At 44.7% G+C, this 72,089-nt stretch overlaps 1 long non-coding RNA gene and 1 pseudogene across 1 annotated transcript, besides 1 other annotated feature; both read left to right on the forward strand.

The window, feature by feature from the left end:
• Positions 20,264 to 21,120: an enhancer, noted in NCBI's record as "VISTA enhancer mm935". NCBI's record gives its function as "enhancer in: branchial arch[4/11]" and the evidence as "EXISTENCE:transgenic organism evidence [ECO:0001131][PMID:17130149]".
• Positions 46,225 to 46,628, forward strand: Gm38022 (annotated as a pseudogene).
• Positions 46,629 to 49,737: 3,109 nt separating this feature from the next.
• Positions 49,738 to 55,959, forward strand: Gm31753. The gene is made up of 3 exons (XR_373910.3): positions 49,738 to 50,111; positions 51,673 to 51,768; positions 55,835 to 55,959. It is a non-coding gene; the product is annotated as a predicted gene, 31753 (long non-coding RNA).
• The last annotated feature ends 16,130 nt before the right edge of the window (positions 55,960 to 72,089 follow it).

Genomic DNA, 72,089 nt, shown 5'->3' on the forward strand with positions numbered 1-72,089 from the left:
CCAGTGAATTCCTACTTAGCATCTGAAATACAGCTCAGTATTAGGAGATAAACATCCCACAAAGGCCCACAAATTCCACTGTCCTTGGGAAAGATATGCCTGCTGGCTTGACATCTCTGAGGTCACACCTGCAGGCCTTCTGTGAGTGGTAGTTTTCTTTTTCTCTTCCCCCTTCTGCCATTTTCTAGGACTTAAGTCTGGGGCTTTCAAACCTAAGGATAGACGAACTCAAACATTTTCCTTCAATGGGGTTCTGCAGGGGCAACAAGACAGCATCCCTGCATGCGGGGGCCTCCTCAGCCATTGCACTGCTATTTGCCCTGTTTTATTGGAAATCAATCTCACGCTCAACACAACAAACGTATAAGGAGGACACTGTTTAGGTTCATCATCTCTGGGATCAATGCCTGTAATGGTTGAACCTAAACAAGAAATAGATTGAAAGGGGGAGGGAAAAGGAGAAATGGAATGAGAGAGGGAAAGAGGAGGTGGCATAGAAAGAGAAAGGAGAAACAAAACAAAACAAAACAAAACAAAACAAAACAAATCATCATCAACAGTAACAACAACAAATAGAAGAAGGGAACTTGGGAGATGACTCAGTGGTGAAGACTGGTGTCCAGATCCCCAGAGCCCATGTAAATGCCTGTTGGGTATGGCTTCACCCCTGTAATTCCAGCCTCAGAAAGGCAAAAGGCAGAGACAGGGGATCTCTAGAACAAGTTAAGTAGTGAGCTAGCCATATTGGCAAGCTCTGTGTTTGACTGAGAGGCCTTGCCTTCATGAGTATGGTGGAGGACAGAAGAAAGGTGATTCTTGACACCAACCTTTGGCTTCTACATGTGCGTTCACACATGTGCACACACACATGTACACTCACATGCACATATGTGCACACACACATACGAAAATGAAAAAAGAAGAGAAGGGAGGATTTGTTAAATGTGAACTATCCATATTCTGCAGATCACTCCACCACACTCACCCCTAGCAATGTGGCCTGGATCTTATGATTGCAGAGGTGAGTATCTGCTAAGCCAAACTTCACAGTGCTCACTCGTTCTCTAGACATGGGCAGGGCAGACTACCACCTAGGGAGCCACTGTGGAGTTGTAAGGGCTGCTTGGAAGCCTAGGGCAGGGAATGGTGCGCTCTGGCTGGGAGGGGCTTTTTAGTGGAGATGTATAAGACTATCTCAGAAGGCACAGAAGCACTCGCCTGTGTGTTTAGGGATTATTGTGTCTGTTGGCACAGAGTGACTCCTATTTTCCAGACCCAATAGACTGGCTCCCCGAGTATTTACTTTCTTTATTTGCTTTTAATAATTAAGCACTAAGAAAGTGGATGTGACTGTCAACTTCACTCCCGGGGTTAATTAGATATTCCCAAATAACTTGCCAAATGCTTGCTTTTGTCCCGAGCTCGGCGCCCTCCTTTCTTTCTGTTTCCCCAAACACTGATTTCTCGGGAGAGCTCTTGTGGGGGAATTGACTGGAGCTAATTATTCCAGATAATTAAGATCGCTAAGCAAAGCAATTTAATTCTTTCTATTTCTTTAATTTTTTTGAGAAATGCTAATGTCCCCATAACATGCCATCAATAAAACTCCTTTTAAAAGGTTAAGCTGGCCAAACACAATATTGAATTGAGACTGAGTAGAATCAAATGAAATCCAGTCAAGATATTTAGCAGAGTAATGAAGTTTATTCGGGAACAAATGGCTTTTCCTTATCAGAGTTTGCTTTTGACTTGACTCTTGCTGAGATGGGAAGAAGGAAGGCAGCCCAAGCAAAGGCATGGAAAGGAATGTGCGTTCTGTGGTGCCGCCTCACCCCCAGCTGGCCTGTCCTCTCCTTGTCCTTTCCCTCATAGGCACACTGTTCTCGTGGTATATGGTGGCATCCTGTCCTTTGTCTTCCAAGCAGTCAGTCTTCTTCAGTGTTTGTGAGAAATTATTGAGCATTCCAGGGCAAGTCAACATGCCTTGACTTTGTTGACAACACTGAAATCTTTGAGGGCCTTTCCTTGGTCCAGATGTCCTTCTTCTAGCAGCCTGGCATCCTTGTAGAGTGGCAATACCCTGGAGCAGCCAGCTGTTTTCTGTGGCCTCAGATACCAACACCTACCCATCCTGCTTCTCTCATTAGCTCCCTGCTTTGTCTTATAGGTTTGTAGGTTTGAAGACCTCTGTGCTGGCCAGTTTTAACTATCAACTCAGACACAACATACAATCACCCATGGGCATGTGTTTGAGGGACTGTCTTAATTATTGAGGAAAGAAGACACAGCCCACCATGGGTGGCACCACTCCCTAGTTTTGAGCAGGCAAACAAGCAAGGATCTATACATTTATTCTCCCTCTTCCCTTGACTATGATGTGATGCTTCAAGTTCCTGCCATGTCTTCTCTGAAACAATGGACTCAAACCTGGAACTGTGAGCCAAATAACTTCATCTTTAAGTTGCTTTGTGTTAGGATATTTTATCACAGTAACAGAAATGCAACTAAAGACCCTAGGTAGAAACTATTCTTTCTTCTTCCCCCTTTCCCATTAACCAAAGTGGCATCTCCTTTCTGTACATATTTTAATATCTTGTGATAAAAAATAATCTGATTAAACAAATCCATTTACTAAGATCAAATGATTGACAGTTTGCTTAATGTCCATATGGATATTGCATTTTGGGTTGACTCCACTTAAGTCTCTAGTTGCTGATGTATTGGGTCATGAATAAAGTTTGTCAGTCAGAATGGGAGGATGGTTGGATGGCCAGGATCGCCTGGGATGTCCCCAAACACTTTCCTTATGACAGTGTTCTTTCGGGGCCACAGTGTGACCTTTGCACTTAGGCAGATGGAATTCACATCTGACCACCACTGTTGTCTCTGGTGACCTTCACATGATGTTTAAGCATCAGTTTCCATGTCTGGAAAACACACTTTGCTCCTTGGATTGTGGATATTTGAAGCCGTGGAAACAGCATCTAACAGAGAAGTGGCTTCGTCCTTCTTGTAACTCCTTGTTGCCTTTTGCCTTTCTGGGCATGGAACCTAGGGTAGTAAGGACACAGAAAGGAGCTCTCTCCCACTGAATTATGTTCTTTACCCTGACACTTCCTCAAGTCTGACATCTTGGGAAGGGCTATTCTGATGTGTCTGGTCATAGGATTGCTGCCTCACTTTTATTTATAAGATGCTTATTTCAAAATAAATGTCTGAAGGCAGCATATGATTACATTAGTTGATTTGTCTGTATATTCAGAACCTTGATCTGGGCTGGAAACTGGATAAAGCTGCTGTATACATTTATTAATTCCTGGATCCGCTGTCAATTTCTGTTTAACCAGATCTCACCAAGTTATGTTGTGGGAAGGAATAATCCAAAGTGCCTAGTCCTTGTAATCAAATGCTTAATTTTGTTGATAGTGTTTGCCAGTTTCTGGCTAGTGGTGTCTGACCCTGTTCTAAGCTATATTCTGGCTCCTGGGGGTGCAGGAACACCCCATATCTGAGAGATGTTCTGCTCATGGTAGGTGGGGAAAGGAGCTGATGAAGTCCTGTAATATGTTCAAGGCCTTCTTTCTGGGGCTGGTAGCCTGTTCCTTCTCAAATGTCACTGACGAAAACAAACCCTATGGTGATGCCCTTTCCCAGTGAGCATGGTAGCAGACACTGCAAGTCTCAACTACAAGGAGAGTGAGTAACCCTCTTACCTGGGTGTTTGAGAACACAGGGCTAAGAGATAGGCATTCAGGGCTGGGGAGATGGGCTGCTTCTCCAAGTACGCCAAGAAAGACGGGCACCACCTCTGCCAACATTGTGAGGTGTGATAGATGGCCCACCCTAGTTCTCCTTGAGCATTGTTCTCAGTAGCTGACATATATTAGGCAGTTAGTCCTCACATAGATCTATGTAGCAGGAAAGTTCAATCCTCATTCATTCCATTAGAAGAGAAGGCGACTTGTAAACAGCCCAGGTGGATCACAGCTGAGACCACACCAGTCTTAAGTAGCAGAGTTCTACATTGAACCTGTTACCTGGCTCAGAAATCTGACTCCCCTTTCCTCTACTGTCAGCCTAGTGCACTGTCCCTCTGGGTGGGCACAGGGTCCCTGAGGGCTTGGGGGTGGGGAAATGGTTCTAGGAATTCATCCTTGAGGAGGATTTAGTCAGGTAAAATCTTTGGTGGGGACGAAATAAGAAGCCAGGAGTAAGTTGAAAGTGTTGGGAGGAGCCTGGTTCTAGGAGCAACTTGGTGCATGGGGGAACTAGAGAGCAAGGCTGTAGAGAGTAGAGCTCCACTAGAAGCCAGAGGCTGCAACTTTGTCTCAGTCCACAGCAGCTGCTTAGGGTAGATTTGGAGCTAAGTATATGGAAGCAAGGAGAGAATTGAGGGCCCCCCTACTCCAGCCCAGGAGACCTTCCTGTTAAGAAGTGGTTTTCTAAGCTGTATGCAGAGTGAGAGGCAGAGATCTACAGGCTCTGAGTTGATCCAAGAGCCAGCCGGTCTGAACAGGTTGGTATTTTCTACTGACTCGTGCTACATACATCCTCAGGCCTGCAGAACTCTGAACATCTTTGTTTTCCCAAGAAGCAAACGTGGGCAGCTTTATTTTCCTCAGGGGCACAGCTCTGAGTGTTATTTATTGTTCCGGCTCTGAATTCAGCAGCGTCTTTTTCTCCGCTTCCCGCTGACAGATGATTTGCTCTTGAACAATTAACAGACTGAAGGCTGTGCTCCATCTCCTCCTGGGCTCCTGCCAGCCACCCTTGGGAGCTCAGGAGAGGCTTTCTTCTTGATCCTATTACTGCTGCCCAGTGCTGAGGAGGATTAATTAACCCACCAGGAAGGAAGAACAGCAGTGATGGTGGTGTTCAAGCTGGTGCAGTGTAGGATGCAGGGCTTAGCCACAGGGCCTAGTCATAAAGCCACAGTGCAAGTGGTGATGTGGTGCAAACTGCACACTCTCCTGGCCCTGGTCTCTTCACCAGAGTCCTCATTGTGGTTCTATAGACTGACAGCCCACTCTGAATGAGGGACCATCTCCCTGCCCCTCAGGATCTCCTAAGGGGGTTGAGCTGCAAAGCCATACCAACTCCTTTGGCTGTTGAGAGAATTAAGTAACTGTGGTACCCTGTAGTGAGGCATTATGTAAATGCTAGTTATTATCATATTAATGTTTTCTATTCAGACATTCAAGCAATTATTTGGCACTTATTAGGGCAAAGGCCCCTACCTGTGGCTATCAGCTTCTAGGAAAAAAAATTAAAGATATTGGTGTTGTTGATATTACTTCAAATGCTATAAATTTGCTTGCTCAGTAGGGCTAGGCAGGTAAGGAACTGCCTGGGGATATAGTCAAACTCTCAGAGACATGGCAGCTCACACTCTAACCAGGGCTGCCTGCTGCGGCCATCTGGAGTGCTGTGTTGAGGAGCTTGAAGCTCCCTCGGGCTCTGAAAGGATCCTGTGGTGGATTAACAATGATTGTCACAGTCGCAAGCCTGACTGATGGTGACACATGTATGGCATATTTACAGTGCCTGCTTATGAGTTACAAAGCGAATGACAAAGATGGCTATTACAGTAATGTAGTAAAAATTGGTCTCAGTGTGGGCATGTGTGGCTTGGTTAATACAGGTTAGCTGAATGTTGAGCTTAGCCTTGAACCATGGAGTGGACTTCAGTGGGAAAGGAAGATTACTCCAGAATGCTTAGCAGTGGTGTGTGTAAGGAGCTTTGATCCTGACCCAGAGTCAGGGCCTCCCAGAGGGATGTGGTCAGGCCACTCCCTTATGGTCTTAAGAAATTTCATGTCGAAAATCATGAGCTTGCCTTGATATTTTATAGCACTCTTCTCAGTTCTGCAAAACAGCACACCTGTGGGTTAGGCAAGCCTTTACCAGCTTGTATAATGGTCCTATATATGGTCTCTGAAGAGTAAGTTTCATTATCAAATACTTTTGCAGGAATCTGAGTCCCGTGTAGTTTTGTTGGTTCCTATGGCTCTACACCCTTTCTTGAATACACACAAGCTGGTCCTTAGCATTGGTTTCTACTGTAATTCTTATTGTGATGGAAAGGGCAGGGTCTATAGACTTTCCAAAACAAAAGTCAATAGGACTCAGTGGCTAATTTCACCAGGGTAATAAGTTGTCATAGCAAAGTAACAGATAGTTCAAATGGGTATCGTAACGTATAGTCATATTGATGGGAAAGGAGAAGTTGAGCCAGGCTGGGGTACAGTCCTGGGGAAAGTCCATCTGGGGGAGCAGAAGTCTTGTATGTAATAGATTTACCTGGGTGACCCCCAGCTGTGGAAGTGTAAAAAAAGGGAAAGGTGAGCGGCAGCAGTGACCAGCCTTTGTGTCTGGACACTGTCTTGACTTGCTCAAGACTGGAAGTTTCTGAGTATACAAGGCTTTCTGTTTAAAAGAGTTGGGCTAGCCCTGGGAAGACCCAGTTGGTTCTCCTACTTAGAGTCTCAGTTTCCCTTCCCCAGGTAGACAGCTAGATTTATAATCAAGGGACAGTGACATATTGCCACTGACTCTGAGAGAGCTGTCCCTAGATGGAATTCCAGTCAGCTACCTAGCAGGTGGCTGCTCTCTCCTCTGCCTAGCTTACATGGCTGTCTTCATCTTGAGTCTCCTGTGTCTCAGTGAAGCATCCAGTGGAGAAGAAACAAAACTAGCCTCGATCTGTTGTCCAGGGTACCTAGAGCTCATCTTTGGCTAGAGGAAGAAAAGACTTGTTTTTTAAGATCCAGGCTATGGATTATTCTGTTCTAGGCCTCACCTACTTAGAGACTAGCCAGCTATCTCTACATGCACACCCGTTATGACAGTGACATCCATATGCCAAAACTTCTGTGACACAGGCACAGGTCAGGACCAGCTTCCAGTGTGGCAATAGAGCTGGGAATAGGACTCAGATCCTCTGCAAGAGCAGCAAGCACTATTAACTGCTGAGCCATCTCTCCATCCCCTTTGCCCACTTTAAAATCAGGTCATCTCTTTATTGCTGAGTGGTTGAGGGAACAGTGAAGGGAAAGTGATCACCCAGAAAACTTGGCCACAGAGAAGTGAGGACTTCTGTACAGGAGATAGAAGTCTGTGGTCAACTGAGCCTGCGGAGCATCTCATATGGCCCCTTATGCAGGGACTAAGGTGGGATACATTGAGAATGAAGAGCCAGGGTCTGCACAGTGGATGAGCATGAATAGAGACCGATGCCTCAGTGTTCCTTAAATGTGGTGGTCCTGTCCTGGGGTACTGGGTAAGCACTGACCACTTTATTAGTTCCCCATGGACTAGACAGAGGAAATTGTGGTTAGAGAGGTTGAGTAGTATATTCAAGACCACTCCACTAGCAAATAGCAAAGGCAATCATTTGAAGTACCACAGAAGCTTAGGATAGAGCTAGAAAGGGGAATGTGGGGGTTCTTACAGACCATACAGGGCTTGAGTCATATGGTTTATGCATTGCCTGGCGGCACTGAAAAGTTGCTAATGTTCTGAAGCAGGGGGTCACTCTGTTATAGTTTGGAAAAATAACCCAAATGATTTGGAGCAGAGGAATCAGAAGGTGAGAGATGGACTGGGAGGCCATTAAATAGTTCATCCAATAGGTCACAGGGAACCAGAAAGTGGACTGATACACAGTGGTACACGGAGACCATTTGTGCAGCTCATCAGAGCTAGGAATCACAAGTGTGGTTCTTATTTACACATGACACTTATAAATCATATTATATAAATCCAAAATTTAAGGATTGTGATAACAAAAAGGGAAGTACATATTTAAAAGTATCGCTTCCTTACATCTGACCATGCTTGTCTATTATCTAGGTTCTTGGTCTGTTTTCACATCCACCTGTAAGGTAGAAATGGTATGATTGATATGCACTCAAAAATCTTTCCCTCGGGTTTGATGATATCATGCTGGCACCGTAAAACTTGCCAGGTTACGGTATTGCAGTATGGAAATCAGCAAATGGTGAAGAGTAGACCTTGTATTCAGATGACAATGGTTGAATGTCCACCAGCATGCTGCTGGGAAGAGATGGTGGGTGGGAACTTACCATGGAGCCTGACAGTTGCACAGGCACAGTGCAGAGGGAGGCCCAAGGATGTGATGTGAAGGCTTCTGACCCGTGACATGAGCCTAGCAGTGCTGGGTAGTTCTGGTTAGTTCCACGTGGGTGAAGAGTTTGACTGGGAGCACTGGTCAGTCATGTGGTCGAGGCTGTTGGGATTGCTTCAGCCTCTGCACCCACAGGTTCTGTGGGTTCCAATCCTCCGACTGGACTCAGCCAACTGTGCGTTGAAACTCTATGTATAAAAATCACATCTGTACCGAATGTGTACAGAATTCTTCATCATTGTTCCCTAAACAACACAGCAACAATTATTTGCATAGCACTCAATACTCTAAGTCATCCGTAGCGGATTTAATATACCTGGGAGAATAAGCATAGGTTACATAGCATGCTATAAAGAAGAGGGACTTGATTATCTGTGGGTGAATTTGGATGTCTTCATAACGTTCTGGGGTGGATTCCATGTGGATACCATGGGATTACCGTGTGTTTTAGGGTGAAAGTTGTATGTGCAGAGAGGGTAATGAATGCCAAACTTGTCTGTTTAGCTGCAGGGTTTCTTATTTTTCTTTTCTTCAGGGTTTTTTTTCCCCCACAGGATGAAGCTGGCTTTGAAGGGCAAGGGCAGGAACTATTACTCATGTCTCAATGTCCACTTCAGAGTCAGCTGACTGCCTAGGACCCTGAACTCAGGGTCCTAAATGCTTGGCTAGGTCCTTGCCATTGTCTTACCCTCTGGGCTGGCTGCACTGAGTCTTGGGGTTCTGCTCTCATGGTGGGAGTTTATGAAGCAATTCCAAGCTCAGAGAAATAAAATGGGATAGATGGTCAGCAGGCTTTCCAGAATCGGGAAACATCTGATCTATCACGTGACTACTTTAAGCTGTTGAGGATAGGTACCCTGCTGTTGGGCATTTCCCCGAGGATGAAGGATGGCTTTCTAGTGCAGAGTCACTGCATTGAGAGGTGTGATGCATGCCCAGTGCTGGGCTCATACATCGTGGAAATTCAGATGCTCTTTCATCACCACAGGTGAGTAGAGAAATGTACAATCACAGCCCTTAAAGTCAGAAGAAAGGAGACAGCTGCGCTTTCCCCAGGGATCCAGAGACATCCAGAGCCAGGCAGTGTGCGAGGCTGCTAATTAGACTGCAGAGTCTTCTGCTGGAGGAGTCTCAGGGTAATTCCTTACATGGTTTGACTGAGTCTCAGGACATACCTGGCCATGCAGATCATAAGGATTGATGGAACTGTCATTACTACCCTGTCACATCTTCACTCTTTCCTGCTCTGTGATTGGCTTGAGCCTGGTGACTGAGGCAGAAACTACACTCAGGCTGATTAGGTGATGAGGCTATTCTATTGTCTGGCTTTAAAAAGAAGAAGAAAACAAACAAAAACCAGATCTTAAGATTTCCAAGTTGTCTATTCCACCCAACATCAGCTTCAGCAATCTTTGTAAGAAATCTCAACTCAGAAAAGTCCTGATCTGCTAGGAAAGGCTAGATGCCATTGTCTGAGCTGAAGCAAGAGGCAGTTGTCCCCAGCCTTCCTGCTTTGGTCACAGAGAGTGCTATACCCTGACCCCCATCTCAGCTCTGCTGCTTGCCTCTCCATATGCCCCATGAACTTAGTATTTGGCTTCAGCTACCGCACCAGTGTTGAGGAGGCCAATTCGTTCAACAAGTGAGTAGAGCATCTATCGCAGTCGGGTGCTCTGATGGATGTGGATAATGATGATGCCTACTTATTGGGTACTTGGGCAAAAATTAAATACAACAAGGGCAAGTGGGATGCTGAGGGACATGCCCGGTGAGTGAGACACATTTAGCTGAAAGTTACACTCACCCTCAAGTCCTCGGATTGTGGACATCTTTATAAGAACATAATGGAATCCAAGGGTCAAAAAAACTCAATCAACCACACCCTGGCTGTGGAGGATCACTGGATTGTGCACCCAGATCTAGAGCTGGAAATCCATCTCTAATGTCAGCTGTGGATGCTTGAGCCCTTCTCGGTGTTTCTGAACTTCTTAAAATGAGGATGAAGATGTCTGCCCTAAAGAGCTCTGCAAAGTATCAAGGTTATATATGTAAAAGTCTACCCCAGTCCCCAGAACACAGCAACCTGTTAATAAAGAGGTTGTTAGTAGAAGTAGGCTGTTTTTTAAAGAACTTTTCAGTGCAATGTGCATGCGTTATAACATAAGTAATTAAGGAGCCCAGAGGAACACGTGCATAGAGTTGATCCTTGACAGATCTCTTGCTGCTGTTTTGCATAAAAGGAACAGAGAGGCTGCAGATATGGGTCAGCTGTACGGTGCCTGCCAAGCACATGTGTGAGGTCCTGAGTTTGATGGCCAGTGCCACAGACTTTAAAAATGACAGAGGAGTGGGAGGGGCCAACGCTGTTGGTGAGTTTTAATGTCAACTTGGCACAAAGTAGTATCAGCTGAGTAGAGAGCATCTCCTGAATCTCTGTCCTGATGGCCTTAACTGATGCAGGAAGACCCAACCTCTCATTGTGGGAAGCGCTTTGTGGTAGCAGCCCAGATAAAAAAGTGAGTGAGACACATTTAGCTGAAAGTTACAGTCACCCTCAAGTCCTCGGATTGTGGACATCTTTATAATATGACCTTTTGGACATTTGGCTTTCCCTCCTGCCACCAGGTTGATCTAACTGCTGCTGCTGCTTTTTCTTTGCATGACATCAGAACTACTGTTTCCAGGCTTCAGTTATGGACTAAGGACCAGCAGCTCTCCAGGTTTTTGGCTCCATATTGGGGGACTACTGAGACCCCCAACTTCACAGACTGAACAGCGACAGGGTTGTTGGCTTCCTCAGTAAAACAACTGTAGGACTTCCCTGACTGCTGAGGCTCTGAGCCTCAAGGACCAAGCAACCACGGGGTTCTCAGCTCATCAGGTGTGTTTCAGATGTTACTCTCTTGGCATAAGCTAACTTCATAGTCTATGCATCCCTCTGGTCCTGTTTGCTTAGGGAACACTAACTAGTACGTAGATAAAACACACAGGGAGCTGAGAAGGGCTCTGTGTGGCTGCAAGAACAGAGCAACTCGAGGCTGGAGAATTTGGAAATGTGACCAAAGATTCTTAGACACATAGACATAAAGACTCAAAGACACTTAGAGATTTTCTTTGAAAAAAAAAAAAAAAAGCAGCATTGGTGAATCCCATGGTTTCCACTTCCTGGTTCAGGCTGCCTTCTCTGAGCCCTTCACCTCACCACAGTTGCTCAGCTCAATGGTACCCTGTAGCTCTAAAACTATTAGATGAAACCCTTGATTTTGGAGTGTTGAGTCTAGAGAGAGTCAGTGCAGCATGCTCTGCCTGGCTGCCAGCTCTGCCCAAAGGAAGATAGCTATGACCTCCTTGACAGAGGTAAGGTTCTCAAGTGTTTGGCTTCCAGGACTTCTAGGAGGGACAGCATCCCTACAGGTGGTATAGTAAGGTTGACAAGGGTGATCCTACCTGGTAGTTTCCCTGGGAAGAAGGTAAAGGCCTGAGCAAGCAAGCGCCCCCTGCAGGCCAGAGCTGAGAAGTGTCAGGTGGGTTCTGCTCCTTAGGCATTTCCTGACTGCCTTGCTGGTCTGCCTTGCTGGATAGCCTGGCATCCTTCCCTTTGAGATTTTAGCACTGCTATTAACTTGTCATTGGTTTTTCCTTTCACTTTAATTACTCCTGCTCAGCAGATGTGGGGATCAAGGCACAGCTAACTTCAAAATTGTGTCTCTTATTCCTAAGTGGCTGTTTCATCTTATTCTGCAAGCAAAAGTCACATTGTTGGTGTAGCATTTTCAAGGAGCCCAGCTTTCTTCCTCAGCATAGTGTAGGGAGCTGTTTTCTTTGCTCCTTCTGGGAGGGTATGAGGGATGTCACAGTTACATTCCCCAGAGTGCAGGGATGCTCACAGGAAGCAGCCCTATCATTGGCAGAATCTCTCTCTCTCTTAGGAATTCATCATCTTCCTTGTGGTAGTATAGAAACAAGATGAAGTCAGCTAGCATCAAGTCTTGGATGTTGGCTTCAAGCTGCCAGAGCCCATGGAGTCTCCTACCTCACAGCTTAGCCCTGTCCTCCATGGGAGCCCAGTTGGTGAAAGCCTACATTCTGCCCACAGGAGACTCAGGAAGTCTGCTTTGTAGAATAACCCTGTGGTGTGTTTTCTCATGCCAGCTGTTCTTTATCTCAGTTAAAGTGAAGTGTACAGGGCACAGGGCTTTCATGGAGTGTCTTGGTGGTGGAGGAGACCATTTCAGACTCACAGGAAGGTGGCTGCAGGGTCTGCAGCTTCTAGCAGCTTGACATTTATCTGGTTTTCCTGTGCATGATCCCTGAGTGGAAAGAGGATGAGGTTCTCCGAGTTTTATGATGGACACAGGGTCTTTCTCTTCTAAGGTCTATGGTCCAGTGCTTCTGTTATTACCGGCCCTTCTTCCCTGGCTGACTCTTCACAGCTCCTTGAGGACCCGGTCTGTACATAATCTTTGCTCATACACTGTTTTTAGAGTGTAGGACCTCTCGTGTAGGCTTTCAGTGGCAATAATATTAATAGGTAATTACAAAGTCAGAGTTGGTAGTTTGACCTTCACTGTTTCATTTTGTGCTTTCTGAGAGTGGATATAATTGATGTCCATAGATAAAGAAATGAGAAAGGTCAAAGTGCATTAGCAGAGGTCCCACAGGTAAACAAACAAACAAACAAACAAACAAAAACCAAGTGTAAGTCTGAGTCCAACTTGGCAAGGCCAATGATCCAATCACAAAACCCTGTGCATCTAGGCCAAACCCGGCTTCTGCTCCAGGCCTCCAGGCTGCCTGCTGACTGAGTCCTGGCCATGTTTTCACTCTTGAGCATGGTGGCTTCACTGACTTCCTCATCTTGATCATGGAGAGAGGGCAGAAGAGAGCATTCAAGGAGCTTACAAATGCAGCTGAAAGCTTCCACACTAGAGCTGGCAGCCTGATAATCTGTTTGGCCTGTGATATTAATTCTTATTTTCATTTCATTATAAAGTATTCATGCACTTAGGAGCAACCCTTTCAAAAGGGAATTCCTCATTTGAGCAGCAGAGTAATAGAACTTCCCCATTTCTCCTGAGGATGCTGTGGACCTGTTCGACTTCTTGCTGCACAGAATGGAAACAGACTAGTTTTATTTGGTGGTTGTCCTAGGACAGTGGCGTCGAGTCTCTGGGTATCTCTAGTACTCTTTCAGGATATATGTGAGATCAAAGCACGTTCTAAAACGAAGACATGTTTTTATTTATAGTGGCATTCTCATGGTAGATGGTTGGTGCATATATTGTGAAAAAGCAAAAAAAATTGTTGGTAGTTTAGTATAAACCAAACAATACACAAATGAAGGACTCATGTTCTTAACCACCTGACCGTTGCTGTTTTATTTTCGTTGTTGTTTTAAGATTGACTGAGCTGGGGAGTCGCTTACCCTACATGCACTAAGCCCTGGGTTCAACTCCTACCATTGCATAAAACATAGCCATGTGGTGGCACATGCCTGTGACACCATTACTTGGGAGATAGAGGCAGGGAAACAAAAATTCAAGGCCATCCTCCATCACAAGCTAGGCTCCATGGGATCCTAGCCCCAAAATAAACAAACAAGCAACAATAAAAACTCAAACAACAACAACAAGAAAACAAAGTTAGTTTCCCTTAAGACTTCCTTTATGATTAAAAACTATTTTGTCTAACAATATAAGAATGATTTCACGGATTCCTCTGCTGCTCATCAAAGCACCATGAACAGCTGCCTGTATGGGTGTATGATGGCTTCTGTGGTGGGTCAGGCTACATGCCTTTCCCAGAAAGGATTGCTAGTAAACTGTCACCCATTAGGGGTGGGTATTCAGCTAGTATGTTTAATAGTTATACTGCATAGTCTAGTCAGTTTGAAGTCAACAACTAGCAACACTCTTGCTTCGTGAAACTGTATTTTCAATTGAAAATTGCATTCTGGGAAGTTTTTTTAGATTTATTATTATTTATGTTATGTGTATGCATTTGCATGTGTGCATGTGAGCCATATAAGTGCAGTGAACACAGAGGTCAGAAAAGGGCATTGATACCCTTTTAACTGGAGTTACAGATGGCTGTGAGCCACCATGTGGGTGCTGAGAAGAGAGCCAAGGTCCTCTGCAAGAGCAGCATTGTTCTAACCACTGAACAACCTCTCCAGTCCCAGAATTTTGCAAAACTTTTATCTTCTACTGTGGAGCCTGACAGTTCCTAGTTCTTCAAGGAATCTTTGAGGAAAATTATTGGTCCATTGGTGAATCTTAGATTCCACAATAACCTTTATGAACAAGTACGTGCTTGTTGCCGTTTGGTACAGAGGCAAAGAATGTTCACAGTTCTAAAGGGCTCTTGGAATTCTTCTCCTTTTGCTTGTTTGAGGTGGGATCCTGCTCTGTAGCCCATGCTGCCCTGGATTAAAGGACCTTCCTGTCTCAGTGTCCTGAGTGCTAGAATTTTAGGTGTGTGCTGCCATGTTTGGCTTCTCAATAGCTTTTGAAAAACAATTTTAAGTTATTTATTTACTTTTATTCATGTGTATGTATGTATGCCTCCATAAATTTGTGTGCACCATGTGGGGGGGCAGACCTTCAGGTGTTGGATTCTCCAGAACTGTAGTATAAGTAGTTGTGAGCTGCCAAATTTGAATGCTGGGGCTGAAACTTGGATCCAATAAGTGCTCTTAGCCACTGAATCATTTCTCTAGCCCTGAAAAAAAATATTTTTATAAAAGTATTGTGGTGGTTTGAATATATTTGGCCTACTGGAAGTGCTTCTATTAGGAGGTGTGGCCTTGTTGGTAGACATGTGTCACTGTGTAGGTGGGCTTTGAGGGCTCCTTGTGTTCAAGCCCTGTCTGGTGCAGAAGAGTCAGTCTTCTTCTAGTGGCCTTAGGTTCAAGATGTAGAACTCTTTGCTCCTCCAGCACCAAGTCTGCCTACACACTGTCACACTTCCCGCCCACATGCTTCCCACTGTGATGATAATGAACCAAACCTCTGAAAGTGTAAGCCAGCCCCAATTATGTGCTGTTGGTTTTTTTTTTTTTTTTTTTATAGGAATTTCCTTGGTCATGGTGTCTCTTCACAGCAATAAAACCCAAACCAAGACAAGTATGTTGTTAAAAACAAAACTACAAACACAAAGCAGAGAACCCACTGGAGAGTGTTTAGGCTGTAAACTCTCACAGCTTGTCACCAGCAATGGACTTCCTCCAGCATGACTCACTTCCTAAATGTACCCTTAACCTCTGCAAACAGTGGTACCAACTGGGGACCAGGTGTTCAAACACATGAGCTTATGGGGCCATTCTCAATCCAGCCACCCACCATATATATATCTTCACATTCCTCTGACCACACCACTCCAAAAAGATTCTAGAGCACCCTAATTTCCTTTCTTGTTTTGACATTATAAGAACTATAATGCCACTGGCCTTTTGATGGCTATTTAACAGGCCATTTCAACCAGGAAATGCCTGTGTTTTAACTATAGAAAGTCCATTGATTAGATTCACAAATGCTTTTATGCTCTCTGTTGGCTCTCTCTCCACTGTCTTATTTGAATGTTGGAGCTTTGTGGCTCTGTTAATTTTCTCTTCCTTTCTGGATATGGACTCAATGTTTGTGTCCTCCTCAAAGTGGCACGTTGAAATTGAATCTCTGATGTGATGGTATCGGGGTGAGGTTGAAACATGTTCAGGTCAAGAAGGTGGAGCCCTCAGGAGTGGGGTTAGTGTCCTAATAAAAGTGACCTTGGTACTAGGGAGACAGATCAGTAGACAAAGTGCTTGCTTTGTGACTATAAAGACCTGAGTTCTGATCCTGGAACTCATGTAAAGTCAGATGTGATAATGAAAATCTGTGATTTTGGTCCTCCAACTGGGAGATGGAAGGCAGAGACAAGAGAATCCCCAGAAGTTTGCAGCCCAGGTAGCCTGGAGGAGTAGGTAGAGGCGAACAAGAGAGACCATCTCAAGCTGGAAGATGGAAGACAATGTTCTACAAGGTTGTAACCTTATAGTAACCTCCTCCCACATACTGGGGTACTGTAGCATGAGTGCACATGCACACACACAGCTACAGATATACACACAAACACAGACAAGTAGACAGACACACAGACAGACAGACAGACAGACAGACACACACACACACACACACACACGGATGTTTCTAAGTGCCATTGAGAGCCCTTCTCCACTTCTGCCCTGAAAAGGTTACACTGGAAGGATGGCCTTCAGTAAACCAGGGAATTCTCCAGCATTTGGTCTTCTCAGCCTCCAGAACAGTTATAAACTGCCTGGCCCATGGTGTTCTGTTGTGGAAGCCCAAGGGAGGAAAATGGCTCTCTCTCTCGCCCTCTCGCCCTCTCGCCCTCTCCTTCCCCTCTATTTAGGAAATTTCCTTAAGTTACTTTTTCTTTCCCAGATAAGGTCCCATTTGCCCAGCCCAGGCTGGCTATGAGCGTGCATTGCAGCCATGAATGACCTTGAACTTCAGATCTTCCTGCCTCTGCTTCCTGAGTGTTGAAATCACAAGTGGGTACCACCACGTCCAGTTTGTGTGGTATAGACATAACCAAGGGCACGGCACAAGCTTTCTACCAACTGAGCCACATCCACAGTCCTCAAACTAACCTTGAACATTTCTGTTGAATATTCTATTTCTGCACTCATCCAAGGATATTTTCGGTTGTCTTAATTTCCCTTTAATTATGCTGTTTCTGTCTCACACATACACCTCTCCTGTGAATTTGATAATGCAAACTTTAAACTTCTAGTCTTCCTTGCTTGTCTGTTCCTTTATTGATACTCTAATTTTGGTGTTTATGTTTTTATTGGAGGAAGCCTTTCATGTTTAGGAGTTGCTGGTGATTTGCTCATAGTTACAAATGAATGAACACTGGAGTTTGAGCTAGCTTGAGACTCTGGGATGTGGTAGGGTGGGTCAATGGAAGATCCTTAACTGTCCTTTTGAGCTGTCTAGATTTTCCAAAGAAATCATATCTCAGGCATTTGCATTTTCAGCTTATTTGGCGGCATTCTGTAAACCAATTGGAGGACACAGCTGAAGGTCACAATATGCTAGAAATAAATGTTCATTTCATGCTGCTTCTAGTATGACCATCTTCAACTCTAGCTGGTGTCTATCACTCCAGAGATCTTGTTTGAATCCCTTCAGAGAGGAGCACTCCAGACTTCTGTCTGGGTAGGAGAGATGCCACACCTGGGTACTTGGGAGGAAAGATTTGTGTGAGCCTCAGGAGGTGCTTCCCACCATTGTGACAAATACCTGAGGTAACCAACATAAAAAGAGGGGAGACTTGCTCTGGTTCCTTTTCAGAGGTTTCATTCCTTGGTCTAGACAAGTTGGCACATTACAGGAGAGAGTGCGCTGTTGGTCACCGCGGCTCACCTCATGAGCAGGCCATGAAAAAAGAGGAAAGAGGTTTCAGAGTCTCTCTGTCCCTTTCCAGGGAGCACCTCAATGACCCGTAGACCTCTCAGAACCTGCCACCTTTTGGGTTTCATTACATCCGGTGCTGGTTAATTCTGATCAACTTGAAGCAAACTAGAGTCACCTGGGAGGAGGGAAACCTCCACCGAGGAATTCCTTTCATCAGCTTGGCCTGTAGGTAAGTGTGTAGGGGCATCTTTTTGATTGCTAATTGATGGAAGAAGGCCCAGCCCATTTTGGGCAGTGTGGGCCTAGGTGGTATAAGGAAGCAAGGTGAGCAAGTCTTGGAGAGCAAGCTGCACCTCTGTGTTCTCGGCTTCAGCTTCTGCCTTGACTTCCCTCTAAGACAAACTGCAACTTATAAGCCAAAGAAACTCTTTGCTCCCCAAATTGCTTTTGGTGAGAAGTTTATCACAACAATAGAGAAACAAACTAGGGCATCTCTGACCACTTCTAGCTGGGGACTAAGGCTTCGTTCGATGCACATTTAGTCTGCAGCTGGTAGCACTGTTTTAAGAGTTTCTTTTAAGAAGTGGGTTTTAGCAAGAGGAAGTGGGTTGCTGTATGGTGGGCCTGAGTTCTCTCTCTTTCTCTTTCCCTCTTTCCCTCCCTTTTTGCTTCCCCCCAAACTGCTAAGATGTAAAGTGTTCCAGTGGCATTCCTTTGCCACTGCTGTGAGCCATATACTATCCATCAGGCCTCTTGTCAGGGTGAGAAGAGTAACCAGTATATGTGACCTCAGTGAGACATGACCTCCTGTCTTCAGTTCCAGCCTCCTTCACACTCCAGAGTGGTGTCTGCTCTGTGAGTCCCCAAGCCTTTGTAGTACTGTCGGTATAGACTGCCTCACTTATGAGGTATCTCTACTGCTGGCTTCGGGTTAACATTTTGTTTGCTTAGTCATTAAGGTACGACTCTGTTTTGCAGCTTCTAACATTTTGTTGCTTGTATCATTTTGTTTCTATGCTTTTGAGAACCTGTGCTTTGAAAATCCCTTTGCAGTAATATTAACAAGGCTGCGAGAACAAGCAAAAGTAACTGCATGTTTGATCACTCCTTATTTAGAATTCTTTATTCTCTTCCTTTGGATTAAAACCACCCAGGATAGTCTAATCATAGCAGGCTTTAGTCATCTCTCTACCATCTGCACTTTCAGAGCCTTCTCTGAAGATAGATTGTGTGTGTGTGTGTGTGCACATGCATATATTTGAGACCGTGCAGACATATGCATGTACGAGCATGCCTGCAGACCCTAAAGCTACGGTTTTGCTGGATTCCCTGAGAATGTATTGCAGCATAGCAAATGGGTATCACATGTGACATATTGTAATATATGCACGGAGGTATAAAGCATACCCATGGCTTTGGCCTTAGTTCATTCCACAGAGCAAGAGGAAATTTTAACCTATAGAATCACATAGTGTAGAATTCGACAGCTTTTCAGTTGCATCAGGGTTGAGTGTTATAGGATTGGATTGGTGCAGTGGGGGACATTCAGGTTTAAAGTACACTAACTTGAAGCCTTTTGTTGCCTATCATTTCATCTTTCTCAGCCTCCATTTTCACACCTATAAGGTGGGGTGGGTGGCCTCCTGGTAGACCCCAGTGTAACCTCTTACACCATAGAATAAAGAGGTTACAGAATAAAGACTATCAAAGGTGGCTCTGAGGTTAAGAGCAGTAGCTGCTCTCCCAGAGGCCCAAAGTTTAGTTCCCAGCATCCACAATGAGTGACTTAAAGCTGTTTATAACTCCAACTTTACCCGTTGCCTTTGGCCTCCTCAGATACCTGTGATTACATGTACACACACACACACACACACACACACACACACACATGGACGGATGACAGAGGTCATCCTGGGTGTGATTCTTCAAGAGCCCTACATTGGTTTTTTTTGAGACAAGGTCTCTCACTGAACCTGGTACTCACAAATAAGGCTAAGCTAGCTGTCCAGTGAGCCCTAGGGATCCTCTTGTTGCCCCACCCCAGTGCTGGGACCATAGGCCCACCATAATTGTTGGTCTACCTCAGTGCTGGGACCATAGGCCCACCACAACTGTTGGCCCAACCCAGTGCTGGGACCATAGCCCATCATAAGTCCTGTACTGTTTAGTTTTGTCAACTTACACAAACCTAGTCATATCTGGGGAGAGGAACTGCAACTGAGAAAACACCTCCATTGAATTGGCCTATGGGTACATCTGTAGAGCATTTTCCTGATTAATGATTGATGTGGGAAGGCCCAGCCCACTGTGGGTGGTACCATCCCTAGGCAGGTGGTTCTGGACTGTATAAGAAAGGTAAGATAACTGTGGGCCTAAGAACAGCCGCTAAGCAGCACTCCCACATAGTTCCTGCCCCTGCTCCTGCTTGAGTTCCTGCCCTGACTTCCTTCAATAATAGTCTGAGGTAAGGATGTATAAGCCAAACAAACCCCTTCCCCCAGGCTACTTTGGGCCGTGGTGGTTATCACAGCAATAGAAGGCAGACTAGGATAATGTTCAACTTTTACCTGGGTGTGAGACCAAACCCAGGCCTTCATGCTTGTGTGACTTTATTGATTTTTACATGCTTTATTGGCAGTCCTGACTGAACAGCCCTTTAATGTCTTAATTTCCTCACTGCTGAGAGGAGGGACCTTGAGCATGTTGACATTTTCAGGTTGGTCCTGCAGAACAATACACGGAATCAGAATTGCTGCTTGGTAAGATGTAGATCCCCAGCGCTCCCTACTCCAGTCAGAGTCTCTGGCAGGGAAGGAACTCCAGTCTGTGCTGTAATGGCTTCCTGGGACTATGCCAGTGCCTTCCTTATCTAGCATTGTGCTGTCAAGTGGCTCTCCAGACAGACTGAAGTGCCAGTTAGCTGGTCAGTGGAGATGGCTGCCAGTGCCTGGGGTAGGAGTTGGGAGTCCTGGGATGATGATGGAAGAGTTTGTGGGATTCCATCAGGCCAGTGAGGTTGAAAGTTGGGCTTCCTTAGTCATGACAGGAGATACAAATCTGCCGGAAAAATCCATTTCCTCTTATGTCCACAAGGGGTCAGTAAAACATCAGGTCTGTCTTTGTTTAAATTTCAGAACAAAAGAATTTTGGCAATGCAGGACAGGCCAGATAAGCCTTATTTATGGCTAGCTTCCCAGCTTCTGAGCGCCTCTAAGAATCACTCTTTTCGGAGGGAAGTGCATTAGCCCACAGGCCTGAAAACTTACTTTCAACCTTTTCTAAAATAACTGTCCTGGGGGCTCCGGAAGTCACTTTAAGATAGAGAAAATTCCGAGCCTTGTATTTCCTGAGGGTGTCTCTTTAGAGTCGTTCAGGATGGCTGGGCAGCTGCTGGAGGGCCTGTAGCAGAGTTGTTAGGCAGAATAGTTGGGCAGCCACCTGAGGACCTAGGGCAGGATTACTAGCCCAGTTTTGGAGGCTCTAAGAGGCTACAATACCTCACTGAAGATGCAAAGTATTGGAACTGAGTCAGACACCATCTGCTACCTCTTTGTCCAGGGCCATCTTCATAAAACCCTGGTTGTCTTTTATTATCACCTTGTCTGAGTTCAGAAGTTTTTTGTTTTTTTGGTTTTTTCTTTCTTTTTTTTTTCTCTTGCTCAGTTTTCCTTCATTTAGAAGCACAGCCACAGGGTGAACATGGAAGGGCCTGATGTACCATTCCCTTCCTGGGCTTTTGTGCCTCCCTGACATAAGATCTGAGAGCTATCCACAGTGACTGATGCACCCCAGGTGATCGCCTAGGGGCGTAGAGCTTTGAAGGTCCTTCCTCCTGTCCCCACGCCCTCCTTCCCTCCTGTATGCTGGTGGCTAAGGACAGATGAGCTACAAATCTGTAAAGTGCCAGGTCACAGAATTCTGTAAGCGCCAGACACTTGACTCCAAGAGCTCGTAACGATCAACACTGGTAAACTCATCAATTAATTAATCAGCTTGTTTGCCAGACCTCACAAGAGGAACTCTGACACACTGGGCATTTTCCTGGGCATGGGTGTTTCATAGCCGAATATGATGTGGGCTTTGCTACGAAGGAAATATGTTTCAAGCAGAGTTTCAAGCAGAGAATGTCAAAGATAAAATCAATGGCCCTGGTGCACCATGGAGAGGGTTGTAGTGGGAAGATAAAGGAACATGACATGAAGCCTCTCCCACCTGGTGGGGGAAGAGCTGACAAATGACATTTCCTAAGCATCCATGAGAGAATCCATGTGGGGTTAGTGAGGGGTGGTTTGAAAGACAAAGTTAGGAAACCTCTCTGTACATACACCTGGGCCACATTCCCTCACAGAGCCCCTGTAGCTAAGCAACGTGGTGGCCCACCCCTATTCGACAGGATGATGTGTGTGTGTGTGTGTGTGTGTGTGTGTGTGTGTGTGTGTGCAGGCTCCTTGAGAAGGACTGAATGAAGCAAGCCTTCCTGCTCCCTCGGTCTCTGACTGCTTGTCTCTGCCCCAAGGGTCCTGGAGGTTGGGAGTGAGTCCTGAACATCAGTTCCCTGGCATCCACTCAGAGCCCAGCTTGCTAGGATTCTGGAAGACCAGGTCTAGATGGGTGCAGGTCTCTTTGGCAGAACGTGTGCTGGGAGATGACTTACAGTTTCTTATACCAGGAAAACTCCTTCCTTTTTCTCTTTTTTTTCTTACTGGGAAGCAATTTATCTAGATTTTCCCAAGCCCATTCTAGAATTAAAATGGAAACTCTAGAGTCCTTAGGATGCCCTCCCTCTGGGCCAGCTGGGTGGCTAAGGTATTCTTTGGTTCTTCCCCTCTTTAACATGTTTCTGGTACACACTGCATCTGTCGTTTCTCTTTGCTGGGAGCAGAGGTGGTTTTGATTAGGATGAGGGCAAAGCTTTGCTCCATAGGCCTGCTTTGCAGTACCCAACTCTATTACACTCTTCTTTGGGGAATTTCTGCTCACACCCCCTGTGGCTTTGAGCTCTCTGTAGTGGATGATTCATCCTGGTATAAGAACCATTGAAATCTCTCTCCCCCTTCTTCCTCCCCTCCTGCTCCCCTCCCCCCACCCATCATGATTTCTGCAGACACACTGACTACCCTCTGCCTGATAAGGGCTGCCTTAACACAGCCTCACAGCTTGGTGGCTTAAATAAGAATATAGTCTCTCACGGCTGGTGTCTAAATCAAGGCATCCATGAGGCACCTCCCAGAGCCTCTGGTGAAATACCAACTCTGCTGCTGCCATCAAGGCCTTCCCCCTGGCCATCTCTTCTTTCTATATGGACAACTGCCAGAAAAAAAGATGGTTTTTCTAACTTACTCTAACATGACCTCGCCTTAGCTGATCTCATCAGCAATGACCCAGTTTCCACACAAGGCCATGTTCTTTCTGAGGTATCTGACTTTGATGCCAACGTTGGGGACCACTCATAACAAGCAGCATCCTTTTTTTTTTCTCCTGGAGTTTAGAACCCAGAGCTTTGCACTGCTTTGAGTAGAGGATGGTTGCATACTCTGTTCCTGAGTCCTCTGACCACTTACTGGTCTTTTAAGAAAGCTCTTTTTCTTATCTCTTAACAAGTTATTTAAATATCTCTGTTCTTGTTTGCTTTCTCGGATTTAATCATTTTAATTTATTTTTCCATGCCTCACCCCTTTCAAAATCCTGGGAACCTCACCCACCCTGCCTCTGGTCAGGAAGTCTTTTCTCCGAAGCTCCCAGGGCTTGGCCAACCTTTATTTCAGCCTTGCCTGGGAGTCTCTCACCACCTTTCCATGCTCTGCCCTGGAGATCTGTGCAAGGGCTGGGAGGGGAGGGGTGTGGTGAGGAGGCAGGGTCTCCACCTAAAGTGTTACTAAATACTTGAAATCTATCTCCACAGAAATCTGTTTGATTTCTTCATCTTGGGTTTCCCTTACAAGATTTCACACGGGAAAGGACTTCCATTAAAGGGTAAAAAGACTGAGTTAGAATTTGGACACCTCTGTCCCCCACCAGGCTGGACATTTACACTGGCAAGGAGGTCACCCTGGAGAGTTTCCATTGAGAATCTGATCAAATAGTCGTTTCAACTTGGCCTGAGAGCTTTGTGGTCACTCAGTCATCCCTTCAACACTTGGGAACTGTAGATGGAGAGAAACTTCCAGATTACACAGGTAATTCATGAAGCAAAAAGACAGTAAGCAGGTTAACAAAAAAAGTAACATCAATTATTTGCCTGGAACATCCCATGCCTGAAAGCACCACAGGAGAAAAAGAACATGCAGAAAGATTTGAAGGTTCTGTGGTTTTGTGAAACATGGCATCACTGTATAGATATCTATATCAACCTTGAAGTCAGTTTCAGCCTCCTGAATGCTGAGATTATAGGTATGTGCTACCATTTCTGGCTTATATAACACCTTAACCAGGTAGGGAATGGGGATATAGGCCCTCATAGGCGATAACAATGATTTTTATGAAAGATGAATAAGCCCTAAGAATGAATGAAGCAATATAGCAGGTATGCCTAGTTTCTTCCAGGCCCCCATCTTGTAGGTTTGTGAAACAGGGGCTCATGTAGCTCATGCTTTGTGGTGAATGAAGATGACATTGAACTGCCTCTGCCTCTCAAGTGTTGGAATGCTGGCACGCATCACCATGACCCATTTATGGTACTGGAGATTGAACCCAGTGTCTTGGGCATTCAAGGCAGGTACCACCTAAGCCACATCCCACATTCTATCTTGTAATGTGTGGACACCTCCCTGTTGGTGGAACTCTAAGGACAGGACTGATGGCAGTTGAGTCCCTTTTGGAAGATCTGCCACCAGGCAGATGAATGAGTTCAGAGATAGTCTCTCCCTGTCCTGGCTGTTTTCCATGTCTTAGGCTCAAAATAACTACTCTGCTAAAGTGTCTTGGGGGAGACTTCCATGAGTGCTTACACAGGTCTGCTTTGGGGTAGAATGTTCTGGTTTTCAATACGAGCTCGTGGAATTTGCTCCAAACACCCTTCTTCTTGAAAGCTACGTGGATGCCTGTCATGGAAAGTCAATACACATGGTGGATCTTGACCCCACCCTGGCTCCCCTTTCCTGTGGCTATTGATGAAGACTGAGAGAACATTTTTGGTCCTGATCCAAGCCAGACTCAAGATGAAGATGAGCAGCCTTTTGCCCAAACTTCACAAGGATTGTTGGCAGTGTTCCTAGAGGTTTAGAGCTTTCCCATGGGGAAGGCAGAGTTTGGGCTAGCAGCCAAGAGAAGACAGGCTTCCTCTTGCTTTTCTGTCTGTCATTCCTAACCCTCCTAGAAATTTTATCCTCTGGCTGCTCTACCCACCCATCCTGTTCTTTCTTATTGTCCAACATTTAGCGCAAGTGTTCTTTCCTTTGTGGCATGTCATTCAAGAGCTCACACCAGCTTAACTCTTCCCTGCTCCCACAGCCTTTGACATTCATATATGAGTGAGTCTCATGTTCTTTTGTATATAGCCTGCCTCATTCCAAGGAGATCTCTGGCAGCTATGGCTCTGGTATCCCAAGAGTTCTACAGTACAGTTCCCATACCCATCATGATACCAATGCATAGTAAGTATCATTTTTAGAACAAGGGAATGTACGCAGCTTGATAGAAATGTTTATATTTTAAGCCAGTATGCTTCAACACTGGATATCACATCACCCAGGAATGGTGCTTAAGCATTCTGATTCTGTGGGTTCTGATTGGGGCCTCATACTTCTGCATCAAGCAAGCCTCAGATCTATTCCATAGCTACATAGCACTTTCCTGTCTGCTGTAGCTGTAGCAAGTATTAATGACATCTGTATGACTTGTTTGCAATTAAACCTTTAGCACCTAGCACTTTGTCTTGTATTGGGAAGGCACAGCCTGAATGTTGTTTGTATAAGTGGGTAGAAGAAGTCCATCATCAGGCTTGTGTTCAGTGGGTTGCAATGCATGCAGCACTAAGGAGGTCAAAGATGTGTGCTTGGTTGCTATGTATAGCTAAGAGCTGCAGGTTCTCTTCGCAACCCACTCAGACTTCTAAGCATGCTTAGTAGTCTTTGTGAAAATGGAGCCTGTTGATGGTTGAAAGGATTTGGTAAGAATTTGGCTATGTGAGGTAGGACTGCCTTGAAGGAGAGTATCTTCACCTGAGACAATGTTGTAGCTACATTTCTGTGTCACTCGTTGTCACAGATATTCTGGCTCTATGTCATTCTTAGATAACTCATAAAGATGAGCCTCTCATCTCTCCAGTGGGCCTGTTCCCTCATCAATCTCAGCTATATTCTCTGTACCTGGTTAGGTCTTACCATTCCTTCATTTGATGTCTTGTGACACACCTGTGATCCTCAGGAAGCTTTCAAAACTACTTCACAGAACAGTCAGTCAGATTGTATAAGAGACTAGGAAACACAGGAAGAAAACAGCAAGGATGGTTTTATAGTTTAAATCTAGTGTGTCCTAGAAGCTGTGTTGGAGGGCTCCTCAGAGGTGGGACTTTGGAAGAGGACTAAATCCTGAGGGCTCTGACCCTAGGATTGATTGATCTGTATGGATTCATAACTTATGAGCTGTTGGGAGGCAGAAGTCTGAAGGGGCGTTGGAGGAAGTAGGCATTGGGGGTGTGTCCTTGAAAGGGATATTTTGTTCTCTGGCCCTCTCTTTATTTCCTGGCTGCTGTATAGTGAGCAGCTTTCCTCTTCCACATGTTTCCTGCCATCCATGATGTTCTTCTGCCTCACCTCAGGCCCAGACACAACAGAGCCAAGCAACCACAAACTGAAATTGGGACCCAAAAGGACTCTCTCTTACTTCAAGTTAATCTTAGTTAATCAAGTTAACCTTGTAGTAACAAAAATCTGACTAGCACAGATGTCTAGCCTGTCTCTGTTAAGGCTAACAAGCAAAAAATTTCTTTATGTCCTAACTTTTCCTAGATCACTCCATCTGTACATTAGTTTTAAGCTGATGTCAGTAACAACAGCTGACATTTACTGAGTGTTTAGTATGTGCTAGGCATCATGCTGATCACTGACTGTACATTATTTTGCCAAACCTTTATAATAATTTACAGTAATTTCATAAGGTAGACATTTCTTTTGTCTGCATTTTACATCCTGAGGCAAGTAGAAAATATGGGACAGGGCAAAGGGAGATAGAGTAAGTTGCTCCAGTTGCAGAGCTAGAAGTTGGCCCTCTTGCTCCTGAGCTACTGAACATTACTATGCTAATTAACCTTGGCCCCTACTTGCTAGGACTGCCATCTTTGCAATCCTTTGCTTAGAGGCCCCTCATTTCTCTCACTTATCTCCCTATCACTCTATCTGCCGCTCTTCTCCAGTTCCAGCCTAGAGACTAGGCTGACCTCTAAATACCCCCTCCACTTTCCATCCTTATTTCTTCATCAGCCTTGACTCCACAGCTTGCCACCATCTGCTGCCCTGCTGGTTGTGGCTATCCCTGTACTGCAAGATGCAGCATCTGGCTGCTGCTTCCCAAGGGAGCTGTGTCTACCATTGTCAAGACAGCAGCAGTGTCCATGTTCCTCATAGGTTCAACTTCATGACCCAGGGTATCTGTATTCCTTATGGCCTCTCTCAGTGGAAGCATTTGGGTCCCACTGTCAATATAGACCACTCTTTCTCCATTGAGGGATTTACCAGAAAGTCACTGCAGACCTCATAAAGCATGACCCCACCTGCTTGGGCCTTTGTTTCCCCTTCACCTTATTTCTCTTCCTATGAAGCCCACAATCCTCAAGAATCTATCTCAGGAGGACATCAAGACTCTATTGCTAGGCTCTAGAGACTCTGGAAGTGGAGCTAAGAGGCTGCGAGAGGAAGCCTCTTTGGCTGCTAAACTTCTGAGGAATATCCTTGGTTCAGACTAAGAGGCGTGAGTTCTGTATATAGTAGAGTTCTAGTATTCCTCTGTCCATATGAACCACTGCAGGAAGGGGTTCTTGAAGTCCAGGTTCTGGGTAGGTCCAGGAGTTGTTCATAAGATCATGTATATTTGTGGACCATCTTATTTGCATAATGGGGAGGGCCTTGATTAAAATTCTCATGCCCTACTTCCTTCTTAGGAGATGGACCTAGGAACCTGAATTTAAAATAAAATTCCTAATAACTTCATCTACATTGGGGCTCAAGGGGTCACTTCTTTTGGCAGGATAGCTGTGTCTGCCTTACACACAGAGGAATTAAATGTCTCTATCACTCCCCACTCCCATCCCGTGACTCACACCAATTTGAATAGAGCACTTGTCAATCAGTTATGAGTTTTCTTTGAAGCCCCTTAGAAAACCTTTCTTCCCCCAAAAGGCCCAGAGTGGGACAAGCATGCTTGGCTCAGGAACAAACAAACTTTGCACCATATTTCCACATCCCTTCTGGTTGCCTCCTCTTTAACTAAGAAATGGCACCAGTCCCTCCCTTCCTCCCTTCTCCCCCCACCCTACCGAGCTGTTGGAGAAGCCAGAGCCATCAGGAAACAAATGTACAGAGCAGGTGTCATGAGACAAAAATGCAGTCTTTTTAACTTCTAAAGCTTGCCTCGGGGATGGCAGGCACTGGGAATGGGGAACTTGGTAGTACTACTCATGCTGAGATAAGTCAGATAGGTTATGGTCCCCTAGGAATACACAGTTCTGCTTGGTGCTTCCTACCCACCTTCTCTGTCACCAGGGCCTCTGTAGTCTCCTCTCAGGGCTGCATAAAGAGATATTTGCTGTTAGTTTGGGGGAAAATGGTTGCTATTGTTTGAAATAGCATAGGAAACCCCAACTCAAATCTAAGTTTATCCCTTTCTGATATATTTCCCTCAAGCCAATTCATTCATTAATTCACCCATCCATTCATGTGTGTTTGCAGGTGTATGTATGTACATATGTGTAGGTTGGAAGACAACCTCAGGTGCCATTCCTTGAGTGCCATTCCTGTCCACTGTTTTTTTGAGGCATAGTCTTTCATTGGCTTAGACATTGCCAAATAGGCTGTGCTAGCTGGCTAGCCAGCCCCAAGGATATGCTTGTCTCTGCCTCCCCAGTTGTGGGATTATGAGTGCACGCTGTCATATCCAGATTTTTAAACATGAGTTCTAGGGCTCAAATATATGTTTTCATGCTGGTGAGGCAAGTGCTTTACCTATTGATTTGTCTCTCAGGACCTCTGGTCATTGATTTGTATCTAAAATGAGAGGGCCTGACTCTTCCTCACTTTCCCTAGGGGTTTTTGAGGACCACAGATTCTCATTTTAAGAAGGCCATAGCTATAATCTATCAACAGTAAGGGTTGACTCAAACAATACATCTTAGTGTAGTCTTCAACAGGGGCTCCACCACAGCTGACAGAGTCCTGGTGGGCTTTCTGCCAACTGTAGAGATGGCTGAGAGCAGAGTGCTGTCATGCTTGCATCCCCTGACTCCAGCAGAGACTCAGGAATACCCTCATAATTCCACTGTGGGTGGCAGGAATCCAGGCATCATTTCCAAGGAGGCGTGAGAGAGTAAAGACGGCTGGATAGTTTATGAAAGCCATGGAGAAAAATGTCCCTTTTTGGGAACCAGAGCTATGGACTTTGAATTTACCAACTCAATTTGCATCAAGAAAGACATTGCTTCTCTACTTCTTGACCTTTTAAGGCAGGAGTTGTGTTTGGAGCTAGGCAGGCTGTGGCCTGGGACTCAGCCCATTCTCCTCTGGGTCTTCTTCATGAGCCCTTGCCTTTCTTGGGTTCCAGGTCCACAAACTGGGAATGATCAAGTTCTTTAGTTAAGTGCTTTAATGTAGTAGGGCTGACCCTGGCATAGAGGGCCTTACCCTTTGTGCTTGTATTTTCAGGGATTGTTGTTGTTGTTGTTGTTGTTGTTGTTGTTGTTGTTGAGGAAAGGCTTGCTAGCAAGAATTACAGGAGTCCAGAGAGACCTTCCTGAGCTATTAACCTAAAGGTTTGTTTCACTTTGCCTCCCCCCTCCCAAGTTCTATGGACTAGTGGTCTCTGTTCAATTTAAAGCTCCCATCTTTCTGCTATTTAAAGCTTTCTGTCAGTTTCTCGTGAGACCTGGAACAGAGGCTAAGCTCCTCTCCCAGTGCGGTACGTGTACCTGCTACTCTGTGCTTACCTCACATCCCTCCAGCCCCCTTCTCCTTCACACTGGTCGGCTCCCTGTTTGTCAGACAAGACCAACAAGACCTGGTCCCTGGACCTGTGCCACTGTTCCCAGGCTGCCATGTTTCCTGTGCTATCTGTTTGCAGGGATGGCTCCTTCTCACCCTCAGACCTCTCCAGTACCCCTCCTCCTCCTCCTCCTCCTCCTCCTCCTCCTCCTCCTCCTCCTCCTCCTCCTCCTCCTCCTCCTCCTCTTCCTCCTCCTCCTCCTCCTCCTCCTCCTCCTCCTCCTCCTCCTCCTCCTCCTCCAAAAACTCTTCCCTGTGTCATCCCGGCAGCTCCTCTGCAGCACCGCCTCTTTCTGTCACTGGGTCCTTTGTCCGATCTCTGCACACTGTCTTTCACTGTGATAATTTTACTTTCTTTTCTTCCTGTCTCTTCTCCTTCAAAATAGAGAACAGGTCTCTTAACTGCTTCTGTACTTCCTGCTTGGCACCGTGCCTACCTAGCCCCTAGTAGGGGCTCTGCAAATACTTGCTGGGGTTTTTTGTTTGTTGTTTGCTTTTTGTTTTGTTTGCGATAGGGCCTCATATGTCAGCCCAGGCTGGCCTCAGACTCTCAGTGACCCTCTTGACTTAACTTGACACTAAATTAGTGGCTTTTAGAGATGGGGGGGGGGGATTTAGCTGGTAACGTATTTGCTGCACAAGGACCTGACTTTGGTCCCTAGAACCAATATACTTAAAAGTAAGGTGTGGTGCTCCATGCTTATAGTCCTTCATCTGGGGAGGAAGAGGGAGGAAGGTCTCTGAGACTTAATAGTGGCCTAGCTGAACTTGCAAACTCCAGAACAGCAGTGAATCCTGTCTCAAAATACAAGGTGAATAGCTTTTGAGGAATGAAATCCTGACCTCTTGATTCCATGTTTATATGTTATACCCACTTCCATATCACATAGACATAATTATAGACAGACAGACAGACACACACACCCTTGCTCCTTTCTTGTCTCATATCTGCCTTCACACTATATGGCTTTGCACACTGGTTTTCATTTTCTGGCCTCATGAGAGTGAGGGATGTCACCAGGTAACTCACACAGATGATTCTGTCCCAGCTTGTTCCTTTCTGGAAGGAAGCCAGAATTCTCCCTGCCACATGACTGGAAGGCTTCTCTGAGCCAGGGTACAGATACTGTCGCTGTCTACACGGGCATGGAGGGTATGTCTAAAGGGAAGCCAGAGCAAGGGACTAGCCTTTGAATGCGAAGCAGGAACTGCGCCTCCCCTTGCATCGGGCTGCAGTGGGCAGATGGAGGGAATCTTGATTACAGCAGAGGAATTTATAGTAAAATAAAGGCTGCCACATTACTGGGACTTCTTTTTTCTGAACCATAAATTGGAATCTCTGATGCCTGGTGGATGTCTACATCTCTAGCCCGGGACTCCACCTGGAGAACTGTGGGAACATGGCTGACAGGCAGAGGTTTACACCTCATCAGGGCCTTTACCCTGCTAGGGGTGCCGGACTGAAAGGCACCCAGCCTCTAAGCCTGCCTCTGCTAGGACATGTAATGTATCCACACCTTCTCTGGAGGCCTGAGCAGGGGCAGTGATGACAGACAAGCATTTGAGCATGCTCTAGGAAGCACCTCCTCTCTGTTCTTCTCTGTCTCCTTCACAGAAGAATGCCACAGAGAGACAGAACAGCCCGGCCTTATGAACACTCAGGAACAAGGCAAGGCATAAGGGCAGTATGCAGTACTGAGCCCTCATCTGCTTGAAGGTGGGGTATGGGCAGAGGTTCCTCCCATCCTTCCTCGGGCCTCTTGCTATCTCGGAAGCTCTAACACAGAGACTGAGAGACAGACAGGCTCCACTCCATTCACTGCCAGTCATCTTCAAGTCAGCAGGGTGCAATTAATTTCATCTTTACAAATAAAACCAAAGCCTGGGGGAGGGAGGGTAGCTCAGTGCCTGTCTAACACACACAAGGCCCTGCATCTGTCCCAAGCACCACATAAGCCATGCTTGTACTCTCAGCACTTGGGTAGAAGTGAAAATGTCAGACATTCAAATGCATCCTTAGCTACAGAGAAAATTGGAGGAGGGTGGATTGTGTTATGGGGAGCCCTTTCTCAAAAACAAAAACGAAACAACAATAGCGAAAGAAACCAATCTCCAACAGTGCAGTTAACTGCCCACAGTAAGACACCTGGGCATCAAGTTGCCAGGTAACTCTGCCATCCTTGCTGCCTTCAGTCTCAAGCAGCTGCTGTGTGTAGGATCCCTTAGTCTGGCCACAGTAAGGTGCCAGCAATGCTGGGTCCTACTCTGCTGCTTCCAGCTCTCCTGAGGGGCAGGAGGAGCAGCACTGGAGTCAGAGTGACAGGAACTGGCAAGGTCTTGAGTGTTCAGGGGTTGCCAGTTCATCCAGCACTTTCACGAGACATAGAAATTCAGCAGCCTTGGAATTCAAGCTTCAGTTTATGCAAAGCTCGGGTGTCATTTCTGCAGAGGAATACACATATGGACAAATAGCTTCCTCCATGGTGGCATACAAATCTCAGCTGCATACAGGCTCTCTATGAGCCCCTCTCCTTTCCCTCCGTGGTCCTTACACTGCTGAATGGCTTCTAGCAGAATCTCAGAAGGATGCCCACTTCAGGAAACTGGGAGACAACAGTAGAGCTTGGGATCCTGTGGTCAGTCTGCAGCCCAGGTGTGCTGGTGCCTTTTATTATCTCCCCAGCATTCCTGCTGTCTTCCTGTCCAGGCTTGGAACACCCTGGCCCTCTCTGAGCCAGCCTTCATTAAGCTGCTTTGGCTAGAGACTCTGAAAACACACAGAGGAATATTTATGTTCAACCTGTTAGGTTTTTTTTTTTTTAATGTCAACAATCCAACTTATTTTTTGGCTTTTTCTTTGCTGCATTAGAAGAAATCAATTTCTCTTACAGACAGCAAGGTGACCTTCTCTGGGATGAAATAGGAACACTTTTTTTCCCCCTTGCTAGCCATTGTGCTTCTGATGACTAAACTCTTCTTACCCTAAAGGTAGAAGGAAGTTCCTGTGTTTATGCACATGTGCATGCATGTGCCCCTGTGGGTCTGTGCATGTGTGCATGTGTGCATGCACATGCCCCTGTGTCTCCTATAAATGTGTGCATGCATGTGCCCTTATGTGTATGTACATGTTTAGGGAAGCATTAAAATTGCATTCAGATACCTTATGAAAGAAAATAATAAACATTTGGAATAAAAGGCAGTACAGAATGTGCTGTAGTTATGGAAAAGACAGGAAAGACAGATAATATTGTGTGTGTGTGTGTGTGTGTGTGTGTGTATGTGTGTGTATGTGTGCACGTACATGTGTGTACATGCCATCATGTGATCCAATTCAATTTATCACACTGAACAGTAAGACCCTTTACTTGTTAAGCCATCAAAGGAACTTCAGCTTTGGATTTTCTAGTCCCAAGATAAGTAATCTTGGTATCAGGAATTCTACGAAGCTTGGAACATGGCTGAAATGAACAGCACCCAAGGTCTGGGCAAGGAGAAAGGGGGAACAAATATGGGATATGACTTAAGATTCTAGAAAATTGAGTAGAACCTGCCATTTCCCCTGGACTCAGTGCTCAATGGTCAGATAAGGAGCATGTGCCAGCCGGTGAAGGCACTGAGCAAATCCAACTGAGGTCTGGGCAGATAAGCGTATGCACTCTGACTTCTCAGTTCTGTCTGCCTCACAGTGACAGACTTAGTTTCGAATCCTACTATTGAGGCATAAAGGAAGCTTGGAAGTTAGAAGACCTAATTATAGGTTATTTTATAAGATAATCCTTTGGTCATGAGCTGCAATTTGTTCGTGATTTAACTTAAGTAAAAAGCTGCAAAGGTTCTTGGGTATGGCTGAATAATAAAACACTTGCTTCATATGTGTGAAGTCTGAAGTTTGATCCCCAGCATAAACAAATCCCTAAACCAGCCAGCCAGCCAGCCAACCAACCAACCAACCAGCCGGCCATACAAACCTGTTTTGCCCTGTATCTTAAATGTCTGCCAATGACCATTACTAAAGGATTGTCACCCACCTATGGTGCTGAGTGTGATGGGGATTGGAGTCTAGCAATGGGAAGTTAATCACAGGAGTATGCCCTTAGAGGAGACATGGGTGTCCTAGTCCTTCCTGTCTTTTCTTTGCTTCTGATCTATCATGAGGTGAACAGCTGTCTCCCATATATAGTCTATACAATGATAATCTGACTCACAGTGGTCCCAAGAGCAACAGTGACCAGGCATGTCTGTCTGTCTGTGCATGTTCATGTATATATAGGTACAGGTGTGTGTGTGTGTGTGTGTGTGTGTGTGTGTGTGTGTGTGTGTGTGTTAGAGCATTCCTCTATGTGTTTCTGTGTGTCTATTTGTCTGTCTGCGTATGCATGTTCATGTGTTTATAGGGACAGGTGTGTGTGTGTGTGTGTGTGTGTGTGTGTGTGTGTGCGTGTGATAGAGCATTCTTCTATGTGTGTAGACCATAAAACAACTTCAGATGTTTCTGAAATACTATTCACTTTTTTCCACTTTTTGTTTTGTTTTGTTTTGTTTTGTTTTGTTTTGTTTTGTTTGTCATGGTCTTTTTCCTGGATCTCTCCAAGATGGTTAGGCTATCTGGCCAGTGAATCCTAGCCTGTCCCAGCCTTTCTAGTAGGAAATGCATCATAGACATTTGTTTGTTTTTACCTGGGTTTGAGGGATGGAACTCAGGTCTTCTATTCTCAAGGCAAGCCCCTCATGACCAAGCTCCTTCCTTTCTCCATTAACTGCTTCTTTAATTGAGAAAAAGTGGGTGGGTGGAGCTTGTTAAAACTCTGGCCCAGGTTCTGACCTTAGAAACTCTGGTAACAAGGTGTTCAACAGGGGAAGAGAAAGAGAAAGCAAATCATGAAGGTGTGCAGATGCAGCCAAGGCTGAAGCTCCTTTTAGGAGGCAGGAAGGGAGCAGGTGCTGAGGAAGAAGGGCCTGAATCCAAGCTACTCCAACAGACACGTGCCATGAAAGAGGCTTTATATCAACGTTCAAAGCCCCAGGAGAAAGACGGCCATAAGCATACATTCACCAAGCACACTGCTTGGGAGTTGCATGGACAGGCTGCAGAGAAGTGGGAGAGGCTTCTCTAGAGGTAGCAGATGTTATCTTCTGTCATTTCTAGGTCTAAGATTGATGGTGACTAAAGGTCCATACAGGTTAGTGATATTTTATCCTAATTCTCCAAAGTCAAAGAATGTTAGTTCATGTTCAGTCCAAATAAGTGTGGTTCTGAACTTGTCCAAACATTAAACTTCTACAGGCTCTTGGTGTTTTGCCAGACAAGGTCAAAGAGTGTGTGGGGTCCTTCACACTCCATGTGAGTGTGGCACAGCCTCATTCTCGGTGGTATATCTTGTAAGGCAGGTACTTAGAAACCACCTTTGCCAAAAAGCACTGGCTCCCTACTTGGGTCCACAAGACACTACTGTATGCAGAATAAAAGCCTGGCATCCCTACCTTCGTTCGTTGTTTGTTTGTTTGTTTGTTTGTTTTTGTCTCCTTTAGGCATTTGACAGTTGGCTTTTGCAGTGTTCTATTCAGACACCCAGAGACACCTAAACCTACATCACCCTGGATTCTAGGAACGACCTGACTGATTGAAAATCTTTTTGATGAGGACTAATCCCAATCACTGGTAAGCTGACAGGTGACCCCTAAGTGAAGGCTGCTATCTATGTTAGTGAGGCTGTACCCTAAAACAGCAACAGATGTATTGCTCCCTTCAAGCAATAAGGATGTAGCTTTTCTGCTGTAATTCTTCCTGTGTTCAAACCCAAAGCTTGTGTCAGTACTCTATGGAAGTCACAGGAGCACATAAGCATATTTTTCTTAGTCTGGTGAGCCTAGGAGTTCTCAGGAAGAGTTTCTGACTTGATGTTAATGTCCTTATGTGCCTCTTTTAGCCCCCAGTGTCTTGTAGCATGGTACCCTTTCTGACTTGTGAGTGGGATCAGCCAGATAGTGTTGTCTACATGTCCACCCAGGTATGGAGTCAGCCTCCATCCTCAAAATGGAGTTAAAATCTGATAAAGTAGAGTTTGAGAAAGCGCACTTTTACACAGTACAGAGTAACTTAGATCAGGGCACAACCTGATCTCAACACTTACTACAATACATGAAAGTACTAAGTCCCATCTCCTGTTCAATCATACAAAAATCAGTAAAATAATTGCTGGGGCTTCTGAATGAAAAAGTGTAACATAAAAACAAAAAGACTAGGCCTTTAGGCCCAAGCTTGAGAATGTGACCTTTGTGACTCAATGCTCCAAGGCATGCTAATCGTAAAACAGATAGCGACATCCCTCCACCCACCTGCTTCCTGGGTTCAGGGAGTATTTGTTCAAAAAGAGGTCACCCTGACCATTCTTAGAACCCGCTATGCAAATGTGCTATTGTTAGAGGCTCATAGAAACTGTCCTGAGAAATAACCACACAATTATCAGGTATTTTTCCTTGTGACATTCCATTTCCTTGTGACTCTTAACTGATATTTTTGCTATTTTCCAATAACACCCTCCCCAACCCCTTAATTGTGTGTGTTTTTTTTTTCCTTTAAATACCCCCTTCCCTAGCTACTCGGGGTTCCACAGTCCTCTACCCCTGTGTGGTGTATGACTGTGGGCCCCAGAGCGTGCCTGGAATAAAAAAGTCCTCTTGTGGTTTGCATCAAGGCCATTTTTTGTGATTTGGGGTGTCGCCTCTCCTGAGTCAGAATGTGGGGGAGTCCTCACTTTGTGGGTCTTTCATGAACACGTATTCTAGACCAGGTCGTCCTGAATATCTTGACTCAGTTTCCTCATTGGAACACAGACTAATAATTATCTTATTGAACTATTGGCAAGATAAAATGAGCTGACATAAAGATAGCTATTTGAGCCAAGCTGGTCTCTAAGGAGTACTATGGCTTTGCTATTATTGTTTGTGGCTGTCTCTTCCTCTCATCCCATGCTATCTGGGGGTGGGGGTGGGGGTGGGGGGGCAGGGTTCGGGGAGAGGAGACTTAATGGAATTTGAAGCTGGAAGCAGCATGCCACCATTGCTAATTGATTGTGTGACTTGGCAACTTAACCTCTTTGAGCTTTAGTTTTCCTCCTGAAAATGCAGATGATAATAGCTCCCTCTGTACCGGCTGATGGAGATCAAATGAAATAATGCATGCAGAAGCACTTTCAAAGTTTCAAATTGTTGAAGGCCAGTCACTGGATTAATATTCCCTCCCAGACTTCTCATAAAGAGGGCAGAGATGGCTCTCTCTGTTTAACAGAGAAACTCAGGGCAAAGGGACTCAGTGGTTCACCTCAATTCTTCTGGGTGTCTGGGGTTGAGTCCAGCCTGGACTGCTGTCTCTGCTCTCAGCAACTTCTTCAAACTGTCAGGTCAAATGCCCTCTCCTGTTGTGTAGCCTTTGAAGCCACATAAATCAAAGCAAAATCCTCCTCCTGCCAGTTTGCTAGGTTCTAATTGCATCTTGCTTCAGAAATGGGAATAATTAAACCAGGAGCTTGATTTTAATAGACCTCAGGTCAGGCTCAGCATCCTGCATCCTTGGTCAATTTCTCCACCACTTCTTAGCTAATCTGGGATAGAGGAAACAGTCCTGGAGTGGCTCATTTGCATCAAGACCACTGTAATTTGTAAGTAAATGGCATTGCTTTTAAGTGCCAAGGAACATCCAGAGTACAGAGAAGACTGCCTTCCTTTCTACAAATAACTACAAAACCCCTCACTTTCTCCTCCCAGGAGGAGTCCTACTCCACCCCTCTTCAAAATGTAATCATAAAAGGTTTTCTCTAGTCAAGGGCAGCTCTCCTTGCTTGCCTGCAGGAGGAATTATTTGATGAAGAAGTAGAAGATTTTTTTTTGTTTTGTTTTGTTTTGTTTTTTTCCCCTTTGGTTTTTCGAGACAGGGTTTCTCTGTATAGCCCTGGCTGTCCTGGAACTCACTTTGTAGACCAGGCTGACCTCGAACTCAGAAATCTGCCTGCCTCTGCCTCCCGAGTGCTGGAATTAAAGGCGTGCAGGACAGGAGAGTTGCAGTGCACGAGAAGCTGGTGAGTTAGAGCTCTTAGAAAGATCACTAGTTCAGAAGGAAGATAATGTTGCCACATGTGTAACAGAAGACAGACAATGTTGCCACATGTGTAACAGAAGGCAGACAAGGGTGTTTTAAGAAAGCTGCAAAGTTCTTCATGACCTGTGTTCTGCACCACTTGTCATGAGCATGCTATGCCAAAAGCTTAGGGGAACAAGTTTGTGTCTTCTCACAGTGTCAGAATTTATTGAATAATGATTAATTCACAAGGCTTAACTGTTTCAATGGTAGCAATTTGTCAAAAAAATCTACCCGTTTTGGTAGCCTGGCCAAGGCAAATGCAAATTCTTTATTCTAATCTTAATTATTAGTATTCTCATATTCACACAACATATAGTGAATTCAGTGTGTGTGTGTGTGTGTGTGTGTGTGTGTGTGTGTAAGTAAGTAAGTAAGTAAATGGCATTGCTTTTTTTTAATTAGGTATTTTCCTCATTTACATTTCCAATGCTATCCCAAAAGTCCCCCATACCCTCCCCACCACTCCCCTACCCACCCACTCCCACTTTTTGGCCCTGGCATTCCCCTGTACTGGGGCATATAAAGTTTGCAAGTCCAATGGGCCTCTCTTTCCAGTGATGGCTGACTATGCCATCTTTTGATACATATGCAGCTAGAGTCAAGAGCTCAGGGGTACTGGTTAGTTCATAATGTTGTTCCACCTATAGGGTTGCAGATCCCTTTAGCTCCTTGGGTACTTTCTCTAGCTCTTCCATTGGGGGCCCTGTGATCCATCCAATAGCTGACTGTGAGCATCCACTTCTGTGTTTGCTAGGCCCCGGCATAGTCTCACAAGAGAGAGCTCTATCTGGGTCCTTTCAGCAAAATCTTGCTAGTGTGTGCAATGGTGTCAGCGTTTGGAAGCTGATTATGGGATGGATCCCCGGATATGGCAGACTCTAGATGGTCCATCCTTTCATCACAGCTCTAAACTTTGTCTCTGTAACTCCTTCCATGGGTGTTTTGTTCCCAATTCTAAGAAGGGGCAAAGTGTCCACACTTTGGTCTTTGTTCTTCTTGAGTTTCATGAGGCATTGCTTTTAAGTGCCAAGGAACATCCTGTCTATCTATCTATCTATCTATCTATCTATCTATCTATCTATCTATCAGGATGAATATAAGTTAAATGTTGCTGCTGCAGACATCAGGAGTTTTCAGGGTGGGCAAACTGCTGCCAGGACTCCTGGAGAGCATGATTCAGCTGAAAGGTAAAAGGTCAGAGCAGGCTTAGAACAGGAGATGGGTCAGGAGTGAGGAATGGAGGATCAGATCTAGATAGGTTAATGGTGGACAGGCAGGCAGCTGAGTAGTTTGAATCAACAGTAGGAGTCTAAGGAAAGTTGGTCTCTCACACACACCAGGTGTCAAATGGTAGGTTGGTATGGGGCCATGCCATCAGAGTGCTAGGTGTTCATCATTTCAGGGGTCCAGGTCTGAGAGTTAAACCCTTTACTCAGCTGGTGAGTTTTATACGATCCTGAATCTTATTCTCCTGGTATGATTTTAATACACCCTCCACCTCTGCCTCTATAGTTTCATCCCCACAATAAACTTATAGGATTGCTCCCTTTCTAATCCCATAAACTAGTCACTTATTAATCTTTGCTGGATCTGTATTGTCTGACAGATGGTGTTGTTTGTGGATCTAATCACCGGCCACATTGATCCTTCTCCCTCAACATGGAATTAAATGCTACTTATAAAGTGGAGTCCCTTAGGACTTGACACAAGTCTCTTAGGACTTGACACAGTATAGGGTAACTTAGAGTAGACAATAACCCAATCTCAACGTTACTGAAACACAAGGAAAGATGTGGAGAGAAGATGCAGGCTCAGCCGGACCTCAGAGAATGGTGTGCCTTCTTCACCAGGACCTCTCCATGTTCCTCACTCCTTCTACATCCCAGTGTGGTTCCCGCACCTCTGCTCACATCCTCATCTTGTATTGCTAGGTAGTCAGATATCAGCACCTGGGTGGTCACTTGGGATGGACCCCTCCCTTGTCTTCAGCTTAAATACTAGGAGCTGGGACAAGAGGACTCTGATTATTGGTCAAAGATTGAACACTCAGTCATTTCTGGCCCTGGAGGGAGACATGACATACTTCCCCCAAAGATCATGAAATTACTCTCTAGCCAGGGGCATTCTGGTAACGAACAAAGATATAATACCATAAGAGTTAATCCAAATGGGATTGTCAATCACCCAAGCAGAAAGCTGTCTGTTCCAGAAACTTTAACAAATAATAAAAAGTCTACCTAGGCATAAGGTTGGCCCAGTGGCCCCTTTGGCCATTGTCCACTGTCATTTTTGAAGATGCTTCACTTTGCTTTGTAATAAACTATTTTGTACACTACAGTCTGGTTTATCATTTGAATTTTTTGGCAAATATCATGAGGATCAGGAAGACCAGGAGAAGGTAGAGATCTCTGTAACAGTATTATTCTAAATAGCTCCTTGCTTGTTCTAGTGTCCCCTGGAGCTCTGCAGTCTAAGGAGAGCTGACTCATTGTATTTCTAATGCTCTCTCTTCTAGCACATATTTGCTGTGTTCTTGCTGCTTCAGCCCTTCCCTGAATGCTAAGGATAGATGGCTCAAAAGAAGTTACACCTTGGGATGGGTTGGAACATAGGCTTGGTTCCTGTTCCACTGAGTGGCTGTAGGAAAGCCTGTATGGCCTCACATTTGGCATCTGTAAAATGTCAATGCTTTCCAAATCCTCGTGGTGAAACCCCAGCTCCCAAGGTAATGACAGGAGCCAGGATGCTTATGGAAGTCTTGGGGGCTCTGCCCTCTTAGAGTAAGTGCCATAAATGCCCTCTATAAAAGAGGTGAGACCCCTTGCTCCTTCCCACAGATATAGGATGCATGGGGAGATGTTCTCTTCTCTTTGGGTTCCAGGGATCAAGTACAGGTCTCCAGGCTTGAGGGACAAGTGCTGTTACTCACAGAGACATCTCACCATTCTGTGAACACTTTTATATTCTATCTTTTTTTTTTTCATTTTTTATTAGGTATTTAGCTCATTTACATTTCCAATGCTATACCAAAAGTCCCCCTTACCCACCCACCCCCACTCCCCTACCCACCCACTCCCCCCCTTTGGCCCTGGCGTTCCCCTGTACCAGGGCACACAAAGTCTGCGTGTCCAATGGGCCTCTCTTTCCAGTGATGGCCGACTAGGCCATCTTTTGATACATATGCAGCTAGAGTCAAGAGCTCAGGGGTACTGGTTAGTTCATAATGTTGTTCCACCTATAGGGTTGAAGATCCCTTTAGCTCCTTGGGTACTTTCTCTAGCTCCTCCATTGGGAGCCCTGTGATCCATCCATTAGCTGACTGTGAGCATCCACTTCTGTGTTTGCTAGGCCCCGGCATAGTCTCACAAGAGACAGCTACATCTGGGTCCTTTCAGTAAAATCTTGCTAGTGTATGCAATGGTGTCAGCATTTGGAAGCTGATTATGGGGTGGATCCCTGGATATGGCAGTCTCTACATGGTCCATCCTTTCATCTCAGCTCCATACTTTGTTTCTGTAACTCCTTCCATGGGTGTTATTTGCAAATTCATCTGGAATAACAAAAAACCGAGGATAGCAAAAACTCTTCTCAAGGATAAAAGAACCTCTGGTGGAATCACCATGCCTGACCTAAAGCTTTACTACAGAGCAATTGTGATAAAAACTGCATGGTACTGGTATAGAGACAGACAAGTGGACCAATGGAATAGAATTGAAGACCCAGAAATGAACCCACACACCTATGGTCACTTGATCTTCGAAAAGGGAGCCAAAACCATCCAGTGGAAGAAAGACAGCATTTTCAACAATTGGTGCTGGCACAACTGGTTGTTATCATGTAGAAGAATGCGAATCGATCCATACTTATCTCCTTGTACTAAGGTCAAATCTAAGTGGATCAAGGAACTTCACATAAAACCAGAGACACTGAAACTTATAGAGGAGAAAGTGGGGAAAAGCCTTGAAGATATGGGCACAGGGGAAAAATTCCTGAACAGAACAGCAATGGCTTGTGCTGTAAGATCGAGAATTGACAAATGGGACCTAATGAAACTCCAAAGTTTCTGCAAGGCAAAAGACACTGTCTATAAGACAAAAAGACCACCAACAGACTGGGAAAGGATCTTTACCTATCCTAAATCAGATAGGGGACTAATATCCAACATATATAAAGAACTCAAGAAGGTGGACCTCAGAAAATCAAATAACCCCCTTAAAAAATGGGGCTCAGAACTGAACAAAGAATTCTCACCTGAGGAATACCGAATGGCAGAGAAGCACCTGAAAAAATGTTCAACATCCTTAATCATCAGGGAAATGCAAATCAAAACAACCCTGAGATTCCACCTCACACCAGTGAGAATGGCTAAGATCAAAAATTCAGGTGACAGCAGATGCTGGCGAGGATGTGGAGAAAGAGGAACACTCCTCCATTGTTGGTGGGATTGCAGGCTTGTACAACCACTCTGGAAATCAATCTGGCGGTTCCTCAGAAAATTGGACATAGTACTACCGGAGGATCCAGCAATACCTCTCCTGGGCATATATCCAGAAGAAGCCCCAACTGGTAAGAAGGACACATGCTCCACTATGTTCATAGCAGCCTTATTTATAATAGCCAGAAACTGGAAAGAACCCAGATGCCCCTCAACAGAGGAATGGATACAGAAAATGTGGTACATCTACACAATGGAGTACTACTCAGCTATTAAAAAGAATGAATTTATGAAATTCCTAGCCAAATGGATGGACCTGGAGAGCATCATCCTGAGTTTGGTAACACAATCACAAAGGAACTCACACAATATGTACTCACTGATAAGTGGATACTAGCCCAAAACCTAGGATACCCACGATATAAGATACAATTATATTCTATCTTGAAAGGTCATATCTGTACCCCTATATTGAAGAAAGGAGTCTATGTATTGCACTATCAGTGGCTTAACACATTTCTGCCAGTGGTTTGCTTGCTCCCTCCTTTATCTGAACATTCCTTTACACATTTCCCAATTTTTCTCTGATGGTATAAAAAACTATCTGTGTGGGCTCCCAATGGAGGAGCTAGAGAAAGTACCCAAGGAGCTAAAGGGATCTGCAACCCTATAGGTGGAACAACATTATGAACTAACCAGTACCCCGGAGCTCTTGACTCTAGCTGCATATGTATCAAAAGATGGCCTAGTCGGCCATCACTGGAAAGAGAGGCCCATTGGACATGCAAACTGTATATGCCCCAGTACAGGGGAACGCCAGGGCCAAAAAAAATGGGAATGAGTGGGTAGGGAAGTGGGGGGGAGGATATGGGGGACTTTTGGGATAGCATTGGAAATGTAATTGAGGAAAATATGTAATAAAAAAAAGAAAGAAATAAGAAAAATCAAGAAAAAAATAAGCAGCAGTCCAGAATACAGATTCCAAATATAAGAGAAAATATTGTTTATTATTAAAATGATATAGATTTTAAATTAAAATTGTAGTTTTAAGGAAAAAAAATTCCTTTTCCAATCCAATATATATATATTATATATATATATCTGTGTTTTTTTTTTATGTGTGTTGGGGTCAGGAGTAAAACTTTTCTTTTTACTTTTCATAAAGTCCTGAACCGTCTTAGTTTTAGTTTCTATTGCTGCGATGAAACACCATGGACAAAAATCAAGTTGGGGAGAAAAGGGTTTATTTGGCTTATACTTTTATATCACTGTCAAAATCACAACAGGAACTCAAACAGGGAAGGAACCTGGAGGTAGGAGCTGATGCAGAGGCCATGTAGCAGAGCTGCCTATTGGCTTGCTCACCATGACTTACTCAACCTACTTATAGAGGCCAGGGGTGACACCATTCACAAAGGGTTGAGCCCTCCTGCATTGATCACTAATTAAGAAAATGCCCTACAAGCTTGCCTGATCTTATGGAGGCATTTTCTCAATAGAGGCTCCCTCCTCTCTGATGATCCTAGCTTGTGCCAAGCTGACATAAAACTAGCCAGCACAACTGATCCCTTGTCACCTTGACATATAGACACATCACCATTAAGTCACCTTTCGTTTCTCATCCATCCCCAGAATCTCATATTAAAATCATAAATAACTTTAAAAGCTCCACAGACTTTACAAATTCAAATGCATTAAAAATTCAGTTCCTTTAACACATACACTGTCAAAAACAACCAAACCAAAACCAAACCAAACCAAAATCCCAAATCTTTTTTAAAAGTTTGAAATTTCAGCCAGGTGTGGTGGTGCACCCCTTTAATCCTAGCACTCTGGAGGCAGAGGCAGGCAGATTTCTGAGTTTGAGGCTAACCTGGTCTACAAAGTGAGTTCCAGGACAGCCAGGGCTATACAGAGAAACCCTGTCTTGAAAAACAAAACAAAAACAAACAAACAAAAAATGTTTGAAATTTCTCAATTATGAATTTCTGTAAACAACAACAACAACAATAAAATCGACTTTAAGTTAAATACTTCTTTACTTCAAAAAGTAAGGACCAGGGAATGAACATTCACAATCTGGACAAGGCAAAACCAAATCCCAGCTGCATAAACAGCACATTGTCCAATGTTTGGGATCCACTCATGAACGTCTGGGCTCCTCCAAAGGTTGGGTCACTTCTCCAGCTCCTCCCTTTGCAGCACACACAACTGGTTTTCTAGGCTCTGTCTGGCTCACTCCACTGTTGCTGCTGTCCTTGATGGTCATCCCATAGCGCTGGCATCTCTACAACGCTGGAGTCCTCTGTTGTAACTGGGCTTCACATTCACCAATAGTCTCTCATAGGCTCTCTTCATGGTGTCAAGTCTCAACTTCTCTATATTGACCCTTTAAATCCCATGCCTTCAACTGCTTCTGAGGCTGCAGCTTCTCCAGTGGACTCTCCTGACCTTTCACAGTGCCAAGCCTCAGTTGTTCTCCATGATCCCTTCATTCTTTCAAAACTAGTGCCACCTTAACTACCAAGTTTGGCTGCCAGCATGATGTACAACCTTAGCCGACCCTGGAACCATCTTCTGTGTACTCCCAGGAAACACTTCCCAGAAGATTTTAATTCAATGATGCTGGTCTCTTGTTAACCACCACTAATTTCTCAGCTTCAGCTGACCAGTCTCAAGTATCTCAGAAAAGCAAAGGTTTCACTTTAATAGTACTGGTATCTTGTTCATCACAGCTGATTCTTCAGCCTCAGTAACCAGAACAACTTCCCTCTGAAACTTCATAAGCTAGGCCGCCATCATCTATCTGCAATGCCCTCAACATTCATATCTTTCAAGCATCGAACACTCAATGGCTTTTTTTTTTTTTTCAGAAAGTTCCAAAGTCCTTCCACAATCCTCCCAAAACAACATCCTCATATCTGTCACAGCAATACCCCACTTCTGGTACCAGCTTGTCCCAGTAAGAGTTTCTACTGCTGCAAAGAAACACTAGGTAAAAAAGCAAGGGGGAGGGCCAGGGAGTGGTGGCGCATGCCTTCAATTCCAGCACTTGGGAGGCAGAGGCAGGTGGATTTCTGAGTTCGAGGCCAACCTGGTCTACAAAGTAGGTTCCAGGATAGCCAGGGCTGCACAGTGAAACACTGTCTGGGAAAACAACAGCAGCAACAACAAAAACAAACAAACAAACAAGGGGAGGAAGGGTTTGTTTTTCATTTCTATATCACTGTTGAAGGAAATCAGGACATGAGCTCAGAGGTGGCACCCACAATGGGCTGGGCCCTCCCCCATTGATCACTAAGTAAGAGAATGCCCTTCAGACTTGTCTATAGCCAGATCACAGGAGGCATTTTCTCAGTTGAGGATTCCTCCTCTCTGATGGCTCTAGCCCATCCATGTCAAGTTGACATAAAACCACCCAGAACATGTAGCCTGAAACAAAGAACACTTTTAATTTCACATAAACTGTACATGCTTCCTATTAAGCTTCCTTTGTTAGTTCTTCTTGCAGGATCAGGGACAGAATAGAGGATTTCAGGGGACAGTATCTGTGACCCCCCACTCTGAGCTTTTTCATCTGCATGTCTGAAGACTTTTCTTCTAATATTTGGAACTGAGTCTATGACAAGGAATGAGACTTCTTCTCTTTAGTTATATTGCATTTGTCACCACTAAACATTGGCATCCCACTTCTTTCTTCCCCCAAATAACCTAGTTAGCTGTTATTTAAATAACCTAGTTAGGTGTTATTTAAAAAGCATGCCCAAGTGCGGCTCCAGGTTATAGGGTTTCCATGACAGAACAGGAAAAACAGGGCTAAGAAGGATGAAGAGACTTGTTTTTCTGAATATTAAGAATAATTGCGCCTTTCTTTTGGGTACCTGCTCCTTGCTGTTTAAATGGGCAAGTACATGAAGCCCGGGGAAAGTGGTGCTGGTCCTGGCTGGATTCTACTCTGGATGCAAAGCCGTCATCGTGAAGAACATTGACCATGGCATGCCCTTACAGCCATGCCGTGGTGACTGGAATTGACTGTTATCCCCAAAAAGTGACAGCTGCTATGGGCAAGAAGAAAATTGCCAAGTGATCCAAGATCAAGTCCTTTGTGAAAGTTTAGAGCTACAACCACCTTATGCCCACAAGGTACTCTGCAGCTATCCTCTTGGACAAGACTGTTGTCAACAAGGATGTGTTCAGGGACCCAGCTTTGAAACACAAGGCCAGGCGGGAGGCCAAGGTCAAGTTTGAGGAGTGATACAAGACAGGGAAGAACAAATGGTTTTTCTAGAAGCTTCGCTTTTAGGTACATTTTGTTTTTATCATTAATAATATTATTATTAAAAAAGAGTAATCACTGTTTTTTTTTTTTTATCCCCAGAAATGTTGTCTGTCCCTACTACATAGACTGGATAACACGCCTTACTCAGTGGCTTGAGAGCAGCAGGTATGAGCCCTGTGGCTCTTATGGTAGTCTGGGCTACTACAGCAAGAGCAACTCACTGAGTAGTATCCAAACAACAGCCTCTGAGGTTGGGAAGTCTTGGATCCGAGTACTTGGTAGTCAGCAGTTCCTACCTGTAGATGCACCTTGTTGCTGTATTCTCATCCTCTGGGCTCTTATTCATAATGATGGAACACTCCACCGGATCTCATGGGAAAGGCATGCTGGCAGGTATGCGGGGCAGCCCATATCCACAGTCAGGAGCAGAGAGATGAATGCTGGTACTCATCTCTCTTTCTACTTTTTATTCAGCTTGGAGATAGCCCATAGAATGGTCTTTCCAGCTCAATTAATCCAATATAGAAAATCCCTCAAAGATGTGGTCAGAGGTTTGTCTTCTAGGTGAGTCTAGATCCTGTTGACGATATTCACCAACTGTGGCAAGACTGACACTATGATTAGGTTTCCCTGGCTCCAGTGCAGGATCATTTCCCCTCTCTCTCCATCCAGCTCTATCTGAAAAGGCCCTGCACGTACTAGGGAGAACCCTGAGCTTGCAGGGCAGGTGTGTCCATAGCTCATACAAGAAATCAAGTGTTTACTGCCTGCGGGCCACATAGTGTAGTGCCAACACGTAGTTCACTCCTAGGATGAAAGACCATGGTGTAGCCATTTGTATCACTCAAACATATTTGGAGTCATGTGTTGAGATAGCCCTAGGATCTTGACACCCTGAACGTCATCTAGAGATAAGGGCACAGGCATGGTGCCTGTCTTGATGTGAATGCACATACTTCTGTGATCTGAGTTAGGAATATCATTCAGATGAGGTCCTAAGCATGCTCTGAAGGGCGGGCACAGGCTCAGTACCTGTCTACTTGTGGTTTCATACACTTCTGGGTAAACACTTAAATGTTCAAGATTAGGTCCTTCTAAAGTGGGGGCTCGGGCATAATGAATCCCCATTATGTTCATCATCATGGTGAACACTCACTGCCTGCTGTACCTGGCATTGGTTTAAAGACTTGACTAATTCAGAAATTCGGGTCTATTTCTCAAATTAAGCAGATCTCCAGGATGGAAGCCAGGCAGCTGGATCACGGAACTGCATACACTGATACCCAAGTCCCCAGCTGTGTGTGACTGGCCTACGTGCGTGTACCTCTGCGTGCAGTATAGCAGGGAAGGGGATGAAATGGAAGGAAAACTGAAAAGGTCTGGAGTTCAATGCAGCTTTCCCTGCAGCTGGCTCTGCCTTTTAATCAGGGAACCTTGCCTTTCTATAAGGTTAGAGAGGCAACATGAACCCCACTGGGGACTGAGCCGTGAACGTAAAAAGCTACAAAGACCTGTTATTATAAAGCCTGTTTTCATTAAGATGATATTCCAGTTACTATGGATACCTAATAAGTTAGTCTAAAACTTGTGGGCATAAAAGAATCATTTACTCTGCTCTCACAACCCACAGGCCAAGAATGTCAGCTGGACATTTCCTACGTTGTACAAGGTTTGGGGCCTTGGCTGGAAGACTTGGTGAAAGGGATCAGGTAACAGTGAGGGGTGGAGTCATCTGATGACCTACTCACACCAAGGGGCAGAGTCATCTGTTGACCTATTCACAGTAAGGGGCTGAGTCATCTGATGGCCCACCTGCTCACAGGAGGAGTTGAGTCAAAGACCTGTCCACTCTCAGTGAGGGGCAAAGTTATGGGAAGGATGACTGACCCTCCCACTCATAGCATGGGGCTGCTGCTGTCTGAGGGCTAAGACCCTAGCCAAAGCTGAGGACTGAGATAGGTTGTGTGTAGCCACTGTATGTGGCTTGGGTTCCTCCTGTCTTTACAGTAGGAAGGAAGAGACAGAGACAGAGAGAAGAAAGCCAATAAAACCCCTCCTTTCTGTGAGAGAAGTTTACTCTGTAAAACAGTCCTTGTTCATGAGCTTGCCTCTTCTCTCCAGGAAGAGAGAGATAAGTCTAAATCATTACACACTTTTCTCTGTGGTGCTGGGGATGGAAGCTACTAGGCTTTTACGCATGTTGTGTGCACACTGTACGGAAAAGCTGCAGCCAAACCTTCAATCTCTAGCTTTCTTGATAGTACAGAAAGCAGAAAGCAACAGATGTAAATCTCCACAGCCCATCCCCTGCTTGCCAGGAAGCAGCCCCCCACCTCTCAAGCTTTGCTTCAGCAGACTGTTTAAGGATAAATTCAGAGCAACCTGTGGGATTTTCTTAGTTTTCTAGGTATCTCCCATACATGTTTTAAAACTTGTTTTTCTCTTGCTGATCCGTCATTTGTTACCAGAGTCTGGCTCAAGTAAGATCCAAGCATGGTGGAAAGGAACCAAGAGCCCCAGTTTATGAGTTTGACTTGACTTAAATGCTTTTGCTGTATGGTATGACGTGTAACGTGTGGCTATTTCTTTTTTCTTTTCTTTTCTTTTTGTCATTTCAGTACCGTATTCAGGAAAATTACATGCCCCGTGAAACACTTTATTATAAAATAGGCTTTGTGAGAGATGCTTTGGCCCAATTGAGCACCGTTCTGATGCTCTGATCACATTCAGGCAGGCCAGGCTAAGCTCTGACATCTGGTAAATTAGATGCATTAAATTGCATTTTCCACTTAATGATGTTTCCAGGTTATGATGGATTTATCAGGACACAACCTCACTGTAAACTATGAGTTACCAGGATTTTTGATGCAATGCATTGTTCTATTGTTAATTTGTCTTTTGCTAGCCTAGTTCCCAGGGCCTTTGCTGGACAACCTGAGATAAGGCAGAGGAAACACTTCCCTCTCTCATGAAGATTTCTGTTTGTTTCACCTCCTACCTTGGCCCTTGCTCTAGCCTCTTTCCTTCCCATTTCCAACTTGGTTGTGTTTATTTTCTAGTTGCTAGGGTGAAACACCTGACAAAGGCAACTTAGAGAAGGTGGGGCTGGTTTAGTCATCCTCTTATGGGAAGGGGGGAGGGGCCCTAACTGTGGTGACAGGTGTGTGAGGTCACATTGTCTCCACAGTCATAAAGCTCAGAGAAATGGATGCTGGTGCTCAGCCCCCACCATCTTAGGTGGTGTAGGATCCCAGCCCAGGTGTCTCCTCTCCTCAGTTAAAGTTCTCTGGAAATGTCCTCATAGACACCCACAGAGATGCCACTTCTAGGTGATTTCTAAATCCCGTCACATTGACAGTGAAGACCATCACCCTGTGGCAGATGTCCCTGTCTTCTTCAGTTTCTCACATTAAAACTATGGTCACCAAGGTTTCTTTCAGATGTTTATGAATTCCCACCCTGGCGTGTTAGATGGCTTTCCTTCGAATAGACCTGTTGAACTGAACAGTAAGCCATTTTAAAAAACCTTTCTTATGCACACAGCTTGATGTTTGAACTAACTCTCCCCATTCCCGGGTTTGCTACAGCATGTGATTATGACCTTGCTACAAATTTCCATCATATCTAAACTGGATCTAGACTTACTGGCAGTTTTAAGCTGTTTAGCCATCTCTGCAGCTCTTAGAATATTGTAATTTGGGTATCTGTAGCAGTCATTGGCTTCTTTGCAAAGTGTTTGCATTCTTTTGTACTTGTTTTTCATATAATTTAAGAAATATGAGAACTTAGATCTACAGCAAATTTCAGAAATTTTCAAGTGAGAATTTGATTACTGCCCTTCAGAAAATTGAATTCCATTAGGTCTTATTCATCTCTGCACTTCCTTAATTTTTAATCCTCTTTCCCTTTCATAGTTTATACAATTTCCTCTATTAACGCACATCCCCGTGGCATAGACAAGAGATTTTTGCAGACAAAAGTTGAAGGTGTTGAGTTGCCAAAGCATTAGGTGACTATTACATGAGTGTTTCCCTGGGTTTTATGACAATGAGAATCAGAATGAGTTATGTGGCTAGGTGTACCCAGCTGTGAATAATAAATTATCCCAATAAAAAAAGTCACGCAGCATGAAGGAAGCAAGAGCTTTCATGGGCTTAGGAGGAGAAAGCAGGCAAACAATTGGTGTTGAACAAACCTCTGACTTTCCTGGTTTGTGTCTGTCTGGAGTGGCATTATCTCTCAGCTACTCAGGGGAACAAATGCCATGTGTCTTTGCTGTTACATATGCATCGTAGGTCAGGAGATATCCCTGTCTACCTGTCTGAGATGATCCCTCATATCACACTCACTGGTATAGAAATTATCTGAAGCTGTGCTTTTGGATAGAGGAATCTATGGAGTGTTGGGCAGAAACATTTTCTCCCCACCTTCCTATGCTTGTTCTCTACCATACAAGATGATGGAGCCCAGCTCAGTGGTGTAGGACAACAGAGCATCAAAGGAACACCAGCTGGGGGTGGGAGGTACTCATGCAAGAATGTTTTCCAAATGGATTGTCCTAGACACCTGAGAATCTGGAATCATTTCTACTGCTTTGTGCCTCCTATACACCCCCTGCCTCTGTCTGTCTGTCTTTATTTTTCCTTTCCTTCCTTTTATTCTTTCGTCCCTCCCTCTCTTTTTCCTTCCCTCCCTCCCTCCCTCCCTCCTTCTCTCCCCTATATCTCTCCTGGAGACTATGTAGTCCTATCTGATTTGAAACTCACTCTATAGACCAGGTTGGCCTCAAATTCAAACTTCCAGGAAATCCTCTTGCCTTTACCTCCCCAGTGCTGAAATTACAAGGGTGAGCCACTACCCGGTTCAGCTGCTTCTAACAGCACAGGCATGTGGACTGAGAAATGTGTCACCCAGAAATTTCTAAGGAGCTTGAAGTCCCTTGGCTCCATGAAAGCAAACTTAGAGTCTTCATTCTTTGTATTATTTGACACCACTGAAGTTTTTGTAGGCATGGTCACATTTATTCAACTTCAATTTATATTGGTTAATGACTGACACAATCTTGCAGCACCCAAAGAGACATTGGAATGTGGAATACACGATCATTTGTACCACAAGGAGATGGTTCTTGCTTGTCTTCATCATCCGGAGGAAGTGCCTGGAGGTAAAATGAAATCAGTATTTAAAAACAAACTGCTCTCAAGTGATTTTTTTTTAAGTAAATCTATGTGGAATAGAGGTTCACAAGATCAGGGCAGAGACTGCTTTGCATTTAAGGAGCCTGCATAGAGCAGTAGAATTCAAAACAAGCCTTCTCAGACAGCCCTGCTGAGACACTCTTCTAGGTCAGGTCTCTGATGCTGAGGGTGGACAAGTTGCACAGGAGGAAGGATATTGTCTGTACCTGTAAAAGGAATCATCTCCAAGGGACACAAAAACCCTAATGGAGTTGATCCAGGGGATCCTGGATTTGTTTGAAATTGAATGTGGGTGGCAGACAGTTTTCTCTGCTGATCCACACCCATGCGTTTTTGGGGGAGGAGAAGACAGCATATCAAGAAAATTAGATGGAGCAACAGTAACTTATCTTCTGATTTGTTGCTATGGGGCCAGAGTGGTGCTTTGTTCTTTACAGACTCTATCCTCTCATCCTCCTGGGCTGTCCAGGAAGCATAGATTGTTATCTGCATTTTGAGGATGAAAATGTTGAGCCATGGAGGTGAAGTATGTTTAGGCTTACATATTTCAACTAGGCTTTTTAAAAAATGATTTTATTACTTACAAAATAAAAGCAAGTTAGGAAAAATATTTCCCTTTGCAGGATATAGAAACTACAATCTTTGCAAAATACATAACACCCCATAATTGTTACAATACACAGATAGCTTTGTATACCACTTGAACACTGTTTTAAAATCATACTTTGTAAAGGTTGGTATATGAAACATTGTCTCCAATGTCAGACACATATCCTTACCTTCAAGTACTTAAGACACAGTTGAAATAAAATGTATTTCTAAAGGTGTTTGTCTTCCACAGTCCCAGAAACTCTTCTACTGTGTAAGTTAGGTTAGGTGGTGGCTCCAGGAGTTGATTTTTTTTTTTTTTTTTTTTTTTTTTTTTGGTCTAGAACTACTTATTCCAAATGGGAGTCCAAATAGTCTCCCAAGAGACCATTTCTCCAATGTTCTCCAAAGTGAGGCTCTTCCCTCAAGTAAACTTGGCTTTTGGATTTAATAATGTGCATGCGATAAGGCACACTTCAGAGGGCAGTAATGTGTACTAGCTCTGAGTGTGGTTACATTGCTGATGATTTTCTTATATGTTCCTTGCAGTGGATAGTGAGTGGAGCTCTCTGCTGGGGCAGTGTGGTGCAGGGCAATGGTAGTATCAGACGGCTTCATCCAGCTGCACTGCAGGTAGCACCATTGAGGTTGAATGTAGTTTTGAGGATGAGTTTCCAGTGAGCATCCATGGTACCTCAAGATATTGATTCTCTCAGTTGATGGGTGGCAGAGCAGGCCTGTGTTGGCTAAAACCTGGATCTGACAACCCAAGTTGCCTCTGACTGCAGATAGCTCCATTCTGATTGCTCCAGTGTTAAACAAAAGGATTGTGTTCTCTGTGGGCCATTGTGTGAGAATGTTTGGAGACTCTCTGGAAGCATTTCATGCTCTGGTCCAAATGTACCAGGGAAACCTGCAGAAGAAGTCACATTTGCTGGAGTTTCTGGTTGTTACTTTAACTTTATTAGCAGATTTAACTCTGAAAGTCAAATCAATCCAATCTAGCTCCTTAAATTGCTTGGGTGGAGTGTGTCAGTCTCACTGGGGCTACTGCTGGGGTCTCAGTAGCTTACAGACAACAGAGGCATATTCCTCTGAGTTCCAGAGCTTGGAAGTCCACTACCAAGGTAGTGGCTTGCTCAAGTCTGGAGAAGGTCACCTTTTGGGTTCCAGATGGTCATTTCAGGGCCTCTTTTATGATGCACACTAATCAGGTCATGAGAACTCACTGTCACGGCTGCCTCCTAACTCCAACATCATAGTAACAGTAACTTAACTTTTGAGATGTTTTGTAAGGCCAAGATGATGCTTAGCTTACAGACTATGCCCTTGTCCTCCTGGGCTCTCTGCGAAGCATAGATTGTTATCTGCATTTTGAGTAGGGTTTAAGGAATACATTTGGGGTATGGAAACCACAAATGTTAGACCATAGCACACAAAGAAACTAACGCCATGGGGCTATTTCTTTTTCTTCTCTCCTTCCCCTTCTCTTCTTCCCCCCTTCCATTTCCCCTCTTCTCTTCCTCACTGTGCAACTCTGGCTGCTTCAAGCTCACAGTCTTTCTGCCTCAGCCTCCTATCTACTGGGATTACAGGTATTGTGTGCACTGCCACCTCAACTGTAACATGTGTTCTAGAGATAAAGGGAGGACCGGAGAGTGTAAGCCAGCAGGGCCTTTGCTACCTCAGAGCAAGGGGAGATGAATTATTGAAACATTGGAGTTTAGCATGTGTTTCTTACTAATAAGATCTCTTAGCTATGGCCTCCAAACACCACCAGATGTCAAAAGGAGATTGATAATGACACTTAAGTTTGCAGAGGCCCCATTTTGAAATTGTGGCCGCATAGTACCCCTGTTGTAACGAGATCGTATTTAATTCTGACAGAGAACAAATAGGAGGTAGTGAGAACTTGCTGGTTTTCCCTGTACCTCTGGAGAGGAGTATTGGGCTGTATTGTTTTTGACACAGCACCTCAATTAAGCCTTAAGAATAGGTAGTACATGCTCCATGAAATAGAGCCATGTGTTGACAGGGAGAATTCGGCAGCATGGTTTGAGGTTTAGTTTGATGTTCCTCCACCAGTCACAATAATTACATTGCTGTCTTTTCATAATATGATTTATTTAGATGTTGCTTTATGAATTAATTCCTTCTAATTGCTGCTCCCCTTGCTGTAAATCAAGGTTTCTTACTTTCTGTAGTACAGCAAACATGATCCTACCATGCAGTAATTAGTCCAATTAGGAAGCAAGGCAGATGTGGAAAACCAATTAGTTTCAGGAATATGTCCCTGCCTATGTATCCCAAGCACTGTTCAATTGAAATTTAATAGCAACTTAATAAAACATTGTTTCATTCACAAACCATCTCCTCCTTCCAAGCTCTCATTTGTTTGTTTATCTGCTCATTTTAAAGGGAGCCAGTGCCAACTTGCTTCATGCTTGGCCAGTCTCTTTCTGTGTGAAGATTAGTGTTATTATTTTCTCCCTGTGGTTTAAGTGGATGGATCCATGCTTGAAGAGGGAAGCAGACACCATTGAGCTAGGAGAAAGGATGAGGTTTGGTAACCTCCGTTCTTCTTTTCCTGACTCTTGGGGATCTCCATGTCCTGGAAGCGAGATCTTAATATTAACCATTCTTCCTTCCATGGCGTGATCCAAAGACTTAGTCCATGAGACTAGCATGTTGTGTTTTATAAAAACACACATAAATCCATAAACACATGCACATAAATAAATGCTTATATAGACACATGCACACGTACACACACAAACGTGCACATGTACACACATACATGCGTGCACAGTCTGCATACTGCCTATCCAGGGAGACCTATGCCGAGGCTCTCAATTTTTGTCTGCCAATCCCACTAGATCTTCTCTTGCCCAGGCTGGAGTATGACACTAGGGACATCCCTATCCTTTAACTTATTCAATTGGAAAATTGGAATGAAGCGAACTACTAACCTCATAGGTTCCAAAGATAACAACTTATGATAGCAACTTTGATAGTATTAACCCACAAATCACCAACAAAAAAAAAGGGCTACTAATTCAAATGTTTTTAATATAAATGGAAAATTACCGTGTATGACATTGGCCGGTGACATGAGGGAGGGTTATCTCAGGCCTCAGGCTGGCTTAGGACCTGTGATGGTGGTGATCGTGCATAAAGTACCCCATGTCCTTTGATACAGAGCAAGGAAGCCCCAGGAGGGGGCAAGGGGATGGCTGGCTGATTAAGCCTGTAGTTCACCCCTCTTGTAAAGCAGAAGGCAGAGGAATCCCATTTCTTCTTGTCTAAGGGATACAGATAGCAAATGGGAGAGAGAGGCTCCCTTCCAGGTATGGAGGCTTCTCCCACAGAAGGAGAGGCAGAGCTAAACTCAGCTCCAGGCTCTTGTAACATGGCCCCCACTGTGTTCTTTATTTGCACAAACAGCTTGTACCTGTCTTTGGGGAACAGATCTCTAGCTCTGGGACATCTACATGAGAGTTATTCTTTAAAAATCTATCATCAAACAATTACAGCAACCAAGAATCCCTCTTTGCGGCTCGGTCTGATAGGTGAGTTACTGAACTTTTGATTTATGTAACTCATTATCATTGCACAGTCACTGCAGCGCCACGCTCCATTTGTCTCTTGGATCATTATGTGGTTGGCTTTCTCCATGTCCTGGAAGCGAGACCTTAATAATAACCAGCAAGGGTAATATAATTAGTAAGAAAGTGGCATTACTGTGTTCACTCAGCCCTTCGGTGTACGTGCACATGCGTGCATGTGCATGCCGAGACTAGGGTAGCCGTGAGGATGCAACATGCAAGAGATAACTAACCCTCTTTGGAGACCAGCAACTCCCTTCTCTCCTGAATCAGCAGGTTCTCTGTAGATGTCGAGAGAGTCCAATCAGGGTCTCTCAGATACAGGCTGCAGTGTGAGGAGCAAAGGACAAGGAAAAAGTGTCACCATGGAAAAAGGATTGCGGCAAATCCGTGGTGGGTTTTAGAGGATGACTGCCCCCGTGACCTGGAAGATGAAGCTATTCATCCCAGCTCACAGGACACGATTATTGCTCTTTTGATTGTATCTGCTCCTTGGGGGACGCCGTGACAACGCTCAGGTTATAAACAGCCAGCCGCTCGAGGAGGATGATGTGCCAGCCTCAGGTGATTGAGGGACATGAGGTCTGAAGCTGAAATTGTGCAGCAGCTTCCACTGTCCTTCTGAGCTACTCAGTGGAAGACACATTTTATGGGGCTGTGAAAAAGACAATTGCTAACTAAACCAGCAAAAAATTAAGATTAGGCTCACTGTCCAAAAGTTCAATAAAATTGAATTTGAGAAATGTTTATTGACAGATTCCAATAGTTACAGATATTGTTGTTCAGGTAAATAAGCATCCATTGTGCCTGAGTGCATGAATTACTTCAGCATGGCCCACAGTTACAATCTACCTGGGGCTAAGTAGGGTTTCTAACTGGAAGAGTGAATAGACCAGGGGATCCAAAGGAGCGTTGTTGAGAACAAACGCATGAGCTGTAACCTGAAGGGTGGTGGGCTGGAGACAAGCACAGAGGGCAGGCACAATAGGCAACAGAAAGTGCAGAGAGGCTATGAAGCAGCAGACAGGTTAGGTCTGTTCCTCCAGTGTCAAGACATCAGTGGCTGGAAAGGCAGCTAGCTGGCTTACAGCACGGGCACACTGGGAGCTGCCCAGGGTCTGGTAAACACAGGGCAGTACCAGAAGTCTCAGTTAGAAGGGTAGTCATATTTGGGGGGGGCACTTTCTTTTCTTCTTAAAAAAGTTGTGTGTGGCCGGACAGTGGTGGTGCATGTCTTTTATCCCACCACTCAGGAGGCAGAGGCAGAGGCAGGCGGATTTCTGAGTTCGAGGGCATCCTGGTCTATGGAATGAGTTCCAGGACAGCCAGGGCTACACAAAGAAACCCTGTCTTGAAAAACAACAAACAAACAAACAAACAAAAATGTGTGTGTTTGTGTGTGTATGTATATGTGTTTGTGTGTCTGTGTATGACCCTGTGTGTTCATGTTGAGGCCAAATGTCAATCAATGCCAGCTGTCTTCCTAAATTGCTTTTCACTTAATTAATTAATTATTAATTTTTGAGACAGGGTCTCACACTGCGCCTGGAGCTCACTGTCTGTCTAGAGACCTCTAGGTATCTGTCAGGTCCAAAAGAAACTTTGCAATGGTGTTTATTAGCATACAAAATTCAGGCTGACCTCCAGGCTCTCCCAGGATCACAGGTACCTGTTGTTGTAACCCCAGAATTACTGATACTAGAGAGACTTCAGTGTTGTACAGACAGTTTGCCTCTGTGTTCCCTGCCAGAGGCTCCCATCCTCCCTGCCCCCCACCCCCACCCCAGCACGGTATGCAGACCCAGCTGGTTTCTGGTCTGTGTCCTCCTGCAGCAGCCCCTCCCCCTCCCCTAGCGTTAGAATGGCACTGCCTCTGTGTCTCCAGAAACCAACACCCAACACTCCTCCTGATAACTCTCCAGGTAGCTGTCCTTGAGACCTTAGAGAAATAACAAGCTCAGGGGAGACCATGGAAAAAGTAAAAGGTAAACAGAGGTCAGGTCACAGACAGTTAGGATGTCCTGGAACAGACACCCATTACCCCTCCCCCTCCTGCTTCAGTACTATTCCACCCTCTACTCCCCTGTTCTGTGAATATTCATACTATTCCTATACTGTATATAAACCCAATGTTTTCTGGACTCAGGGTCGCTTGCCAGCATTCACACAGTGAATGCTAGATGGGTGAACCGAGTTCCAACTTGAAAATACAAGACTCTTTTGCGACTTGCAGCAGACTTTACAATTCTTGGGCTCACCTGGGTTTCCCGTGAACTCAGGGCACAACACTGTTACAGAGTCCAGGCTGCCATCTTATCTTCTTTTGGCTCTTCTCACTCTGCTTCCTACCATGAGCTTCTCCAGCTTATGGGATAATTTTACTATGTAATCTCCCTCTCCCTGCCCCTTGGTTTCCTCTGTCTGTGCTCTTTGCCTCCCTGCTGCATCCCCCTTCACATCCCAGTCAATGCTCAGTCTGTTACTTTCTCTGCTCTGGACTCTTCCGGATGCCTCTGGCTATACTGTCCCTCATATCTACAGTTAAAATGGTTCCCTCAACCATACCTTGGGACAGTCACATTGTCAGTTTATACAGTATCCTTCTATCTCTACCTCCCTGGCACTAGCCAATGCAGCCAACTTTCATGTGGTACTGGGGATCTAAACTCAGTTCCTCAGGCTTGTAAAGCAAACATGTGACCTACTTAGCCACCTCCGAACCCCTGTTGGTATGTCTTCACACGGACCACCTTCTACCTTGTCCTCTGGTACGCTGATTGCTCTGAAAAATGAAATGAAAATAAATCCCATCTACTAAGAGCCATCTATTGACATGGCTCATCCTGTGCAGTCTTATCTACAGTGGCGATGTTGAATTATCCCTGAGTCCAAAGACTTGCAAGCTATTGCTGTAAGGAACATTTTGTAATAATAGAACAGCGTGATTTTTCTCAGTAGCTAACAGGGGAGGGGAGGATAATAAAAATAGCAGTGATTTAGGTTTTCCTCAGGGGCCCCCAGGGAATAAGGTGTCCACTTACGCACTGTTCTATCACTTGGGAAGAATGGGAGCCAGAGTAAATGCTGGGAAGCCTCCTTTGCAGCTTTCCTCGGGGCTTTCTGAGAGAACTGCCTCTGGGGCATCTCCTTTCCCAAGCAATCAATGCAACCACCGAGTGAGAAATGAGTAACAGCAACTGCTTAGCATCCATTCTTCCTTGTAATTAATACCACGTGGCTATGCAGACAGCCCAAGCTGTCTGGTGGAGAGATGCTCATTCAGGGGAACCGAGCAACAAACAAACAAATGGAAAAAGGCTGTGTGGACATAATTCTTGCAAAATTCAAGAAGACAACAGCTTACCTCCAAGTTATCGGTACCCAAGTACCACTTGGGGGTTATGTCTTTTTTTTCTTCTGAAAATATCAGTATATATATATATATATATATATATATATATATATATATATATATGCAACCAGAAGGAGCACAGTCTTAATTGTTTCATTAAAAGAGGTGTTGAGATGTTACTAATTGCCAAATGCAATTAAGTGTGGCAACATGTCACAGGTAAATTAATGAGAAGAAGCCAGGTGCATGGTAGGGGTGTGGTGCTCAGTGTTCATGAGGTGGGAATAATTGTTACTGCTACTGGAGGGGACTCCTGCTTGTCCCACTATTGTTACTGTTACTAGAGGGTACTCCTGCATGCCCTACACTGGGCCCATTTCAGCTTTGAAAAAAATGTGCTCGCGCTCTCTCTCTCTTTCTCTTTTTTTTCTTATGCCTCTGTCTGATGCCATGCCCCCTGTTGTGATGCCACAACCTCCTCCATAATGTAATGTGCCCTGCCATAATGTCATGCTCCCTTCCTGATGCCATGTTTCATGTCATAGTACCATGCTCCCTGCCATGATGCCATACTCCCTGCCCTAATGCCATGCCCCTGCCCTGATGCCATGCCCCTGCCATGATGCTGTGCCCCTGCCCTGATGCCATGCCCCTGCCATGATTGATTCTTGTCCCTCTAGAACTATAAGCCCAAGTGTGCTGGGTAGCTTATGTCAACTTGATACAGGTTAAAGTCATCTGAGAGGAGGGAACCTCAATTAGGAAAATTCCTCCATAAGACTGGGTTGTAAAAAGACCTGTAGGTCATTTTTAAAATTAGTGATAGATGTGGGAGGCCTTGCCCTTCTCCCCCACTCCTGTGTCTTGCTAGAAACCACTAGATTATATTTCTAAAGCTAACCACCAAGGCCTATTCCCTTATTTAGCTACTTCCTCCTCCTGAGGCTGACTGCCATGATCCAGCTATCAAAGTATTAAAGTCCAGAAATCAAAAACCCTCTTTGGCTCACCTAATTAACATGTCCAATAAGAATTAAACACGTCATCCTAGTATGGGGATTCTCTTTTTACTTTTATAAACTGCCATTTGCCCATGAGCCATTCTGTCTCCTTTCTCCAGAAGCAGTTCTTTATCCCTCCAGGGCAAATATCCATTCCCCACTCTCCCTTTTCCTTTCCTTTTCTCCCTCATCCTCTATCTTTGTCTCTTATTTCTTGCCCTTTCTCCCTCTGGACAAATACCTCTTTTTTTTGTGTTGAGAACTTGGTCTTGGGGGTATCTTGTGCCAAATACCAGTCCCTTCACTGTGTTCTGTAAGAAAGCAGACTAAAGCCGGGCAGTCGTGGTGCACACCTTTAATCCCACCACTTGGGAGGCAGAGGCAGGCGGATTTCTGAGTTCGAGGCCAGCCTGGTCTACAGAGTGAGCTCCAGGACAGCCAGGACTACACAGAGAAACCCTGTCAAAAAAAAAAAAAAAAAAAGAAAGAAAAGAAAAAGAAAAAAGAAAAGAAAGCAGCAGGCTAAGCAATCCACGAGGAGCAAGCCAGTGAGCAGCACCCCTCCATGGTTTCTGTATCAGCTTCTGCCTCCAGGTTCTTGCCTTGTTTGAATTTCTAGTCTGACTTCCTTCAGGGATGAACAGTGATATGGAAGAGCAAGTCAAATAAACCCTTTCCTCCCCAACTTGCTTTTTGGCATGGTGTTTCATTGCAGCAACAGAAACCCTAACTAAGATACTAAGTAAACTTGTTCTATAACTTGCCTTGGAGATGGTGATTTATCACAGCAATATAAAAGTAACCCATACAGATTTGTTTGGAAATGGGGATGGAACCCTGTTTTTCTTGTTTTTTTTTTCTTTCCTTCTTTTCCTTTTTTCTTTGGACCTCCAATACCTCACAGAGTTCCTAGAACATGTTCAGGACTCAACACTTAGTGAGTAAACCAAATAAGATAACTAAGTTGATAAGGGGAACTGCTTTGTGGGAGGAGAGATGCCAGAATTGCTTGCAGAAAGTGGAGTGGAGGGTTGAAAGTCTCTGAGCAGTGAGCATGTTAAAATGGACATTACAGTGGTGCTGGAAAACAGACCAGATGGCCATGATCGGTAGAAGGTTCTAGAGGCATCACAGTTGCTCTCACACATTTTCAACAGCAGCCTTTGGGGGTATTCCTATGTAGGGTAGAAAGCCTGGCCTCCAGCTATTATGCCACCATGTACCTGGACGGCCCATTGAGAGCTTGGTCTATTAGATTCACTAGGCATGCTATCACACTGATGGTGATACAGGCTGTGACTAGGCACAGAGCCCCATGGTGGATGAGCATGGATCTCATGGTGGATGAGCATGGATCCCCAAGGTGAGCTCACCTATTATCACCATTAAATATAAAGATAATACTTTATATTTTTAACCAGCATAGTCTCTTACTCCAGATATGGATTTTCCTTTCTTGCCCATAGGACTGCTACCAGCAGCACTAGCTGAGGTGTTTGTTGAATATCCAGTCCTCTGGTACAAAGTCCCATATAACATGACATCCATCCAAGAATCATAATTTATAGAAGAGATGAGCTGGTAAGCCTTTGAATATAGACACTGTGGCCACACCACACACTGTACCTACCAGAGAGTTGTTGGTCCAGTAGAGCATAATGACCTGCTAAAGACAGGGAGTAGTGCTCTCAGTGCATGGGTTGTTACGGCTCAGGAAACACTGCATACTTTAAATAAAACATGCATGTACTGCTGTGTACCTAGTAGGTAGAATTCATAAGTATGGGAAGCAAAGGGTGAAAACTGTAGCCTTGCTTTTAGTGAATGGACCACATGGGAAACATGTTTCTTATACCCACAACTTAGGGTTCCCCATAGGTCTTACTTCCCAAAGAGGAAATACTACTGCCAAAGGACTCAGCAGGAGTCCTGTGAATTATAAGCTATGACTTCTCTTTGTACTCAAGACTCCTTGTGCTGAAGGACCAGCAGGCAAGAAGAGGCGTGTCTATTTTGGCTAAAGTGAAATTATTTACCCAGGGCTATTGCAGGCTTTGACGCTCATACAATTCACACTGCCACCCTACATGCTTTCTGGACTGGCTTTAGTAGGAAGTGGATGAGTTCAGCAGCCCTGCATAATGAGTAGGAGCTCAGACCTTTCAGGTGCATGGTTTGACTCATGCCACCAAGTAAGAAAGATACTAATAGCAGCTTGGGTATTAGATGAGAGCTATCAATACCAGCTGTCATGTAAGAGCAAGCTGTGGAGTCTGGCAGCTGCAGGTTAGCAGCTGTTATCATTCTGCCAAGTCTGCCCTGAAAAAAGAAGGGTTTCTAGAAGTGTGGAGAACCTGTTGCTAGAACTTGGGTGAAGAGCATCTCAAAGTGCCTCAAGAGGGGGCAGATGAATGGATGCTGATGCTCCTGTCACATGGTCTTCCAGGGATGAAGGATGGGTTCTCTCAGGGGGATGTTCTGTTAACTGAAGAGACTGTCCCAGATGGAGGACTTAGCCTCAGCCAAGGAATGGCTCATCCATAATGCACCACCCCGAGGGATGAAGGCCCCACCCATCTACCCCAATTCATCATCCCTCTAAAGGACCATCTGAGCTCCACATTATTCTCTGGGTCCAGAGAATATTTAATGAAGCTTTCATTAAATCTGTATCTCATTCAGCTCCTACTTCCACCCAAATCTCTCTTCTTCCTCTCTCTTCTGCAAGTGAGCAATCCTTCAGTGATATTGAGGTATTGTGGTTAGATTGCTGGGAAATTCTACTTCTTGATAAGTGTAGTTAAAGCCATCTGTAACCTTGTGTTTTTCCACCTGTCTACATTATTCCCAGAAATAATGACTCTGAGACTTAATATTTCATGAATATATGCCATGCCAAAAGATTTGCTTATACACCAGCTAGCTCATAACTTAATAACCCATTTATTCTATTCTGTCATGCCATGTGGCTGGTTACCTGGTTTTTGGTTTCATGAGGCCATCTTCTTCTGTGTTTGGGGCACATGCCTGACTCTCAAAATTCTCTCTCTCTCTCTCTCTCTCTCTCTCTCTCTCTCTCTCTCTCTCTCTCTCTCACCAAAATATTTCTACCTCTTATTTCCTGCCTTACCTCATTGACCATAGGTTTTTTTTTTAATTGACAGGTGATCTGGCAGGAAAGACCCAGTGAATCTGGTCAGTTTTAGGGACTTCCTGAAGCTAATTTGAGTTGTTACCTTCTTGCTTAAAGAGATACGTGTAGGATGGATATTTTAATATTGGAAGAAACTGTTACATAACACTTAACCAAGCTCCTTCTGAGAGAAGCAATGATTGGAACACTGGTTCTAGAGAAGAGCTGGAGATGAGCCAAGAGTGGTATTGAGAAGCACAGCTAGAAAGAAAAAAAAAGAAAATGACAGGACCCTATCCCCAGCGCCTAGGCACTCACCACAGAGGGAGGAATTTAAACCCATTGATACCCACTGAATGCAATGAGACTAACACAGAGAGTTGGCACAGCATGGTAAGGAGGGGCCTTGAACCCACAGTGACATGAATCACAAGCAAGGAAGCATCCCAAGTGATGGCATTTTGAAAAAGCACAGTACTAGCCATATAACAAATTAGGAGAGTGAAGTATCTGTATACTAATGACTACATGAAACTCAAGAAAAATGAAGACTGAAGTGTGGACACTATGCCCCTCCTTAGAAATGGGAACAAAACACCCTTGGAAGGAGTTACAGAGACAAAGTTTGGAGCTGAGATGAAAGGATGGACCATGTAGAGACTGCCTTATCCAGGGATCCACCCCATAATCAGCATCCAAACGCTGACACCATTGCATACACTAGCAAGATTTTATCGAAAGGACCCAGATGTAGCTGTCTCTTGTGAGACTATGCCGGGGCCTAGCAAACACAGAAGTGGATGCTCACAGTCAGCTAATGGATGGATCACAGGGCTCCCAGTGGAGGAGCTAGAGAAAGTACCCAAGGAGCTAAAGGGATCTGCAACCCTATAGGTGGAACAACATTATGAACTAACCAGTACCCCGGAGCTCTTGACTCTAACTGCATATGTATCAAAAGATGGCCTAGTCGGCCATCACTGGAAAGAGATGCCCATTGGACACACAAACTTTATATGCCCCAGAACAGGGGAACACCAGGGCCAAAAAGGGGGAGTGGGCGGGTAGAGGAGTGGGGGTGGGTGGGTATGGGGGACTTTTGGTATAGCATTGGAAATGTAAATGAGCTAAATACCTAATAAAAAATAGAAAGAAAAAAAAAGAAATATACAATTAAAAAAAGAAAAGAAAAGAAAGAAAGTTGCTTTCAGAGGAAAACTGAGGTGTACAAATACTCTCAGGTAAATTACCAAAGTTGAAGAGACCCTGACACAAACCAGCTGCCTGGAAAATGAAGAGATGGGCAAGCTGCCTGGAAGAGATTTAGACCAACTAAAACACATGAAAAGGACACTCTCCAACTTATTGAGCTGCTTGTAGACTGTGCAGTGTGCTTCAGGTTCCCAGGTTTGTGAGCTGTCAGCCATGTTGACATGAGTTTCAATGAGTCATTTCTACTCCTGTAAGTAATTCCAGCAGTACTCAGTTGGTTCACCAAGCTGAATCTTGGTCTGTCCTTGGTTCCCTTGGTCTGTCATGGGCTTCCATGACTTCCATGGAGCTAGTGAACTTGTGTGGATCATTAGGTTAGGCAACAGTAAACAGTGCAGCCTTTACTTTACAGGACAGCGGGAGAGGCCAGTGTGGTACTGTGGAAAGGCAGCCGAAGGTAACACTTGCCCTTGGTTTTTCACCACCAGTATTCTTTAATTTTTTGAAAAATCTATTTAGCTCTAAAGTTTTAGTATAAGTTTATATTGCATGTTAAGCATATGTGCCCAATGCGCCCCCACTTTGCCTTCTCCCCAATTTTTCCTCCTGTTGTCTCCTTAGACTGTTTTGTTTCTGCTTCTATGTCATCTATAAATTATACAAATCTAGGAGCCACAAATGAGACAAACCATCTGATATTTGTTTTCTGAGACTGGCTTAATTAATTTACTACAGTTATCTTCAGTTGTATCCATTTTCCTACAAATGACATAAGTTTGATATATTTTTAGTGGATGAGAAAAATTCCATTGTGGACATACCACATTTCCTTATGCATCCCTCTGTTGCTGGACACCCATGTTGGTTCTATAATTTAGGTGTTGTAAATAGTGCTGCAGTACACACTGATGGGCAGGGGTCTATGTGATGTGTTAGCTTGGAGTTTTTCAGGTAATATCCAGGAGTTTGACCACTCTGATGCCTCGTTACTCCACAAAGTCAGCACTGGGAAAATAAAGCTGACTCAGCCACAGTGTGTGTAACTGTCACATCCTGGAGTGTTGCTTTCTTGAGCCTCATATTTTTTTTTCCAGATTGTAATTTCAATGTATTATTTTCTAATTTTCATTTCTTTGAATTAATTAATTAACTTTCCATTCTGATCACAGCTTCCCTTGCTACTCCTCCCAGTCCCTCCCTCTCACTGCCCCTTCCCAAATCCTTCCCTTTCTCTTCATAGAAGGAGGGGGTGCTCACAGTGGGACCAGGCTCATCTTCTCCCACTGAGTGAGAAGGAGGGGTGCTCACAGTGGGACCAGGCTCATCTTCTCCCACTGAGTCTAGACAAGGCAGCCCAGTTAAGGGAAAGGGGTCCAAAAGCAGGCAACAGAGTCAGAGACGCCTCTGTTTCAGTTGTTGGGGAACCTGCATGGAAACCAAGCCGCACATCTGTTACAAATGTGTAAGGGGTCTAAATCTGTCCCATGCATGCTCTTTGGTTGGAGGTCCAGGCTCTGTGAGCCCCTATAGGCCCAGGTTAGTTGATTCTATAGGTTTTTTTGTGATGTCCTTGACCTCTCTGATTCCGGCAATCCTTCCTCTCCCTCTTCCACAAGATTTCCCAAGCTCCACCTAATGTTTGGCTGTGGGTCTCTGCATCTGTTTCCATCAACTGCTGGATGAAGCCTCTCAGAGGACAGTTTAGATAGGTTGAGCCTCATTTTTAAAGTAAGAGAATTGGATAGTTCTATACAAGGTTCAAGGAACTGTGTGCCTACCTTAAAGCTTATTTTTGTTTTAAATTACATATTTAATACTCTCATGATTGTTCCTCTCTCAGTACTTTATACTTAAGGAGACTAGGGTTTTGACTTTTGTTCTTAATGTTATATCTCAATACCCAGCATTGAGTCTATCAATTTATCAACAGTGACGAACACATGTTTATACTTCATTAAACATGTACAAATATGAATCAGCTCATAAATAATCCTTGGGTGGTTGCACATGTGTCTTAGGGATGAGAGGAGCTTCACCCCTCAGTTCTCACCTTACGTCTGCTCCAGGCTTTGCCCCTCTATTTCTGATTCGACAAAGGAAAGGTTGAAGACTGGAGGCACACACCATGAAAAGCAGAAAGAGCCCAGGCAACCCTGGGACAGAGCTCCTGTTGTGGGTACTTAGTGGGGACAATGTTAGAGACAGAAAGCACAAGCCTTGGCAGCACCTGGGGGGTGGGGGTGTCTCAGACACTGTGTGGCACTAGCACCAGAAGTACAGAAATCTGTTCTCTCACAGCCCAAAGGCTGGAAGCCCAAAATCAAGGCATGGTCAGGGTTGGTTCTTCTGAGACCTGTTTTCTTGACTGTAGACGGCTCCCTCTGCTTTGCTTTTGTGTGTTTTCTCTTTTCCTGTATTTGTGTACAAACCCTTCTTTTAAATGAATGCTAATTATTGGTAGCTTAGGCTTCCTTAGACTGTGTGTGTCTCTCTCTCTCTCTGTGTGTGTGTGTGTGTGTGTGTGTGTGTGTGTGTGGTGTGTGGGTGTGGTGTGGTGTGTGTGTGTGGTGTGTGTGTGGTGTGTGCTATGTATATGTGGTGTGTGGTATGTGTGGTGTGCATATGTGTGTGTATGTGGTATGTGTAGTGGTGGTGGTGGTGTGTGTGTATATGTGTGTGGGTGTGTGGGGTGTATGTATAGTGTGTAGTTATATGTATGTGTATGTGGTATGTATCTGTGTGTGATGTATTGTGTGTGTGGTATGTATGTACTATGTGTGTTGTGTGTGTATATGTGTGTGAGTGTGGTGTGGTATATGTGTGTCTGTGTGGTATGTGTGTTTAGGCTAGATGTTGGCTCCGGGTGTAACCTTGGTTACTCTCTGATTGAGGAAAAGTCTCTTGCTCACTGACTCTGCTAGCCTAGCTACTATGCAGGGATCCTGTTTCTGTTTTTCAGAGCTGTGGTTACTGGCAGGCTACTATGCCAGCTTAATTCTTTTCTTTGGTGCTAAGGTTCTGAACTCCAGTCCTCACACTTGTGTAGTAAGCACTTGATCTGTAGCCATCTCCCCAGCTCTGACCACATTAAAATTTAATTACCTCTTTATAGGCCCAATCTTCAAACCAGTCAATTCTGAGGTACGCGAGGTTGATACCAGAGGAGTTTGGGGGAGGGGGCAACATGTTCAGCCATCGCTTCTCAGACCAGCTGAGGCCTCCAAATGTTAATTCCACAGACAAAACAGTCGGGGGTGGGGTGGGATCTTTTCAAGCATGCACGGTTACAGAAGCGAAAGGAAGTGATTGAAGTCCCTCCCTGAACAACGGATACAGAACATTTCCAAGCAACAGATGCTGGTTTACAGCTGAGCTTCAGGGTCTGTTTCTTTGGATCAGTTTCCACGATACAGAAACTCAAGTTTTATAGTAAACAGAACCTTAACTTAGCTACAAACTCAACATGGCTTCTGATTATAACATGGAGTCAGGCTGGTTCTTTACTTCCTAAAGTTGCTGGGGATGCTGTGAGCTGAGGCCGGATGGATGGATTGTCTGTAGCTTGTGAAGCAAGAGCTCCACATAAACTGCTTGTGTCTGCCATCTTCATGGGACAAGAGCTCAGGTTTCCAGGACCTGAGCTCTGCATGACTGAGTAGGATCCAGTGTGGCAAACCTGCCTCTGTACTTAGTAAGATGTTTCTTCTTGGGGTAGTTGGAGATAGAAAAGGCATCTTTTTATACTGAAGTTAGTATTTTATTCAATTATTAAGAGGCAAAGTAAAGTAACACAAGAGAACACACAACTTATAAAATGATTGGGCCAAAGGGAGGTAGGTCTGTGTTCTGACTTAGGTTGTAAGGAAATGTTCAGATTCTGCCTGGGTGGTGATTGATAGTTGATCAGGCTTTGAGACACTGTCCCTCTGGGCTTTCCTCCTTTTCCTCCTTCTCTGTCTCTCTCCCCTCTTCTTTCCTTCTTTTCTTTCCTTCCCTTTTCCCTTCCCTTTTCCCTTCCCTTTTCCTTCCCTTCCCCTTTCCCTTCCCTTTCCCCTTCCCTTTTCTTTTCCCTTTTCCCTTCCCTTTTCCCTTCCCTTTTCCCTTTTCCCTTCCCTTTTCCCTTCCCTTTTCCCTTCCCTTTTCCCTTTTCCCTTCCCTTTTCCCTTCCCTTTTCCCTTCCCTTCCTTTTTCCCTTCCCTTTTCCCTTCCCTTCTTTTTTCCCTTCCCTTCCTTTCCCTTCCCTTCCCTTCCCTTCCCTTCCCTTCCCTTCCCTTCCCTTCCCTTCCCTTCCCTTCCCTTCCCTTCCCTTCCCTTCCCTTCCCTTCCCTTCCCTTCCCTTCCCTTCCCTTCCCTTCCCTTCCCTTCCCTTCCCTTCCCTTCCCTTCCCTTCCCTTCCCTTCCCTTCCCTTCCCTTCCCTTCCCTTCCCTTCCCTTCCCTTCCCTTCCCTTCCCTCCCTCCCTCCCTCCCTCTCTCTCTCTCTCTCTCTCTCTTTCTTTCTTTCTTTCTTTCTTTCTTTCTTTTTCTTTCTCATTCCTCACCATGTCTCCTGTAACTAAGGGATGATGATGCATTCTTGTCACCCGCCATTAAGGAATTGTCACAGATAGTTTCATAACATCTGCTTCTTGCAACCTTATAATTATCCATAAAAAAACCTGGCAGAGAATCTGACAGTTTATCTGGAACATGGAATGTGAATACAAAACAGGGCATTTGGCTTCAGGATAGAGAGGGATGGCGTAAAACTGGGGTGGGTACTCTTTGCCCTTTTCTTCTGAATGTGACTGAGTCTCCTATTGAAAGCAGTTAGGTCCATATCTTCTCTATAATGACTAATTTTGAGATGTATCCTTTAACAAAAAGAATGCAGATCAGGAGTATACTTAGGGTTCTGTGTGAGTGTCTCCTGTTCCTGTCTGCCCTGCAACATCCCTCATAACCTATCCAGATGTGTGTCCCTCCTCCCTACTGAGATTTCCAAGTCCTGATGGGGAAATAGAGGGCCTCTCGACTGGAGTAGACATTTGCCTTTAACAAGATCATCTCATTGACTCCTGTGGTGTGTTTGTGACTGAAGCCTTTCTCACCCGCCAAACTGCCTGGCTTCCCAGTGGTGTTTCCATTACTTCTCTGGAGCACATCTTGCTCTTTATTCTCTGTATTTAGCTGATGACCTAGAATGTTCTAACCTGTGATCACAATGTCTTTCTTATGTATATTTACACTTCCAGCGATTATGTGATCCACTGACGATTCTGACCTGTGGTTCTGACTCCACAGATCCCTGCATGGACATTAGGCTGGAGACCTCTACTCCAGTTGAGGGCCGGTACTTTGTGTCTTGCCACCTCTTGGATATGATGTCACAGCCTTGTGTCAGCTCCCTGGTGCTGTTAGTCTTCATTTTGCTGGGTCATGGGAAGAAATAAATCCCCTTCCGCCCTCCTAGGGTCAGTGGGTGGGATCTGGAAATTGGAGTGATAAAAGGCAAATTATCAGAAGGAAAAATAGATTTATAAAATGGGTCCACAAACAGGAGTTCACTGAGCAGAGATTAGACCCTAGGCCAATGTCTCATCTTAACAAAGGGTGCTGAAGTGCCGCAGAACAGAGGCTTGGGGAATGCTCCTGCATCAGGAAGGTTTGCATGAAGGTGATGAGCATGTGTGTGATTAGTAAATGCCCCTCCTCAGTGTCCATAAGGGGTCACCTTGGCTGATGGCTGCTGTCTCTGAAATGACCTTCCCCCCCCTGGACAGAGAAGGGGACCTTTTTACAAGTGGAAATCTGTTATTTTAGAAAGAGAAAGTTAGATCCTGATTTTAGAAAATTATGGGGAAGGAGAGAGCTGTCCTCACATCTGTTCTCAACTCAAATGATCTCTTTGCTGGATTGACCTATGAGGGGTAAGGTATTAGGCTCTCCACTGCTCTGAGCTAAGTGGATGAGAAATGATGTTGAGTCTTGAAAATTTTAAGAATTGCATTTATTTAATTTATCTGTGTGCATTTGAATAGCTCAGAGAACAACTTTCAGGAGTCAGTTCTCTCCTTCCGCCAAGGATTGAACTCAAATTTATCAGGCTTGATAGCATGCACTTTTACCCTGAGCCATCTCTCTGACCCTAGTTTTGAGTCCAGAGCTCTGTTTTTTTTGTTTGTTTGTTTGTTTTGTTTTTTTGTTTGCTTGTTTTTCTATACTAAGAGGCATCAGCTGGGAGCTTGTTAAAACGCTGGTCCTCCAGTCCTACCCTGTTTCTTCTTAGTCAGATCTGCATTTTATGAGATTCTAAGGCAGGTAGCAGGTACCCGGCACATAAGTTGGTGGACAGCAAAGTTCAAAATCAGCATTTGGATGGCAAGCAGTAATCTATCAAGCCAGTTGTGGTAGGTATAGGGAAGTTGCTGCCATTGCTGGCACAGGTTTGACTCAGAGCAGGAGCCTGTATCTAATTGCAATAGATAAAGCAACTTGGGTTAAAGCCAGGCCTTCAGGAGGACAAAGGGGAGTGATGTGGGCATCTGAGGTGAGGCCATTAGCAGTTGGATTATAATACAATGTGCTGTAATGGAGCAGTAATGAAATGCAATTGATACAGTTCTGCTATAAAAGGGGCACTGTCTTCATTCAAGCATCCATCCTTCACAGACAGTGTCATGGCATCAGGCACCAGAAAAAGAGCTCTGCTGCAAATGTTCTAGTCTTGCTGCTCTTTGCTCTTCAGGCAAGTGTGTTCTAGCACAGAACTCTTACCAGCCTCAGCTCTCACATGCTATATCAGCTGGACATTTATGCTGCTGGAAGAGACCTGTGGGTGTTATCCTGCTGGCCTCTCTGAAAAGTCTTGGGAACAAATTACAGCTGGGACATGAGCTTCTGCCGTCAGAACCACCAGCCACTGGACACCTTTAAAAAAGATGAATCTTCAGTGAAGCTGATCCTTTGTCGAAGATCCGAAGATTAGCAGTGCTGCTAATCAGGCAGAAGAAACAGATTTACTATAATAGCTTCACAAGGAGTTCACTGACAAACAAAAGAACAAATAAATACATGACTAAAGCAGGAGATTAAATTCCAGGCTTATATACCATTCTAACAAAAGATGCTAGAGTGAAGAGAACAGCAGGACCACCACACAGTACCAACCAACACCCCTCAGGACCAGCACCCCTCAGCATCAGCACCCCTCAGGACCAGCACCCCTCAGCATCAGCACCCCTCAGCACCAACACCACACAACATCAGCACTGCACAGCATCAGCACCACACAGCATCAGCACCACACAGCATCAGCACCCCTCAGTACCAGCACCACACAGCATCAGCACCCCTCAGTACCAGCACCACACAACATCAGCATCCCTCAGCATCAGCACATCTCAGCACCAGCAACAC

Source organism: Mus musculus, chromosome 1, assembly GCF_000001635.26.
Source record: "Mus musculus strain C57BL/6J chromosome 1, GRCm38.p6 C57BL/6J".
Classification (NCBI taxonomy): Eukaryota; Metazoa; Chordata; class Mammalia; order Rodentia; family Muridae; genus Mus; species Mus musculus.